Source organism: Tachypleus tridentatus, chromosome 11 (assembly GCF_004210375.1).
Source record: "Tachypleus tridentatus isolate NWPU-2018 chromosome 11, ASM421037v1, whole genome shotgun sequence".
NCBI lineage: Eukaryota > Metazoa > Arthropoda > Merostomata > Xiphosura > Limulidae > Tachypleus > Tachypleus tridentatus.
In genome coordinates, this window is record NC_134835.1 from 26,337,916 (window position 1) to 26,410,004 (window position 72,089).

The following is a 72,089-nucleotide window of genomic DNA, read 5'->3' on the forward strand; positions in this document are numbered from 1 at the left end:
TTTTATTTATACACTCCTTGGTAGCCGCGTTCAAAGTCCAGTATATCTTGGTAGAAGCGCTCGCCTTGCTCCTCTAAGTATGCTCCCATGTTCTCCTTGAATTTATCAAGATGAGCGTCAAGGATATGGACTTTCAGGGGCATCCTGCACCCCATTTTGCCGTAGTTCTTCACCAAAGCCTCAATCAGTTCCACACAATTTTCGGCCTCGTGATTGCCAAAGAAACCCTGAACCACTGTCACAAAGCTGCCCCAAGCTTTTTTTCCCCCTTCCTACTGAGTTTCTTGGCGAATTCTGTGCACTCCAGGATCTTCTTTATTCGTGGCCCAACGAAGACACTAGTTTTGACCTTTGCCTCAGACAGCTTAGGGAAGAATTCTCGAAGGTACTTGAAGGCTGCAGACTTCTTGTCAAGAGCTGTGACAAACTGTTTCATAAGACCCAATTTTATGTGCAATGGTGGGAACAACACATTCTGGAGGTCCACTATTGGCTTACACTTGACATTGTGCCTCCCCACAAAGAACTTGGTCCGTTATGGTCAGTGCTTCCTGTTGTAGTGCGCTGCAGTGTTCCTGCTGTCCCACAGGCAAAGATAACAGGGAACTTGGTAAAGCCTCCTTAGAGACCTCTCAGGAATGCCACCATTTTGAAGTCTCCGATAACCTCCCAGCCATTCTCGTCATACTTCAAGGTTTCTAGCAAGTTCTTAACGCTGTTGTATTCCTCTTTGAGGTGCACCAAAAGCCAGAAGAAGAGACGGATACTTATTCCCGTTATGGAGCAGAACAGCTTTGAGGCTTCTGGATGAGCTATCAATGAAGAGGCGCCACTCGTTCGAGTTACAGGCAATTCCAATTGTCTCGCACAGACCGGATACATTGTGACAGAAGCAGGCATGCCGAAATATGTCTTGTTGGCTTCACACACTTTAGTAGATGCTGTCACAGAGTACTTTTTCGCTCTTGTCTTGATAAATTGGCCACATACATAGCAGAATGCGTCTGGTGAATGCTTGCACTTTTTAATGCCATCTATGATAAAATCCATTAGGTCGATATGTTCTCTTAAACAGAACTAAACTGAAGTGGTGAGACCCTGTATATATATTTCTATGGAACGTTCTAGAAAATTATAAAAGGTTCTTGAAAATTCTCATAAGTTCTACAACATTCTAGAAGTTTCTTGTAAGTTCGAGAAAATTCTCTATCCACTACTTAGCACTAAATCTACCTGGAATGTTCTGGAAAATGGGTAAACTTGAAAATTTTATTACCCAGGTCATAGAAGCAAAGTTTGAAGAGAAAAATAGGTATTTTCCATTTACTTCAGGCATAAACAATTGGGAAATAACACTTTCTGCCCAGGAACAACGAAAAGTAAAAATTTTGTTACATAAAATGATTTAGATGTCAATGAGCATTTTCATGTATTCATTCAGAATTAATTGTTTGCATGTTCAATTAGACGTTGCAATCTAAAAAGAACAGAACAGTGAGTTAATGAAACTGCTATAGAAAACACATGATGAGTTTCAGCGTGCTCTGCCAGCAGGTCAAGCAGCACACAGGAAATATATTATTACCGTGCCACGTGAACCGCCGGCAGGCGACGGTTATAAATATATATATACTAACGGTCTATGGTAGTCAAATATTATCATATGAGACCACAAAATAAAATTACATTAGCCTAATTGCTTTATAATGCTGACAGCACAGCTGTAATAACAAATTTATAACATTGCGACAGCCAACGTGTTAAACAGCAAAGAATGGATCATCATGAAATTTTATTTTAAAACATAAAGACATTAAACGTTTAGTAAGTCCTCTTCGTCTCGCTCATGGTGTGAAAAACGTAATCTGAATGATTCGCGGAAAAACTAAACAAAAATGTGTGTGTTTTCTTATAGCGGGGAACAAATGAAAAGGGAATCATACGATCTATCACTGGAGACGTAGCGGAGGTTTAAAAAAAAATCCCATACCCCTAAAATAAGAGAAAATAATTATGAAAATGCTTCACTTTTTACGAGTGCACAAAGCCGTGTTTCCATATCCCACAAGTCATTTTGTTACATACGATGACCAATAGATTACATAGAATTCTGAAATGTTTCAAATGCCAGTTTGTACTCTTTCTGTATCGTCTGTTAAAATAAACTACTTTCCTAGAACGCAATCAACAATCGGCTACGCTTGCATGGTAGCCTGAAACTTACGAACGAAGATTGCGATATATAACCATTACCTGTGTGAAAAGATTAGCTCATATTTACAACCTTGAGGCCGCCGATCAGCAGGAGAGTATATGATTATAAAATAGAAATAACTTTAAACACACTAATGTCTCTATAAGTTGCAAAACCACTGACTCACTTCTACTATGCGATTAAGAAATATTTTATTGTTTGGTCTAACTCGAACTTCGGTGAGGTCGTAACATTCGGTTTACCAGCAAAGGATATCCTTATGACAATCAGTAGAGCAAGATTTCGCCAGAAGATGGCAAAAGTATTCACATGACAGGCAGTTTACAGCACCGTAATATTTTTGAGCTCTAACTACACGCAGAAATTTAGAAAAGATAACAGAATAAATATGTATATCCTTGTTACAGAACAGTGTAATTTATTGTAAGTTCGGAAACTCACAGCTGATCTATAGATGACAAAAGTTTTAATGACCAACCACTGACAAATTTTTTTTTTTGAGATTTACATTAAAAAGATAATTTTTAACATTACTTTTGCCTTATAAAAACACTTTTATATGTGTTTAGAGTTCCCTGATAAATCGGTGGTAAGTTTCTGAGTTTATAATAACTTTGAAAGTCAGATTCGAACCCCGCAATGAACAAAGAACAAATAATTGCGTTCCGTAATGTTGTGTTAAGCAAACAACTTACATTTTGTTGGATTTAAAATGTAAACGTTTAAATGTAAATACAGGTTATTAAAAACCATAAACGAATGAAAGTTACAATTATTTTTCATCAGCTTAATTAGGATAATACGTTTAACGACTTTAAATTATATAACAATAAAATAGATTCAAAATTTACAACTGCGTCACTGAGTAGAAATGGCATTTGATTGAATGTAATTTTTTTTTCACAATTTGATGAAATGTTTGTCTTAACATTAGCCGAACAAAGGATTGACTGCCACTCTTATGACCTACATAAAGTTGAAATTTCATAATACGTTCAGCAACATCGTAATGTGAACATTGTATTTTCCTAACTACATAAAAAAACTAGCACAGAAAGTCCTTGAGTAGCTTTTCGCGAAATTCAAACCAAACTACATTTTGTCACATCTACAGAACACACACTTAGTTTTTTCAACCACGTTAACTCCATACACCCAACATTAAGTTTACCTGTGAACATGATAAAACTAACCAAATAATATTTTTTAACCTCGAGAGCACTAAAACCGAAATACAATTCAAAAGAGAAATCTATAGAAAAATCCCTCATACTAGATTGTACATTTCCTGGGACTCGGCAAATGAAGCAAAACAAAAACTCAACGTATTAATAAACCAAATAAACACAGCCACAAAACTATGTTCACCTGATAAAATTAACGATGAAATCAACAAAATAAAATAACACTTCATCAACATCAACAAATTACTTCCAAAAACTGTTGAAAAGATTACACACAAACCTAGATCAACAAAAAACAAACAACAACAAATCCCAAGATACAACAAACTACAAAACCTTACACTGCTGTATACTATATGTTCATGACATCAGTGAAAAAATAACCAACATTTGGAAAAACTTATAACAAAACACAACATTCCAGTAAACACCGAATTTATTCAACAACCAGTTACAAAACTAAATTCCATACTATGTAAAAACTACACTGACAAGCACCACACCAATATAATTTATAAAATACAATGCAACAACTATCACGACTTGTGTATTGAAGAAACAAGCAGAAAAATGGAAACTAGATTCAAAGAACACAAAAAAAAAACCCTTCACACGTTTTTGAACACTGCAAATCAAATAAACACAACATAACCATAGAAAACACCAAGATATTAAGTAGGATGTGTTTTTCTTATAGCAAAGCCACAGCAGGCTATCTGCTCAGCCCACCGAGGGGAATCGAACCCCTGATCTTAGCGTTGTAAATCCGGAGACATACAGCTGTACTAGCGGGGGCATTAAGTAGGGAAACAAATATAAACAAACGCAAAATCAAATAAGCCATATTTATACAGCAACTAAAACCAAAATTAAACCAATATAAAGGAACACCTTTATACCTAATTTATGACCTAACATCCAACTGTAACGCCCCCCTACAATCCCGTACCTGTTTATACTCTCGTCCCTAAGACATGTGTCCGTCAACGGTCAGTTGCAAACTCTCTCTTTGTTAACCTGAAGATGACCTAGGAATATCGAAATATTTTTCTCCGTTTATCAATAAAAGTGTTAATACCCAATACCAGCCATTCTGAGATAATATTTTAAACAATTACGTATTTTACCCAACATTTTTCTTTACTTAAAAGTTAAATATCTAACTTTCATGCAGATCCTAGTTTTAACTATGTTCGTTAGTTAATTTTATGTTATTCAAGATAATATATTTCTTTTGTCAGGTCTATTTTTTGTATTATGTGTACACGAAATAAAGTAAATCGTTAAAATTATTGAAACAAGAATTTTTTAAATTTATTTTACCCAAGCGTCACCTAGCGTCAGATATAAATTAAATTAACTTTGCTCCCTGTTTATGAAACAAAAACCAGTACTTAGTGTTGTCGTTATCCAAGGGTCGCGTGTTCGAATCTCCGTCGCACCAAACATGCCGTGGGGGCGTTATAATGTCACGGTCAATCCCACTATTCGTTGGTAAAAGAGTAGCCCAAGAGTTGGCGGTGGGTGGTGATGACTAGCTGCCTTCCCTCTAGCCTTACGCTGCTAAATTAGGGACGACTAGAGCAGATAGCCCTTGTGTAGCTTTGCGCGAAACTGGAAAAACAAACATAGTTTTGTTGCTGTTAAGCGCAACGACTACACAATTGAGTGATTGTGATCTGCTTACGACGAGTATCGAAACCCGATATTTAGTCGCGGATGAATGGTTTATAGAACAGCTCTGAGTTGCTGCTATTTATTTTAACCTATTTAATTATTATATTTGACCACACCCAAGTCCTCATATATTAAATTATTTTCTTCCTGCCTAAAGTAATTTCAGTTTGAGGGTAGGCTGGTAGAGATTCTTATGAGTAATACAATAAATCGGGTTAACGCGCTAACCACACTTGCTATTGGTGGCGCACACAAACCAAAAGCTAATGAAACGGGGAAACAGAAGTCTCAAAGATTAATTTACTGTAATCTTGCCTAATTAAATTTTTTCAAGAGTGGAGACTGTTGACGATTTCCTCTTGTTAATTTTAGAGTCCTTGCACACGTGAGACTTACCGCTGAATAACTGAGGTGGGAAGATATGTTTTTATCAATTAGGTACGAAAATTTTGTTACGACTTCAAACATTGAGTAATATTTTTTTTCGTCAGAAAAATGCATTTAAAATTATATAAATGAAACATGAAGGGTTTATCAACTGATAAACATGGCTACCGACAGAAATATTTTTAAGGTGACAAAACATGTACATGTATGTAGTGCATAGGCTTTTATAGTGTAAGCCTAAGACTAAAATAATATGTGTTATGTGTGCTTAAACGCAAACACAAATGTACAGTTTTAATGGCAGTTGCTAAAGGTATTTATTGTAACTTCGACATTAAATCTACATTACGCAACGTGTAATTTTTTGTGACGCCTGACATGGTCAGACGGTTAAGGCACTCAACTACTAATCTGAGGGTCGCAGATTCGAATCCCCCGCAAATCAAACGTTCTCGTCCTTTCAGCTGTGGAGGCGTCATAATGTTACAATCAGTTCCACTATTCGTTGGTAAAAGAGTAGCCCAAGAGTTGGCAGTGAGTGGTAATGACTAGCTGCTTTCCTTCTTGCCTTACACAGTTAAATTAGGGACAGCTACCGCAAATAGCCCTCGTCTAGCTTTGCGTGAAATTAAAACAAACAAACATTTTTTGTGAAATTTAAGGGGATGGGATGCCCTTCCTGTGGGCGCCCATCCTGATGAAGTGGGCATACCACACTAAATATTGCAGACTACCAAGAAATATTAGTCATGATTTGGCAAGCGGGATGTATATAGGTTACAACATTATTTACCATTGTTTTAAACAGAACGCCCCCAAGTATTTCAACACAGTTTCCACGAAACCACAAAGTAAAAACACAAGGTGTAGCCTAGATCAGTAGGTGATCAAAATAACAGCTTTAAAGTAACAAGAAATTACGGATAGCGGTTCCAGAGACACCTTTAATTGTTTTTTGTTTTAATTATTATAGTATAAAAGATTCAAGTACAAAATTATGAATAATATAATAATCAGTATGAAAATAAATGTTTCCTTGCACTTTCTTACGAAGAGTTTTCTGAAGCTTTAGTTGCAGCCTTAAGTAAAATTAGTAAATTTTACCAAACGTAAAAAATAAAATCTCAATATTGTTTGTTTTTGGAATTTCGCACAAAGCTACTCGAGGGCTATCTGTGCTAGCCGTCCCTAATTTAGCAGTGTAAGACTAGAGGGAAGGCAGCTAGTCAGCACCACCCACCGCCAACTTTTGGGCTACTCTTTTACCAACGAATAGTGGGATTGACCGTAACATTATAACGTCCCCACGGCTGAAAGGGCGAGCATGTTTGGTGCGATCGGGATTCGAACCCGCAACCCTCGGATTACGAGTCGCACGTCTTACGCGCTTGGCCATGCCAGGCCTATCTCAATATTATTAAAGTTCATTAAAAACACACATATTGTCAGAAGCTCTCTATTGAGTATTTCAAAATAATGACAAAATATGAAACCTTCACTCGCTTACTAAGCGAAGTTAATATTTTCTGAACGTTTTAAAAAACATTCAAAGTTTGAATGGCTTCAAAACCAGGTGTAAATGATATTTAATTTGTGTAGCATGTTTACTGTGCTTCCAGTTCCGATGTAAGGGGACCGAAGATTGCAAGGAATGTTCACTTGCTTTAACTATTCGCATCAGCATACAGTAGTGTGTTGTCTGTCGGTGAGTCAGTTGACAATAAAATGACGTCACATAAGTGACGCTTAACGTCGCAGTTTGTACTACTGTGACGCCGTTAAAACGTGCGCATACCACAAATTTCGAAAAGAATTATGCATTCTGTAGGCCAAAATACAGCATAAAATATGAACTTCAAAAGCGATAAATAAAAATGTTTCATACTCTTCGTTTTTGTTTTATTTGTTTTTGAAACAGAACATTTTGAATGACCCTGTGGAAGTACATCTAGCACATATATGTATACATTATATCTTAGGGTTATCTGATACGTCGCAGTGCGCACATAAAATAGTCCGGTTATAGATTAGTGGATCTTTATATTTAACTTTTGTTACTGCTTATGTTCTTGTCTCTCGCTAGTACAGCGGTAAGTCTACGGATTTACAACGGTAAAATCAGGGATTCGATTGCCCAAGGTGGACTCAGCAGATAGCCTGATGTGGCTTTGTTATAAGAAGAAACACAAACACGCTTACGTTCTTTATCGGTAGTATCCTGGCTATGAAGTACATATTGCAGGAGAACTTTGAGGTTTGCTGTATTAAGAGCGGAAATCTGTCCGTGCTTTCCATACACATTTAGTCGTAACATCGTGGTATTTGTGCTTATAAAACAATGTTCGAATATTTCTGAATTTGAAGTGACAGACTAAAGAAACGGCAACTTAATCAATACCCATCCACAGATAACTCTTTTCGCTTTTCTTTGCCAACAAATTTCAAAATTGATTGTCACTACACAACGTCCCTCACAGCTGAAAGGACAAGAAATTTCGGTGCTGGGATTCAAACGCACATTTTAAAGCGAAAGCACTAACAACAAGGTCATGCTAGACCTACGTTCAAGTCGTTTTACACGTAAAAAAAAGAAAAAAAAACAGTAAATGGGAACATATTTGTTTTTTTAATGTCACACACAACTACTCAAGGGTTATCTGCGCTAGCCGTCCCTAATTTAGTAGTGTAAGACTAGAGGAAAGGCAGCTAGTCATCACCACCCACCGCCAACTCTCTGCCAACGAATAGTGGGATTGATCGTAACTTTATAACGCTCTAACGGCTGAAAGGGCGAGCATGTTTGGTGCGACCGAAATTTGAACCCGTGACTTTCGGATTACGAGTTGAACCCCTTAGCCCATCTGGCCATGCTGGGCATGTGAATATGCTCTGACATATAAATTAATTAGGATATCCCAAACTATTTTTAAATCCGTCAATCTCGTGGAAGAGATGTGATTACAAAACGCTCGTGACAACCCTTATGTATTTGTTGCTGTTGAAAACAAAATTATTATTGTAACTTATTTTGTCGTTCTAGAAATGACGTCATTCTCAATCTTGCAATTCACCTGAAAGTATGCCAAGGCAAAATTCTGAGTATTGAATCATTCTAGCCTGTTTAAAATGTTGCAAGCAAAGCCATTTACGTGCAGTTCTGTCATTTTATTTATATTTAATTTAATTAATACAAAATAGACTATGTATTGCCGTTCATGGAACCGTGTGTGTGTTTTTCTTATAGCAAAGCCACAAAGGGCTATCTGCTCAGCTCACCGAGGGGAATCGAACCCCTGATTTGAGTGTTGTAAATCCGTAGACTTACCACTGTACTAGCGGGGAACTCGTTTATACAAGAGTAGCCCAAGAGTTGGCGGTAGGTGGTGATGACTAGCTGCTTTCCCTCTGGTCTTTCACTGCTGAATTAGAGACAGCTAGCCCTCGTGTAGCTTTGCGCGAAAGTAAAATACAGGTGAAAAGTAATATGTAACTTTAAATATTGTAATTTGAGTTTCGTGTCAAATTCGAGTGCTAAGGCTTTAAAATTAGTCATTAAAGAGAAAGAACTTTCAATCATACTTACAAACAAAAACGGTGTTTATAGTGCTGCGTATAAATATAAGTAATTTCATTAAAATCATTCAATCAACTTGTAGTCGAGAAACTTATTTGTAATTTTGTTGTTCTCACGAGTTAATTAGCGAAACAGCTAAAAACGTGTTGGATTTATTTTTCAGTTCTAACGTGTACTTATGATATCAAAACGTGTCAATTTAAATGAATAATTAAAGTATAATGCATTTCTGTATGCAGTTAAAACTGTTTTTTGCAGTCGTCAACGGCCTCTTTCAAAATGTAAATGAATTCTACATGTATTGGCATTACTCTCTCTCTATATATATATATATTTATATATATATATAGGCCATCTTGAAGAGTCTTCAAAAGACGGAAAGTTTATTAAAAGTCGTCGTCTACACCTGATTTACTTTCGTAAACATGCTCACCCTTTCATCCATGGGGATGTTATAATGTGACGGTCAATCCCACTATTCGTTGGTAAAATAGCAGCCCAAGAGTTGACGGTGGGTGGTTATGACTAGCTGTCTTCCCTCTAGTCTTACACTGCTAAATTAGGGACGGCTAGCTCAGATAGCCCTCGTGTAGCTTCGAGGGAATTTAAAAAAAAACAACAACAACAAAGTTTTCTAAACTGGTTTTTCATAACTTTCCCTACAGTTGTTATTTGGAACTAAATAGTTGCTGCCCATTTATCAAGAAGACTCTGCCCAACACCCCTATAAAATAAAACTTTCTCATATTTTTATTCTAATTACTATTGTTAAAAGCACCATTTGTTCTGTGAAAGTAACTATCTATGTGTGAAAAATTGGAATGTTTATACAATAAAAATTGTTCAGATTTATTTTTACATAGTTGTATATTATACACACCCAAAACTTTTATAAATCGAAAGGCCCGGCATGGCCAGGTGGTTAAGGCACTCGACCCGTAATCCGAGGGTCGCGGATTCGAATTCCCGTCAGATCAAAAATGCTCGTCTTTTCAGCCGTAGAGGCGTTATAATGTGATGGTCAATCCCACTATTCACTGGTAAAAGAGTAGCCCAAGAGTTGACAGTGAGTGGTGATGACTAGCTGTCTTCCCTCTAGTCTTACACTACTAAATTAGGGACGGCTAGTGCAGATAGCCCTCGTGTAGCATTGAGCTTAATTTAAAAACCAACCAACCAACCAATCTATGAAATCGTTTTCTGGAAGAACTTTCATGGTTCCAACAAGTGCATTATCTAACACAAGTTTAAGTTTTAAAAAAGACTCGTACTGGCTATTTAATCTTTCCTCGTGGCGCCATTACCTAGTCTCAGTTGTTGCATATTTTACTTTAAAGAAAACGCGTTGGAGTCACAATATAAAACAATATTTGTTGTACTCAAACAAATAACCCGATATCTGCTATATTACGGGTATATATTCAATTTCTCATCTGGTTATGACATCCTAAGGTCCAGCGCTTGTACAGCGGTAAGTCTACGGATTTACAATCCTAAAATCAGCGGGTTCGATTCCCCTCGGTTAATTCAGCAGATGGCCTGATATGGCTTTGTTATTAAAAACAACAACACAGACACACTAAGAACAACATACACACCATCTGTTTCTAATTATTGCTAAACATCTGTGTATATAAAACAAATTCGGGATTACCACAAGTTTAATACCAGGTACACATGCCTTACCTAAACGTCTTTTGTACTTTAACACCTTGTTTTTTCTGTTCAACTTAGAAGTTTTGCATTATATCTCTAGAATTAAAACGGTAAAAGTCCAACTAAAATGGTATGCTTAGAAATCTCCGTGTTTTATTGAAGTTTTTCGTTGTTAAAATAGATAAATATATATAACATATAAAATTCCATACCAGATATGATAAATAAATGTATTTATTAGAATATTATTCATTTTTGGATCATTTGTTAGTTTGTCTATAAATGCGAGGTACAATAAAGCGTCATGTATATATATATAAAAGAAATATGGTGATTATAATTGTGCAGTTGAAAAAAATCTTTAAGAAAAGTGATGGAAAAACATATATTTGCTGTTTGTATCACACAGAGCTAGTCTACGTTTGTAAGCTAAAAAAAAAATTTAGAAACCAAAATCAGAATCGTAATGGTGAATTATATTTCAAGACGGCTGTAAAGGGCATTAAAACGTTTATGAAAATAAAGTAGAGAACAACTTTTCCACCTTTTTAGGTCATCTTAAGGTTAACAAAGAAAACGTTTGCAACTGACCGTTAGGAACGCAGTAGTGTATTGTTTATTGTTGAATAGCACAGATATCCCATTCTGTAATTTTGTGCTTAACCCCAGATAAACCAAACACAATTATTGTTGAATAAGCGGCTAACAAGTTGTTGCCCTCTAGTACCGTCCCCGCTGGAACAGTCCACTAATTTACAACGCTAAAATCAGGGGTTTGATTCCCTCGATGGACTGAGCAGATAGTCAGGTGTGTTTTTGCTGAAAGAAATCACTCACACACCATCTAGTGCTACAGCGGTATGTCTGAAAACTTACATCTTTGGAAACCGGGTTTTGATACTTGTGGTGGGTAGAGTACAGCTAGCCCATTGTATAGCGTTGTACTTAATTTTAATCAGTCCACTAACAAATTGTTAATCTATCACTTCAACTTTTTTTTTTTTTACAATTATGTTACCTTGAATATTAAGAACATTTCCAACATTATGAACTAAAACAAATTTTGAATCCCAAAAAGAAAACTGCAAAACGATTAAGTCTACATATTGGATTAAATTTATAGTAAGACAAGTATATTATTGGCTTTTGAATTTTAATGCATGGTCATGTTCTGACACAACATTGCTCTTGAATTCATATTTGTACACTATGCATTTTGCAAAATAAAAACAAACTATTTTTTATTTAGAAAATATAGAATGGGATGACAAGTGACAGTTTAAATGAAATTTTAATTAGAAAAATATTGTGGTAATTCCCAAACTTTTCTGGAAAGAAAGAGGGAAAGAGATATTTTGTTATTGATAATAATTCGATTTAGAAAATAATACAAATTAAAATGAAATATGCTTAAAGTATTTTCTTTTGTGTTTCAGTATATTTACAGTAATCGACCCCTGTTGATTTGAGTGTAAACAAATATCAAACTATGCCTTATAGGCTTGGAGATTGGTTTCTTAAAAATACAGTATGTCGAATGTTGAATTACGAGTAAGTAATATATTTTATCTTTTTTTTTTTAGCTTTAAGTTTAAAATCGAAGAATGTATTCTATTCAGTAGACAAACGATCATGTGCATGTTATAATTCATTATCAGTAATAAGCAACTTGTCATTTGTTTAGGCGTAGGCACTAAGGCTTATCCATATTTCCAAACGTAAATTTAATTATAATTTAATATTTTGATGTCCTGATTTTTTAAATTTTAATCTTAGGTTTTACATACGGACTAATCACAATAAAACTGTAGAATCTGCTTAAAACATACAACATTTTTGGAGACCTTTTTCAAAAATTGATGTGCATTATATAATTGGTTAAATACGAAGTAGGTTACTCTTACAAATAATGAAGTTATAATACTGTTTTACTTAGTAAGTTTTAAAATACGTTACCAGCCAGTATCTGTCATTCTAGTAAGCGACGATTTGGTTGGACCGAAGTTGTTGTGGGCTTGTATATATGAGCCTCACCATGTTAACTGTTTTAAGATAGATTGTCATTCCTTTTAATTTTGGTTTGTCATCTACATTTTTGTGAGTAACTGAGAAGATAAAGTATTCCTAGTATTGTTTCTACAGCTGTTCCCTTTCATAAAATTGTGAATTGTAATTTTTACATTCAATACAGGTTTAATTTACAGTCATGTGAGTGTTGTATACTTTACAGAAAGTATTTTTATTCAAATAAAAATTATAGTTTTAAATTTTAAACTGCTTTTATCATCACTTTTAGACTAATATTTGATTCTCTTATAACATATAAACTATATTCTATGAAGAAAAATATCTGTTTTAAAGTGTGTGAATTGCTATATGTTCAGTAAGCAGTTCAAGTAAGAAAATGGTGTGTATTTAAATGTTTTTTTTCATGGTTTTAATTCATGTTATCAATTAAAATAAGTTATGTAGCTTTGTGAATTGCTATATGTTCAGAAAGTAGGTCAAGTAGTGATAAGAAAATAGCATGTATTTAAATGTTTTTTTTTCACGGTTTTAATTCATGCTATCAAATACAATAACTTGTGTAGGTTTTTGGATACTGAGTAACATTGAAAATGATTAAGTAAAGAAACCCTATCAACCTTTCATGTTTAGAAGATGAGAAAATGAAATTCACTGTATCCATATTTTTATTAGCCTAATGTAAGGGTTTCACTCATGCAAATCTCTTTTTGTTTGTATTTTGCACCTCATGACTTGCAAAGTTTCGTTTTTTGTATTTTTATGATAAAATGAAGAAAAGTAAAATATGATTTTTCCATAATAAAATTACGATAGGTTAGAAAGCAAGATGAAACACCACAGCATTATCGCTTATTATTTTAATACTTTTTTATTTAGTGGAGGTTTCATATTAAGAAGAGTGTGTAAATAGCAGACTAGAAACCAGTATTGAATTCTCCAAACTATTTAGTTTCATTGTGCTGTTTTATGTTATTTCCTGATATGTAATTTGATTGAAACTAATTATTTTTTATAGCAAATGGTCCTCAGCTTCAGAGTGTCTGAGCTACAAGTTCTTTTGGGATTTGCTGGAAGGAATAAGTCTGGAAAAAAACAGGAATTACAGTATCGGGCCTTAGAACTTCTCAAGCACAGATCTACACCTATAAATATGAAAATCCAGCAGCTACATAAGTAAGAAAAAGGTTTTGTTTAGTTTTAATTATGTTGAACTGGTAGGGAACCTGGGTGATAACTTTAGTTCTTGGTTGTCCACGTGTAACCTGGGTGATAACTTTAGTTCTTGGTTGTCCACGTGTAACCTGGGTGATAACTTTAGTTCTTGGTTGTCCACGTGTAACCTGCATGATAACTTTAGTTCTTGGTTGTCCACGTGTAACCTGCGTGATAACTTTAGTTCTTGGTTGTCCACGTGTAACCTGCGTGATAACTTTAGTTCTTGGTTGTCCACGTGTAACCTGGGTGATAACTTTAGTTCTTGGTTGTCCATGTCTTTCTTCTTTACATGGAGATGTTTTGTCACATATGAATTTACTTGTGTGAGGTCATAGAATTCTGTTGTTTTTTTTTGTTGTGCTCTTATATTCTGGTTCTTGTACATGGTGGATTTGTTCTTTTATATTTGTTAACTTTTTCAGTATGTATGTTTTTCTGTAGTCTTACAGTGCTTAAACTTACTTTGGTAACCTGTAAAAACTGAACATTTGTGACTGTTTTTTTAAGTTGTTAATCTAAATTAACTAATTTGTTGATATTGTAACCTATAAGTAACTTGATAAAAATGTCTTGTTAAGAAACTTTCTAATTAATTGTTATTGTTACATTCCAAGTATTTAACATTGAGAAAGTAGGGCTAATTCTAGAATTGCTTTCAGACTGTTTTGTATGTAAGATACTTTGGTTTTGTGCTAAAAGGTTCATGATTATTGGTGTGGTTTCTGTCTTGATAGGTTGTGCAGGTGTGGAAAGTATTTTGGAGATGCCCCTACAGGTGTTTTATAATTTTTCTCTTGAATGGTTGATTGATATAGATGTTTGATATAATTTCTTTTCAGTAAACCGTTCTATATATGGTTATTTAGCATCGCGCTAAACATGCTCGCCCTCCCAGCCGTGGGATCGTATAATGTGACGGTCAATCCCACTATTCATTGGTAAAAGAGTAGCCCAAGAGTTGGCGGTGGGTGGTGATGACTAGCTGCCTTCCCTCTAGTCTTACACTGCAAAATTAGGGACGGCTAGCACAGATAGCCCTCGAGTAGCTTTGTGCGAAATTCCAAAAACAAACAAAACAACAAACAAACTTTATTAATAGTTAACAACAAATCTAAAACAGCATTGTTCCTATTAGGTTCCTGAAACAACTGGTGAAGAAATACATCTTGTTCCGTTTTCAAAAGCCTTTTATATCATGATTTGATCCTTGTCATTTCTCAATCTATATGCATGTAATTAAAATAACTCGTAGTTATGACTTAATAAACAGGTGAAATTTTAATCTCATTGTAAAGTTTCTCAGTAATTTCATCTGTATTATGTGATGGTCCATAACAAATTATCACTAAAAGTTTTTCCTTCTTTATTCACTAATATAAATTTTGATGGATTAAAACTTCTTGCTGTTATCTTTTATATTCTCAACTTTAACGGGTTGTAACTTGCATTTTAAGTATAAAGCCACTCCACCTCATCTGTTTAGTACCCTGTCCTCATTAAATAACCCATTTAACCCTTACCACTGTCTAGACCTAGTTTATAACTCTTTACAGCTGAATTGTAGCCCTTGGAAACAAGTTAGCCCTACTCTATTTATATATAAACCATCCATTCCCAAAAGCTCCTTTTTGTCTACTGAATTGATTCCATAAGTCCACCCACTCAATCTACCCATTTTTACATATTAACCTGAGCCTAGCATTCAGTCCTAGTAACCTATTTATAATTTCACCACCAAAACTACTTCTCTGATTTATCTAAAAAAAATTAAGATGTGGTCTTTGTCCTTAAATGCTTTTAACAACCTCTGTACTCATCCACGTTTCTCTGACCTACCTTTCACAAATAACAAAATCTGCATTATTGCTAATCCCATTTATTATATTACTTGCTCTGTCAGTTACATTCACCACCCATACACCTAGAAAGTATAATCTAATTATTCTTACTCTTATTACCTCTTAGACAATCCTGTCCACAAGTATTTTCCAAGAATCATTTACAACTATAACTTCTAAGTTTGTCATCCATATCCTTCTCTGTTCCCTTTTTTCCTCATTTGTACAAACCAAGGGCTGAAATCTGTTGCTCAATATAACACGTTCATTACATTTAAACCCACTACTTTTAGCCCTTCTAGTACTATTTCTAACTTCCTGAAAGTTGTTATTAGCTGATGTATTTCTTACATGTAAAAACTTAAGGTCCTTTTGAAATCCTGCTGTCATTTACCACAGTTTGCACTTCTAATCTGTTACAGTTGGAGATATGTAATTTTATGTACTTTGGTAAACTCAAGATTTTGTTTCAGGGACGGTTGTTCCATTGTGGGATTATATTGTTTTAAATATATGCTTTTATCTGCTCTTTGTGATGACTTAATCTGAGGTCTTTGGGTAGTTTCTTGTACATTCTGTAGTTGATAATTAACTACTGGTTGTGGTTTATTAGTACAGTGTAATTTCCTTTACCTGATGGAAGTGGGACGTTTTTATTTTAGTTGGTACAAAAATGTTTGTCTTAGATAGGAATTAGCTGTAAATATTACTTGATCATAAAATGATCTACATTTTAAATATGGATATAAGAAACAAAGATGTTTCTCTAAACAGGCAAAGGTTTCCACCCAGTACATCGGTCATAAATTCTGTTGACCCATGCCATCTGTATGGTGCTCTGCCTACTCTTCCACATATTACAGGACTAGATGAGTCAATCACTGGAAATCAAATGGTACCTCGTAACAGCCTTTACTATGACTACACTTCTCCCAAGCATGCTGTTTCCAGTGATCAAAGTCTCTATAATATGGGCAAATACCCACTGCACTCGGATGTTCGCCTGAAACCTTTACCATTCTATGATGTCCTTGCAGAACTGCTCAGACCAAGTAGTTTATGTGAGTATATTGCACAGAACAGTGTTTTTCTGGTTGGTAAATCATAAACAGTGAATAAACATGTTTTTGTTAGAGCTCTGCCCTAATTACCTTGCACTTATCAACACTACTCATATGTGTAATTTAGACAGGCTGCCACCAGAAACCTCTTTCTGTCCATAATTTGAAGGCTCTTAACAAAAGATGTTATTACTACCATTTTTGAACATATCCTTGTAATTTCAGTGTTTCTTATTTTTGCGTGATAACTTATGCATCCATATTTTATAAATTGTGTTATATTCTCATGAACTGATAATTGTCGTCACATTCTCAGAAGATGTAATTGCGAACTACATGTATACTGTGTTACGTTTATGTTTACATGTCTTTATTTTCCACATTATGTGAACAGACCTGGCAAGCTCCTCGAGTCTTAGGGGAGTCCTGAAAAAGTCCCAGAAATAAATATATAATTTTCAGTTTTGTTCCATAGGTTTTGAGTTTTTCAATAAAATCAATCATTAACATATTTTTATAGCTAAAATTAATTTATTCTGTTGGGATAACTGTATACAATGTTTCTAATATCCTTAAGAAGCACGGTGACTGATTTAACAAATTTTTACAAAAATCTGAATGTGCTTATTAGTATAGAATTGTGCTTCCACCTAAAATATCTCTGAATGTTCTAGACTTTATTGGTTATTTACTTCACAATGGTTTTAAAACTCTCTGTAGCCAAAGATACATGGATCTCAATGTTTAAAAACACAGTTCCGAACACTATTTTAATGAAAGTTTTGCTGGTATATTGGCTTTCTTGGATAAAAAATCAAAATTAAAAAGTACATTAGCTTTACAAGTTTATATGAAAGTTGTTAATATTTTAATAATGAGATGTGATAAACAAATGCATTTACATAAATATAATTACATGTGTTCCCTTAAAAATTGAAAATTTTATTTTGTCAAAATGTGTCTTGTCTGTCCACACACGTTGGCCAACAATATGTTTAGTTGTCAATGTCTTTGAAATTTCTGAGTATTGCTTAATTTTACGTCCAGGTGGGTTAAGACATTTGACTCGTAATTCCAGGGTCGCAGGTTCGAATCCCCATCACACCAGCCTTGCTCATCCTTTCAGCTGTGGGGGCATTATAATGTGATGGTCAATCCAACTATTCGTTGGTAAAAAGAGTAGCCCAAGAGATTGCAGTAGCTGGTGATGACTAGCTGCCTTTCTTCTAGTCTTACACAGCTAGCCCTCGTGTAGCTTTGTGCAAAATTCCAAAACAAACAAACAAAAACAATTTTATGTTAAATTAATTCAGAGGTAAAGGACAGTGATAAGTACTGTAGCTTATCTTAAAGCATTAACCATTAAAACTCACTGACTTTGTTTTCCCAAGGATAAAGTGCTGAATTAATTGAAAATCTCATCGTATCAAATTGTTAAAATCATTTGCCCTTGAAGAAGTTTTCTACTTTACTAAAAAATATCTCAACCATTTATATCTATCTTTAGGCAAAAATACAACAACAAAAGAGGTGAAGTGTAATAGATTTGTTGACACACTTTTCCTTACACAGATATTTAGGGTGTTGTTGGATTGGCCCAAAACCTTGTGTATATTGTGAACTGTGTTGTCTGAGCATTTGTCTGTCACCCAGTTGTGACAGTTGCTTACTGTGCTGCACTTTAAACAGTTGTGCATGCAGATAAACCTCAACATTCACTTCTGAAATGATAGGAGAAAAGTTACCAATAACATTGATGACAAATTTTATTTAACAAGCAGGATGTTCTACACCAGGGGTGTGCAACATTTTTCGTCGGTGGGCCATATAACCAACTTCATCAATCAAGCGGGGCCACTTAAAAAACAAGCTTATTCGTGTACATGCACAATAAATTAAAAAAAATTCTCAAAATGCAAGCAATAATATTTTATATTTTTGCATGAGTGATCATTTTAGTGCGACACTTGAAATTTAGAGTCCTTGCAGAGCTTGTCAATATCAGCTTTGACAGAAGTGGTTGCCACTCTTAACTGACTGGTCAAATGTTCATCAGTCAGCTGACTTCTACATTTGGTTTTGATGAGCTTCATTTTGGAGAAAAATTGCTCACAGCAGTAGGTGCTACCAAAATGGGAGGCAATTCTTTGTGCATGACGGGACAAATTGGGAAACTTTTCACGTACACAGAGTTTGTAAAAGTCTAGCAAACTGTTTTCAGAGAATTTCCTTTAGTGTCCATGTCAGCCTGCAGTTCAATGAGTTCCATTTGGCAATCATCAGGACTGTCTTCCACTGCCAAATCAAAAGGTTGAGCGAACAATTTCAATCTAATTTCAGTTTGTCTGAAATCTGGAAATCTGTTTGCAAACTCATCATGCAGCTTTTGTACACTGGTTCCATATTTGGTGCAATCCAGATTAAGAAATTCCAGTTTCCTAGTTGCAAGACATGTAAAATGGGTCAATATGGCTCTTCTCAACTGAACCTGGAAAAGTTCCAATTTCTTCTCAAAAGCACAAATATGCTCAAACAACTTATTCACAAGTTGACTTTTCCCTTGTAGTTTTAAGTTTAAATCAGACAGATGCTGTGTAATGTCTGTGAGGAATGCTAAGTCATTCAGCCAGTTCTCATTGCTCAAGAAGTCCACATTCTGACGTTTGCTCTCCATGAAGAACTTAATCTCCTCTCGCAGATTTCAGAATCTCTTCAAAGTAGCAGCTCTACTAAGCCAACATACAGCAGAGAAGTACAAAACATCTGAATACTCACTGTCCAGCTCATCTAAAAAAGTTTTAAATTGTCGATGATTTAATCCTCGTGTTCGAATATAATTTACGCATTGGACAACAGTTTTCATGACTTCTGCAAAATCCAGAACTTTGGTGCACAAGCTCTCTTGGTGAATAATGCAATGGCTTACAACTACGTCTTGTGCTCCAATTGCAGTTAGAAATTTCTTGGTGAATCCATTTGTCCTACCTGTCATGGAAGGAGCACCATCTGTTGTAACACCACATAATTTATAAGGATTCAGTTCAAACTTTTCTACAACCTTAAGCACTTGTTCACAAATATCCTGTCCTGTGGTTGTGGAGGAAAGGCTTGCCATATCTAAAACCTCTTCGAAAACATCAAAGCCTGCAGTAACAGCTCTGATGAAAATGACAAGTTGGGATGTGTCATTGATGTCAGTTCTTTCATCCACACATTCTTCACACGAATTCAATCTCTCTTTCAAAGTTTCTTTGATGTCCTCTGAAAGATCTTTTGTCCTGCGTGAGACAGTAAAGCGGGAAAGGCTAGTTTGCTCCACCAAATATTTTTTCTCTGGACATGCATATTCTGTGAATATTGTTAAACAATTTTTAATAAATTCTCCATCACTGAAAGGGTTTCCCTTTTCTGCCATACATTCACAAAGCTTAAAACTCAGTTTTGTCACCAGTTCTGAATTTTTCTTGAAAGTGGTAAAAACACCTTGTTGCTTTTCAATGGATGTTTTAAATGTTCAATTTTGTCCTTTCGTGCCTGACCAACAATTTCATCAAACTGGGAGGAGTGCTTAGTTGCGTAATGTCGCTTAATATTGTACTCTTTCATGACTGCAATTGTAGTTTGACAGACGAGGCAGACAACACCTTGATTATGTGGGACAACAAGATATTTTGTGCACCATTCACTGTTGAATAACCTTCCTCATCATCAATTTTTCGTTTCTTAACTGCTGACATTTTACTAGTCCTGAAATCAAAACAAAAATTATTCTCACGAAAATAGCAAAGTAGAAAAAACATAGAATTTATTTACACATGGAACCTCTTATGGACAGAAACACATGTTTCTAAATTGGCATCCCGATCATAGCCTTCCGGTACTTAAATTAATTGAGAATAGCAAAATACAGTGTGACCTCGCCTATTCGCGGTTCGCCATTCGCGGCCCCGCATATTCGCGGGTTATGCGCGAACTGCGTTTTGTAGGTCACAGAGACTGAAAGGGCTTTTCGAGGAGATTTCTGTTGTATTTACTCAATCAAGCCGTTTTATCAATTGTCGTCTTCACCAAACAAGATTGACTGCTATTGGCTGACTGCCTCAGCTTCCCAACAACGCAAACGGCAAAGCACAGCCCGGTAACGCACGGTACAATTTAGTGAAATACATAACAGTATGCAATATTGCTACATTATTACTGCATCAATGAGTATAAGTATCATTAGTGTTTGGGAAGCATTTCATATAGTATATAATCGCATACATATACGTTTTAAAACTGCGTCCAATATTCGCGGTTTTTCGCTATTCGCGGGAGGGTAAAGAACGTAACCCCCGCGAATAACGAGGTCACACTGTACATAGAATCAGATGCATCTGAAAGCAAAAATTTTAATAAATTCAGTAAAGTCACAACAATATGCTAAATAATAATCAATTTACCTTCAATCTTTTGTAGTAACTGTAAAAGGTAATAAAATTTTCACCAATAATGAATGACGGACAGCAGAGGTTGGGGAAAATTGTCGCCAGCGGGCGAAGGCGAGGTTCAGGACATGACGTTGAGTCGTAGACAATAGTGCTAGTGCACGTCACCTATTCATGCCCTAAGGAGGCCGACCAATCGAATTCGGCCTGCTCCTCTCTAGCAAAGATAATTTTAGAAGTTTGTCGAGTCGAAGCCTGGGAATCCTGTAGGATCGATGCTTTTAAAAATATTCCATTTGCGTTGGATTACAGATCAGGCCACATGGTTAGATTACAACAACTAGGGCCACACTAAATGGCTTGGCGGGCCGGGTTGTGGCCCGCGGGCCGCCTGTTGCACACCCCTGTTCTACACTAAACTGTCAGGAATTAACCACACTATCATTCACATTTCAAAATGTGGTGTAACTTAAAATAATTGTTGAGCATTTAAGTTGTGCTGAGAACCACTGAACAATAACATATGGTAAATTACATTTCAAAATGTGGTGTAACTTAAAGAATAAAAAATGTAGTTTTACCATATTTATTGTTCAGTGGTTCTCAGCACAACTTAAATGCTCAACAATTATTTTTCTTGGTGGTGGGTGGTATAAATAGGTCACAACTTTGGCTCTGAGTGAAACTTAAAGTGTACCACAATTAATTTTTTTAAAGTCCATGAAGTAATTTAAGATCATAGATTAAATTAAACTTTTCATGTAACTGGGGATGAATATCTTTATTAGATAAACTCAAATTTATCACATCACGGGATGGGTGCTTCTACTTATAATCTCATATTCTTTTATGTTGTGAATTCATATTGTTTTTGTTTGGAGTCAGAGAGATGCTTTTGGTAATAATTACTGTTCAATTCAGACTTTTATGTCATCAATAAATAACAAACATGAGTGGAATAAATGTACCTTTGCCTATAACTTTACACATACAGATACACAAATTTGCCAAAGAAGGTTTCACCAGCCCAGCTCACAGTTAAAGCAGTCATTGAGGTCAGTAACCAATTGTTAAGGAAATCACAGAGCTCATGAGTGATTAACTATATTGTGGAAGTGATCTGTAGGAAAAACAAAACATGTTAATTTTTTTGTTATGATTTTGTACCAGTTTTCTTAAAAATTTGAATAGGTATTTTGTTCTTAATTATACAAACATAAAAAATATTCAAGAAACAAATTCTTTTTTATCTCCTCTTGATTTTGTTAATTAAATCACTAAAATATGTTGATGTTAAACTTTTTTGAATCTTATAGGCCTCATATTTGTGACACATATCGACCAGTTTGTTTCTAAACCTTTGCCAGTTTTAAAGGCTTAAACCAGAAATTAAGTGAATCTTGTTCATTGGAATTTTCATATTATGAGATTTATTTCTACTTTTGAATTGGACTGATTTAAGAGTAAAAAAAAAGCTTTGAGTTATCGTCCTAGGAAGTGAGTGGAGATTTTTTGAAAGTAAATGAGTATTACTTTCTTTTCTTAAGTGCCCAAAAAACCAGGGAGGTTCCAAGAAGATACCTTTGCTTTTCATATCACACCACAACAGGCTCACGATATAGCTATGTCAAGGTATGTTTTTTGCCTCTAAATCTGAATGTTTAACTTCATGGAAAATGAAGAAAGAAATTAATTTTACTTGTGGCTTGAAGTAAAAATTCATTTAGTTTTATGTTTTGCTTCAGCATTTGCCAAAGTGTGGGATTCAACTCCTTAAGGTTCACAAATGTTTTTTTTTTTTGGGGGGGCATGAGTGGTTAGGTTAGAGTCTGTAGTGTAATAATCCAAAATTTTGTTTTAATATATTTTTTCATTGATGAAAGTAATAAATATTTACTACAACACATATTTTAATGTGTATCCATGTGTTACGTCTGATTTAAAAGAAAGGTAGGTGGTATAAACAACCACATTTATTAAAGAGGAGTATGGATGGCAAATATTTGGAAAATGTTTCACTCAACCATTGTTTATAGAACGTAAAAACATTTTTGTAATAACTGGTTTTTCCCACAGTAATATGAGGTGTGTGTATGTATATACTGATAGACAGTGTATTCCCACTGCAATGTGGGTCCTACTTTGCAGTTACCTCCAAAACCTAGGATACATTTTGTAATTCCACATTGTAGCTTGTGTCCTAGGATCTTTTTTTTTTTTTAAATGTGCAGTGTATTTTAAAAAAATTCATGATAACGTGTTTTGGTTTATAGCTTGAAAATTTTATGGTTATAATATAATTAACTGGAGGTTGGTATTTGCTGTTTTTAATGCAGCCCTTCTTCATGATTTTGTTTATTCATTTAACTTCATTTAGGTGTAAATTATTTAATTTCACTAAAATATATATATACTTGAATTACAGAAGGTACATTTATGTTTCTCAGGAACAGTGATAACAGTAACTGTTACCTTATACATTTCACTTTCTTATTGCAAACTTTTTCTCTCATTGATAATATTAAGACTTCCCACAAGTACAAAAACTTTTCATTAATGCTGTAATTTTTATGGAATAGTAGATGACATATATTGAGTGTTTAAAGAAATTTAACTTTCCAAAGTGTAATGTTTTTAACGTGACCAGGCTTACACACCTATATCATGGTCCCCGGTGGAGTAGCAGTAAGTCTTTGAACTTACGAAGCTAAAAACCAGAGGTTTGATTTCCTCCTCAGTGGACACAGCAGATATTCTGATGTGGCTTTGCTATTAGAAAAAAAACAAAATTCAACTTTTTGAGATTATTTTGTTTTTTGGTTTATGAACATGCTTAGCTTGACATAGACATTTACTAAGTTAGGTAGTTAGTGAGCATAATTCAAATGTTTTATTAGATTTTTCATGAAACATATTTGTTTCTTTCTTTTTCCCAAATACATTGTTATTATTAGTGTTATCTGATGATGGTATTTGAAGCTAATTTTAAAGTTAATACTTTGTGAGAGAAATTTTATCATAAACATTAGACTTGTTGGTTATGAGTGCTTAATATCCTTTCGGTTTTTAAACCGTAATCTGTCGGTTGTGGGATGTAATTATAAAAATAAGTTCTGGTTCATGTGAACTGTCAACAGATTTGTATTATATTATTATAGAGTCACTTGAGTAAGACAACTTCATGAAATAGATAAATCAGGTACACTTCAACAGTTTCTCTTAACGTGCTATGGATCGGAGATTGAGTGATGACGCTGTGATATTGAAGTATTGGACTCCTACTGCCTAGAGTTGTTACTACCCCGGATAACTGTGTTTGCATGCTTAGCCTTGCCAAATATGTTTGAAAACATCATAAATGATATGTAAACATTCTTGATACAGTCATAACATGTGAACATTCTTGATACAGTCATGACGTGTGAACATTCTTGATACAGTCATGACGTGTGAACATTCTTGATACAGTCATGACGTGTGAACATTCTTGATACAGTCATGACGTGTGAACATTCTTGATACAGTCATAACATGTAAACATTCTTGATACAGTCATGACGTGAACATTCTTGATACAGTCATAATATGGAGAATAAACTGAAATGTAAAATAAATTGATGTCATTAAGAGTTTCATATGATTTTCTTGAACTGTTATGAACTTTGATGTGATACTATTATTTTTCCACCGATCAAAGTTTAATACATATATAAAACTGTCATTTTGAGTGTAAATGCTGGTGTTATGAAATATGTAGGCTTCAAGTTTCCACCATTCTTATTAAATCTTTTGAGAGAGTACTTGACAATTGTTTTTATTTTCTTAATGTGGGAGTTTGGTAAACAAAGCTCATTGAAGGAAGGGGGGGGCTTGGTTTTCACAAAACTTTAAAGTGTCATTTTTTTATGGGTTGGGTAAATTTAATTTATAATGTACTTCAACGTTAAGACTTTAAGAACTAGTATAATTGAGTTTATTTCAAACATTTTCTTCTGTGACTTTGTAGGTTGAAATTCTTGATATTAATTTTTGCATCTTTAAACAGTTATATCTAAGAAATTATAATGACCTTTGGAACTTGTTAAATATCTTTATCCTTTTAGAACAGGGAGCAAAGATTATGGTATTCAAGTCCAGATGCGTTTTTGCCTCCTTGAAACTACCTACGAACAGGAAGATAACTTTCCTCCAAGCATATGCGTCAGAGTCAACTCGAAAATGTGCTCTCTTCCTGTTAAGTATTGATACTGTGTTGTTCGTAAACAAAACCTTCTAGGTTTCAGTGTGCTGGCACTTGTTCAGAGCCTTTAAAACATTCCTTGTAAAGAAACTTTTACTAGTGGTTTAAAATTCACAACTTGGATATTTTAAACTTAAATTTCTTTTAAGTTATAACTCTTTGTTATCTTGGTATAAACAATATTCTTTGGTGTCTGTCAAGTACACAAGTCTAATTCTGCATACAAAAAGGCAGGTTTTACATATCTATAACCTTCAACTTGTTAAGATTAATTTATTCTTTTTGGCCTGCTGTTTATCCATTAAGGAAACTATTTATGATAAAGTGTGTAGTTTTAGATCTAATGATGAATATGTAAGGTTATGCTTATATTGATTTAGCTTAAGAGTGTACAACAAGCCTAAGGTGATTTTATTTAATATATATAACATAAAGGATGTTTTAGTTAAGAACCATTGTGTGTTAAAATTTAAAAGAAAACTGAAAATAAATACCAACACATTGTTAGTTATGTAATGTCATTAGTTCAAAAAAGTAAAATTATGATTTATCCATAACTTTATTACATGAAATTATTGTTACAGTCGATATAGATTGCTTTAAACATTTGTAGGTGTTATAAAAACAATTCCATAATATATGTATGTGTGACAATATTTTCAGAATTAATAAGGTCTTAGAAAAGGTTGGATATTTTTATAGGTTTTGATAGCATTTTTCAGTAATATCATCTTTTCTTTGACAAATAGGACTTACTGCTAGAAAATTAAATTTAAAGGCTTTCTAAGTCCTGAGATGTCAAAAGCTGAATACTCAAGGAACCAAATTACTCCATTAGGAAAAACATTAAGATATTTTTAACATGGATTAGTTTGTCATAGAACATATTTGTAATTAATCACATCATTGGAAGTTACTTAATAATGTTCAGCAAAGTTAGTTCAGAATTACCAAGTGATGGTTAGCAAGAAATGCTTTAAAGATATTAAGACTTGAGTATATTACTTATACAATCAAAATATGATAAATATAATCCTGCCAGAATTTGTAAAGCTAGAAGTTCATATTTTTACTATGGATTTCTGATAAAGGTCTGTTTTATAAAATGGTTTACTTGAACTGTTTTCAACAAGTAAATCAACAGTATTTCAGATTAAATAGATTAATTAATAGAAACCATAATTTAGAGATTGTGTGCAGAAGCTGAAGCTATAACTGAAATACACACTAAAAGCTGATTTCAAACTGAAAATTAGCAAGGATAGAACTTTCCTGTCCAAAACATTAAACATACGTAGCTACATAATGACGAGAAACCTGAAATAAAAATGTATCTTGGAACAGCTGGTATGGGTATTAACACTTTTATTGATAGGGAGAGAATAACGTTTCATCTTTCCTAGGTCATCATCAGGTTAACTTGAAGATGACCTTTGTTATCCTGAAGATGACCTAGGAAGGTAGAAACATTGTTCTCTCCTTATCAATAAAAGTGTTAATACCCACACCAACTGTTCTGAGATACATACATAGCTACTTGAAGAAAAAGTTTAATTCATAATCCAATGATTCAAACAGATAAAATGATGTTTTGACAATGGTTCACAGATATCAGGTTCTCTCTTTTCTCTCCTTCTACATCAGGACTTTTTATTTGATCATCTGAGATGTATTGTTGGCTGTGACAATAAACACAAATAGTTAGTGATTAATAATAAGTTATGCGTCCTGAACACACACAGAAAATGTCAGTCCAAACATACTTGACAACACTGAGTACATCTAACTGGTTTTTGTTCATAATACATTATAAAACAAAAATTATTTTGGTTTGTATTTTGTTCATATTTTCTTAACATTTTATTGTACTTTTCTGTTTTGTGCGTCATGGTTTCTTTAATGTAACCATGTATAAGTTACACATCAGACTAGGTTTTTGTAGCATTCATGTTAGAAATTAAGTTGATAGTGATTTCCATGAGCTTTTGTTTTCTTTCTGGTCTCGCTCCTACGTCACTTGTACAATTTCTGGAATATATCTAGACGCTACAAATACATGTCTATTTGTTTATGAGTGTATTTACTCTATATGCAGTTTATGTTATCTGTCAGCTGTTTAGTTAAAAGATTCCATGGATTCTACTTGTGCCATATTCAAAGGCTGCATTTATGCAGAATTCTGTATTATATATTTTACTAAAACTTCACAAGAAACACTGCATTTCTAAAATTTGGATGTAACGAGATCTACTGATTACCAAAGTAAATTTGTGTAATGTAACATGAAAAATGTTCCACTGCTCTAAATCTCCTCTTAAAAACAAGAAGAACAACAACAGATGTGTATATATTTAAAAACCATAGGAGTTCAGTAATAAGAAATAAGTTACCCTTTCATTAGGCTCTTAGTTGAAAATTTAAAAAGTTTTGTTATCACAATAAACTCATATTATCTGATTAGAAAATGAATTTTCTTGTTCCCTATTTGGTTTTAAACTTGGTACGATAAAACTGATAATTAAACATTTTGTACCACAGTATGTATTATATGCTATTAACTGTTTGACATGTTTAGGTTACTTTAGGATCATATAATTGACACTGATTAATAATGGAAGTTTCTTTTCTTCTGTGTAAAAAAAAAAATTTTTGGTTCCAATGTTGCACAGTTAACCTTTAAAAAGTTGATTTGTATTGAACCATCTTTATAAGAATAAAATGTTAGTGGCTAAAGTGGAGAATTTAAACAGTGTTGTTAACAAAATAATACTGTATTATTTGAATAGATTTCCTAGTTTTATTTTTATTCATTCTGTAATAGTTTTCAAATTTTTAAAAATAAATGATCACATGTGCTGTTTTCCAAAATTTTGGTTGTTTTTCTAATTTTGTATGTTGTTTCACTTTGTATTAAGGCTACTTGAAAGATATCTAATATAGCAGATTTTTACTTTGGCTCAGCACACATTTGCCTGATAAATAAAATTAATTTTGACTATATGTTTCCCTTGGTTAGGTACACATGTTCGAGTCCTTGGTTAGGTACACATGTTTGAGTCCCTGGTTAGATACACATGTTTGAGTAACTGCATATTTATAAATACAACATTTAGGGCTCTAACATTGTCATGTACACAGTACTGTTGCAAGTAATAATTAATTGAAAGTTTTACACTTTGAGAAATGCACAAGCTTAATGTACAGCTTTAAGATATCGAGCATCTCTTATGTAACAACTGAACACTCATACATGCAGTAATATTAGGCACTGTAGTGATGTAGTACTGTTTGTATATTAACTTAGCTAATCAGAAGTAGTCTTACATTAGAAAATATCTATTTTGATAGAACAGAAACAGTGTAAGTATTATGATGTAAAATATAGGTGTTTAATGTATGTTTATATGTTCAGTCTGACCTTATGATTTTATATTTGTATTCATAATTTACCATTAACTGCTGTTTCAGTGCTATAATAGTAATGATGGTGTGGTAGTGATGCATATTTATACTTGTGCACCATATATATATACATCAAGCACAACACTGCTGTTTCAGTGCTATAACAGTAATGATGGTGTGATAGTGATGCATATTTATACTTGTGCACCATATATATATACATCAAGCACAACACTGCTGTTTCAGTGCTATAACAGTAATGATGGTGTGGTAGTGACACAGTATATTAAAAATAACAATATAAACAAAGTACTTGTCCATTAGGCATGATGTAATGGTGAAACTTGCCATAAAAGGATATTAATTTTTTACCCTTGCTTTTTAGATTTTTGAAACTTTTTCCAGTGTCAGAAATTCATCTAATCACTTCCCATATTTGGAATGAACTGTTTAAATAACCTGTTCCTTAGTACATTTATTTTTATATTAACAAAGAAGCTATTGTGGTCTACAATAAGCTATTGTTTAGTCACGAGGCACTTCAAAAAACTTTGTATTGGTTATTTTTCTAATCGTACAGGAAAAGTTAGAAATAGTCTGTTTAAAAGTGTTTCCAATCATATTGTGTGTAACACCATATAAGGTGCTTAAGAGACTTGTTTATCTTATTCAAACCATCTTGTGATCTTTAAAATGATTTTTCTTTCTTTCTTTCAGAACCCCATTCCCACCAACAAACCTGGGGTGGAACCTAAGAGACCAAGTCGACCAGTAATTATTACAGAGTTATGTAGACTGTGTTCCAATTCCACCAATCATATCAACGTGACATGGGCATCAGAATATGTTCAAGTATGTTTGAGCTAGTGTTACTTCAGCTTATTAAGGGTTATTCTTATTTTTCCATTATAACATAAATTTATTTGAGATCAGCTATGAAAATGCTTAAGTTTCGTATCAGAATAAAAGTGTGAAATCATGAATTATAGTGGTTTTGGTCCACTTTCCAAAGTATTTGTATTTCTGTGAACCATCACTTGTTTACCAAATACTTCACATATAATCAAGTTTCATACTTTGTTTTTTTTGTGGGGGTTGGGGGGTGGAGGAGGAACATTTGTTTAAACCTCTGCTTAACACCCTAAACCTGATCAGTTGCTGCTAGTGTCTAGCTGGCAATCCCAATTTACCCATTGGATGGTAACAATGGCCAATAACATTTATGTCTCTTTGGCTGAAAACTAATGTAACCACTTTATTATCTACTTTTTTATAAATGGACTGGAAATTTTATAAGGTATAGTGATAATTATCAGGAAATTGTAAAAACAGTTTTGGTAAAACATGCAAAATATTGTGGATTTTAGAGTTAAACCAACTGGATATTCATATCTGCTTTTTTTTTTTCCTTCAACCACAATTGTTTTTGTACAGTTGCATCTCTAGAAGTTTGTTTTTAAATGATTTTTTTCTTGCATAAATAAGAAAGAGTTCCCATCTTAAACGGTCTTGAATATTGTTTGTTTGTTTTTATTGTACAACTTTAATTTTATCATTGTGATATCCATTTTCTGGTCTAATTTCAGTCTGTCTTTAATGTTTTCTTCTTCTGTGATTTTATTCTGATCCAGTTTCTGAAAAGTTGCTCAAAAGCTTGTGTAGAATTCTCTTTACCCCCATTCGCAAGGTTGATTGCACTATTTCTAGTCACTGTTTATTTTTTGATAAAGCCACTAGGTTTTATCATATGGATCTTGTTATTCATTCACTGTTTGTGTGTGTGTATGTTGTTTGAGAAAACACTTTGTTATAGTGTACTTTGTGCTTCCATTTGCTAATTTTGTATGAAAGCAACTATTTCTCCTGTGTTTCTCAATTAACTAGGACGTTTCCAAAGAGAAACCAGAAAGTCGGATGTCGGTCATTTGGTCAGAGTTACATTGTTCACAATCTTCTGCTTTTTGAAAATGGGATAAGATTATACTCTTCACTTGTTTATTTTATGTTTTAAATAGTTTTGAAACCAGTACATAGTATTTAGTATTTGTGATGGAAACTTACTGGTAACTGTAATCAGAACAAGCTAATTTATGGTAAGACAAATAACAAACTTATGTAAAATAGTGTTTACTCTCCATTGTATATTTTGGTTTTTGTGGTTAAAATTAAACTTTACATTTTTGAGCTTTAAAAGATTAAAGTGGAAGCCATAACAAGTAAAAATGTTTGAGTTACCTAGTTACAGATTTTGATTTTGAATGTAACCTTTATCATGTGTGAGTTGTGAATACTTTTAACAATAGATTTCCTTAATTTGACACCTTCTGGAAAGTCTGTTTTTCAATCATTTTATGTTTAACTGTAGCTCTGAAGAGGTCAGTTTGATACTGTATGTAATTGCTATTAATACATACACTACTTTAATCGTATCACCATGAGTATTGTTTACTGCACATGATAAAAGGTTTTCAGAATCTTACATTCAAAATTTTATTAAACTTCTTTTTGTTTGTGTTAAACCAATTAGTATAGTCAATAATCATAGCTTATAATCCATACTTTAATAGTATGTAAATTTTAAGTTCTTAATTACACAAGGCAATATTCTAAAAAATCTTGAATTTCTCTCAGTGGAACACATGATACATTTTCTCTTCTCTGTCTCATCCATCACATTCCAAAAAGTATAAAAAGGAATGTAAATTATTTACTATAAAGTCTTCATTGTTCAGACAAACCATAATTTTTATAGTCTTCAGTCATTTTTGGTTACAGAAGCTGTGAAACAAAAGTCCCGACACCCTCTGTCACATCCTCTCCTGCAGGATTTGTTAATAATTCTCTCTCACTTTTAATTATATATAACCTATTACCACCTTTCAATTGGCATATTGTAGCATGTTGTGTTCTGAACAGATAATCGTCTGTTTCTATCAGAGTGCAAGCTTTGTTCTTATGGGAAAGGTAATGACTAGCGTGGATGAATTTTAATGGCTCTTGTGATACAGTCAGAAAGCCAGAAAAGTTTTAAAAGTTAGACATGCATCAAAGAACAATAAAATAATAAAATTTAATTATAAAGCCCCTCGGTGTGAATTCCTGTACATGGTAAGGGGTCCTCCCAGGGAAGGTTCTGTTCTTCCAGTTTACCTCTTCTGGGATCTAAACATTCACCCACGTGTTTGCCGTGCGTAGTGACTCATGAATGGGAGAAGATGATCCTGGTGGTTGAGGGGTCCAACTTTAACACACCACTTTGGCCTTGAATTCCTTTAGACAGGCAGCCTTGGGGTTGCCCCCTGTGGGCCATTTGACTGGTCCATTTGAGCTAGGGTTAACCAAGTGCCAGTGTTGGATGTTCTCAACAGGTGTTGTGGACACTGTATCTTAGGCTGGTGTTTGGGTATAGTGCTCACGAAACCCTGGTGTTGCTGCCCTTGTTTGACATTGTATTGCATCCCATTTTAGGGCTCCATGGTGGGTGGGGTCAGTGGGCACTGAAATTCCTTTTTTTATTATGTATCATCCAAATAAAAACTTAAATAAAATAGTGAAAAAACAATTCATAGGTAAACGACCATGTTTTGAAGATTCTGAGCAGCAATCCTTAACATCTGTAACACCTGTTGTACCTCACTTTCTTATACTACATTCTATTTCAGACAAACCTTTAGGGCAGATGTCTCCCTTGTTCATTCAGAAGGGACTAGAGGGACTTGCTGGTTCTCCAAAGTCACTAAGGAAGCTTCGACCTGGTGACATATTGGTAGAAATATCCACACCTCAACACAATGAACTCCTCTTGCATTAAAAGGCAATTGGGGATATAGCTATTGAGGTTACACCTCATGCAACTTTGAATTCATCATGAGGAGTTATTGTTAAGAGAGATTTGAAAAACATCCCTGAGTTAGAGATTCTTGCTGGTTTCTCCACTAAAGGAGTTTCCACAGTGAGGCGTATCTCACAAAGATTGAATTACGATGCTGATCAACATCCTCATTCTGACATTTACATCACCTGTCCACCTGCCACCATCAAGGAAGGTTATCTTAATTACAGGATATGGCCATATATTGCAAACCCTCTCTGTTTCCAATGTAAGCGGTTCTCTCACTTGAAGACATCATGTCGTGGTTCCTTGAGGTGTGCTCATTGTGATGGCAAGGACCACGATGCTTATGAGTGTAAAATGGACCCACATTGTGTCAGTTGCAATGGCTTTCACCCGTTCTACTTTCATTCTTGCCATATATGGTTGGAGGAAAAAGAGGTGCAGCGTTTGAAAACAACACATAACATTAGTTATCCTGAGGCTCGGAAATTGCTGTCCGCCACTCCATCTTGGACATATGCTACTGCACTTCATTCCACAACTACAGTGGGAGTGCAGACAGATTTCTCTGTGCCTCCAAGAGAATCATTTTCAAAACAAATGAAAAGCCTTTTGACCTCCATGGTTAAAAAGGTCAATGAATTGACTTCCACACCCATCTCTGTTCCTCCCATCCATTCCAACAAACCTCAAGATTCACATCCTTCAGTTTCAAATACAGGCATTTCTTCGGATTTATCTTTTTCTTCCACCCCAAGATGCAAAACAATCATTCGTTCATGTTCTCAGTCACTGGAATCCCATCCTAATAACAAAGACCTGCCCAATCGACCCAGGGCAAGATCCATGGAGGTCAATAGACCTCCTCCAACTCAGGACAGTAAGGAAAAAAGACTTGGTCGTAAACAGAAGGATTCTCTAGCCACTTCGCCTACTCATCGTTAAAAATGGCCACCTGGATACAATGGAACTGTCGAGGTTTACGTTTTAATCTGGATGACATCAAAACACTGATTGCTTCCTACCATCCTGTATGTCTTTCCTTACAAGAAACATTTCTAAAACCTGCTGATACAGTCACCATTCGGCAGTTTTCTCTGTAGAGAAATTGACAGGCTGTGTGATGGACGAGTACATAGAGGGGTGGAACTATTGGTTGATCAGCATGTGCCCACCCTGTATTTGTCACTTAACACACCCTTGGAGGCTGTAGCCATCCGTGCTTCCTTGGGTCATACCATCACTGTTCTCTCTACCTGTCCCCTGGAGAGACATATGATTAATCAGACCTTGATGCTCTCGTTGAACAGTTGCCATCTCCCTTTCTAATCCTGGGGGAGTTAAATGGACATCATCCCCTCTGGGGAAGTGCTGTTATTGATAGGAGGGGTCGCTCTGTAGAGCGTATGCTCTCCGATTACAATCTTTGTCTTTTCAATACTAGTTCATTCACTTATTTTCATGCACTTAGTCAGTCCTTTACCACTATTGATCTCTCAGTTTGCTCCCCTTCATTATTCTCCCATTTTTCATGGAGGGTTGACAGTAATCCACTAGGCAGTGATCATTTTCCCATACTTTTGAGAGAGACTAGCCGTGGTTGATGCCACCCTACCTCGTTCCCCAGTGGAAGCTGGATCAAGCATACTGGTTAACATTTACTGCTCTCACAGAACTTGATCCTGCCATCATGAGTCAACCATCAATAGACAACTGTGTGGCAGCAGCAACTGACTGTATTATACAAGCAGCTGCTCAGTGTATTCCTAAAACCTCGACACGTTTTCCACGATATCCTCATCCGTGGGGGAATCCTGCTTGTCACTTAGCATGGAAAGCTCAAAAACAGGCCTTGGATACTTTCCGTAGATATCCCACACTTTCAAACTGCATCGCTTTCCAACGGGCCCATGCACATGATAGGTGGGTAAGACGTCAAAGCCAGCAGAAATCTTGGATTAAGTTCACAACTAGCATATCTTCTACCACCAGTTCCAAGGTCATATGGGACATGATTCGAAAGGTTAGTAGGCACTACAATTCTGTCCCCCTCTCGATCTTACTCTCTGATGGCCAAGAGGTAGCTGATGTCTGGAGCATTGCCAATACTGTAGGTAAAAGCTTTTGCCAGGTACCTAGCACTTCTACTTGTTCCTCCACCTTCTTGGCCATCAAGACTCGGGCAGAGCGTTCACCTCTCTCCTTTCGAACTGACTGTCTTTTTTACTATAATCGTCCTTTTACACTGGTGGAACTGAAAATGGCCCTTCATTGGTCTGGCAATTCCTCTGTTGGACCTGATGATGTACACTATGACATGCTATGCTATTTCTCTCCTGCTTCTCTTGATGTTCTAATTGTCTTTAACCGGATCTGGCAGGAGAATGTTTTTTCTGATGTCGGGCACCAGGCTATTATCTTATTTTTCTCTAAGCCTGGAAAGATCCCAAGATTCCTTCAAACTACTGTCCAATTGCTTTGACGAGCTGTCTCTGTAAGACCTTGGAGAAGATGGTTAATGCTCATCTTGTTTGGTTCCTCAAATCAAACAACCTCCTCTCGCCCACTCAGTGTGGGTTCCGACTACAGCACTCCACCACAGACCACCTAATTTGATTTGAAACATCAATCAGAGAAGCCTTTCTCAAACGCCAACATCTTGTATCAATATTCTTTGACATTGAGAAGGCTTATGACACAACATGGAGGTATGGCAAGACCTCCATATATATGGGTTACGTGGCCATTTACCCATGTTTATTAAAAAATTTTTAATGGACAGGAGATTCCATGTTCGTGTGGGTTCAACACTTTCCCGTTCTTTTGTACAGGAACTTGGGGTCCCTCAGGGCTGTGTTTTGAGTGTCACACTTTTCAGTATAAAGATAAATGCCATCACTGAACAACTCCCTCTCACTGTTGCGAATGGGATCTCTGTCAACAACTGACACGAGATGTGAAAGTATCGAGCGGCAACAACAAACTACCCTCAATCGTGTGCTGAAATGGACTACGGCAAACAGCTTTAATTTTTCTCTCCCTAAAACCGTTTTTATGCACTTTTGCCACCAACGGGGTATTCACCCTGATCCTGAACTCCGTATCAGTGAAGTTTCTCTGTCAGTGGTCCCTGAGACCAAGTTCTTGGGGCTTATCTTTGACCGTAAGCTGTCTTTTATACCATACTTAAAGCAGCTACGGGTCAAATGCAGAAGAGTGCTGAACATCCTCTGTGTCCTCTCTACCGTCAGTTGGGGAGCAGATCGATGTTCTATGTTAAAGATGTATCGTGCTCTTATTGGATCAAAACTCGACTATGGATCAATGCTCTATGGCTCTGCCAGACCCTCGGCCTTAAAGATGCTGGACACCATTCATCATCAAGGACTTCGACTCTGCACTGGGGCTTTCTGCAACTCCCCATTACAAATCTTATACGTAGAATCTCATGAACCTTCTCTGCACCTTCGTCGTTTGCAATTGTCTTTACTATATTCTTCGAAACTTCGTTCCTTACCAAAGCATTCCACCTGGGGATGTGTTTTCCTTTCTCAGTGGGCCATACTTTTTCAAAACATAGGATGTGTCATTGCTCCTTTTGGCCTTCGCATCCACGCACAATTGGATGAATTGGGACTGTCCTTGGATAATATTGCAGAATCCACTGGTCAGCCCATCCCACCATGGCTTATTACAGCCCCCAAATGTGACCTTTCTTTCAGTCATCTGAAAAAGGCAGATACTCGTGATTGGAAGTACCGTCTTTTATTTACTGAACATCTTTCGAACAACCTTTCTATTCCAATGTATACGGATTGTTTCAAGTCAGGTAATTTTGTGGGTGGTTTGGTTGTTGTGTGCAGAATCCCCTTTACAGCTTCTGTTTTCACTGCTGAACTGTATGCCATATCTCTTGCCCTGGATCATATTGAAGCTGAGCAGTACTCCTACTGCACTATCTACACTGACTTGCTTAGTTCTCTACTGGCCTTGGAATTGCTACATGTTGGTTCACACCCTGTTCTCTCTGATATTCAAAACCGACTGGTCCATTTCTCATTAACATCTACTTCTATCCAGTTTTTCTGGATACCAGGCCACGTTGGTATTCACGGGAATGAGCTTGCAGACATGGCAGCTAAATCTATCTGCTCTGGCACTATCACCACTGTGCCTTTTCCGTACATGGACTATGGTACTGTATTCAAGGCTCGGCTCCGTGCCAGATGGCAGTCCACTTGGAATGAGCAACGAGACAACAAGCCTTTTCCAATAAAACCCTATATTGGGCTTTGGCCGTCTAGCTTTCTTAAAGTTCGAAAGGAGGAAGTTGTTTTAACTAGACTACGCATTGGTCACAGTTTTTTAACTCATCGTTTTCTTTTATCTGGAACAGTTACACCAGTGTGTAGTTTGTGTAACATTCAAATCACTGTAAGCCACATTTTACTTTCTTGCCATCATTATGACTCTCAACAACGGCACTATTTTAAACATGTTCTGTCCCAAGGTTTGTCTGTAACATTGGACAGTGTTATTGGTGATGGTGACACTGTCCACCTTGATAAAGTTTTTAGTTTTTTAATGGCCATTAATCTTTTTAATCTCATTTAAGTGTTGGATATATATTCATTACACATTTGAAATTGGAAAATGGCCAGAACATTAAATCACTCGACACCAGGACTGGAAAGGCCAACTTCAGATTACTAACGCTGCTGTTTGAACTACCCATTAGTTGTCCTGGCAAGTTGTTATTACAATTTTGCTGCATGTCTTTTAACACTTTTATTACTTTACCTTTTAGTACTTGTCATAATGACACATAACACGGAACCAGGACTAGAAAGACCAACTTCAGGTGACTGATGGTGGTTCTTGTACTTGCCTGTTAGTCTTCCTGGCGGGTTATGATCATTACCATTCTGCTACAGGAAGTCCTTTACAACTTTTTAGACTGGATGTCAACATTGGTTTTATGTCATTTTCTGTTTTTAATTGCTGTTTTGTTTTTACCTTAATTTCCTTTTATGAATTTTACTGAATTTACTTTTAACTTTTCACAGATAACCTAGCTGCTTCATACCATGAAACCCCAAACCAACCAACCAACCTTTAATTATAAAGATATGCATAATGTTACTTAAAGCTAACTAGGACAAATAAATGTAGTTCCCTGTTCTGATTTGAAGCAATTCAAGAAAGAAAAAATTGAAATGCATGTTGACTTTTTTTTTGGTAGTTATGAGGTTGGTCAAATTGACCAATCCCATATAGAAATACGGTTGAGGAAATAACAAATAAAATAGTGTTAGTGAAAACAAATGTTTGAAATATATTTAAGAGGTTTACAGATCATATAAAGGAAAGTTGAGAGTTTTGAAATGAGGAAAAGTATGTATAATCTTAACATGAAAATAACTTTGTACACAGACTATTCAAAACAGATGCTCAATATATTCATGGGCAGATCTTTATTTTAGTTTATTATAAATATTCCACTTAAAAATATTATTTTTTGTTTATGAAAGGCTTATAATGTTAGCTTAAAGACTGCCAAATTTGTGAAAAAAACACATTATATTGAAAGTTAGAAACATTAAATCTATAATGTCTAACCAAGTACAAAAAGGTCACGAGGTTGGTCAAATTGACTGAGTCTGTGTTGAGAAAGTTAGCTAATTTTTTTTATTATTAATAACTTTTGTACACAGTTGATTAGTGTTATCTAAAAAAAATTTACATTTCTGAATTCAGGAGTGCCACTTTAAATTTTGTTATGGGGGTAACATTTGTTGGGAGACCAGAGGGATTTGTCCCCAAGATGTTGTTTTTCAAGGTTAAAATGTAAAACTATTTTGGGAGCATCTGTTCAGATTATTTTATATATTATTTAATAATCATTCAAATAATACAGACTATTATTAATGCACCTTTCCTTACCCTACCTAATCACCTATTTGGTACCTATTTGTGAACTATGGGATATAAGAATAAATGATGATTATTCATGCTTGAGATTTCAAGATGTAATTATGCTATGTCAACAAAGGAAGCTTTAAGGATTTGTTGTTTTTTTACACTGTATAGGGTTATTCAGTTGCTGTGTATCTTGTGAGAAAACTGAGTTCTTCGACTTTGCTTGCCCATCTGAGAAGCTTGGGAATAAGACACCCTGATCATAGCAGAGCAATGAGTTAGTGGTTTTATACACTGTACATTTCTATTGTTAAAATGTTTATCATCAGAATTTGATATGTACAATTTTGGGCATCTCAAAAGCTATAACTTGAATTTTAGGGGAGTCCTAAAAAATTCGTAGAAATGTCATGAACTCTTCAGTTTTATTCTGATGGATTTTAATTTTTTAATCAAATTAATGTGTAGCACATTTCTGTAGTTGCAGTTAATTTACTGCATGATGAAGTAACTACATAGAATATTTCTAATGTCCTCAAAAAACATAGTGAATAACTTAACATTCTCAAACAGTCTTAATGTTACACAAATGAAAATTAAGAATTTTGAAATTTTTAATCTTAACATGCTAATCATTTTTAACACAGAATATTCAAAATATATACTGTATATTCACAGAGATATTTTAGTTTATTAAATTTTTTCACTAAAAATCTTTATCACAGGAATTTGAGATGTATAATTTTGAGTATTCAAAAAGGTAAGCCTGGCATGGCCAGGTGGTTAAGGCACTTAACTCGTAATCAGAAGGTCACGGGTTTGAATTTCTGTCAGACCAAACGCGCTTGCCCTTTCAGCTGTGGGGGCATTATAACGTGACAGTCAATCCCACTATTCATTGGTAAAAGAGTAGCCCAAGAGTTGGCAGTGGGTAGTGATGACTAGCTGCCTTCCCTCTTGTCTTACACTGCCAAATTAGGGACGGAAATAGCAGATAGCCGTCATGTAGCTCTGCATGAAATTCAAAATAAAACAAACTAATTCCAAAAGCTGTGACTAACTTATTGCATTACACACAGTTTTTGATTTATGTGATAGTTACACTCCAGAAATTAGTCATATCAATCAAACACTATTTCTCATAGAGTGTATATGATGCCTGCAGTCCCACGGGGAATGACACTGGTCAAGCCTTAATATACGGCAGAAGTGCTGCCTATGTTTACTTAATCAATATAATACATCTACAGAAAACACCAACTCCGTTGTGAAGCATGGCAAATTGGTTTTAATGACTTTGTTGTATGACCAAACGAACCCCGTGACCATCTGGCTACTGCACAGATAACTGTAATATTATTGTCATTGTAACATCAACTATTGTGAGTTGCATTATGGAAATGTTCTCGTAATAAAGTGTCTGCATCAGCTAAGCTTTCAATCACACAGTGGTTGCATGCTTCTGTTTGTACCACTACAATACACAAATCACTTGAAAATCGCATTAATTTGTGAGAGCATAAATTTAGAAATGGTGTTATTCCATCAATCACATTGATCCAAAAGCTCATTGAAAGAACTTGTGTAAAACAAGAACCATCCGTACATTGTTTGCACCTACAGGATCTTTTATAGAAGTAAAAATGAATAAAAAGTAATTAATGTAAATAAAGAAAACTCAACAAAAATGTAAATAAATCATATTTCACTGTTAGCCAGGTTTCTGCTCACCTTATTTTAAAGCACACTTTTGTTTTTTTGGACACTGATTTCTGTAATTGCAGCGACTCTATATTAATTTGAATGGATCTGTAATGAGGTAGCTTTACTGATTTATCAGGATGTCTAGATAGTTGACTTAGCCACTTTGAATACAGTGAGGTATCGATTAAATAAACATAAATTAGTATGAGAGGATGTGAAATTAGGAAATGACAAGCAGCTATATGTGCAATAAACTTAACAGTTTAAAATATCAGTAATTATATCAAATTGCATGAAAGAAGTGGTGCATTACATTATGCAGTCATTTTGTTTAAATCTTTATAGAATACCAAATACATAGTATACTTATTGCTCTCTTATGTATACAAACATTACATCTTGATGAAGCTAATAATTCTGTACATCTTCATTGTATGGCATTGTAATTTAACATTATTGTTGCACAAGTGACTATGATGTTATCTCTTATAGTTTATCGTACATTGTCACTACAAAAGTTTGTTTTCAGAAAAAATTGTCTTAAACCAGTATAAGTGTGGTTGCAAGTGTTTAATGGTAAATAATTATCACTTCTTTTTCTAATCAATTCCAACTTGATTTGTGGGGTTTTATGTGACTCGCTAAATCACACACCCGTAGGAAATGGAAGTTTGATGTAAGAAATATCTTCCAATAGATTTAGGACATGAACAAATATACAAAGTATTAACCACCTGAAGAACTGTCCAAGTTGTGAATATTGCAGATTATGTGTAGAATAACAAGGTAACTATAATGATAGGATATCAGACTTGTAAGTATCAAATTATTTTAACTGTAGATTGTCACATTAAATATTGAATGTAATTTCAGTGTGTGTACATTTACTAATGATTTAGTTAATAGGTGAATGTCTATAACCTGTACTAAAAGTCCTAGGTTAATTGGTTGCATCCTGTTGCTACAAATACATGTTTGTTGTTTAATGGTTGTGAATGCACAGTAGCTGTGATAGTCAGATCTCTCTGTTTAGTCAGACAAGAATTGATGGGGGTGTTGTTAACTAGTTGCATTTCCTCTAATCAGTCAGTTCAAATTTATGAATAGCCATTTTGTAACTTTACACAAAAATCCATATAAGCACAGCACTAGTTAACATTGGGCCTGATCATGGCTGCCAAACAGTTTTAAGTGTGTTGATATAAAACAAACAGGATATAAATGTTACTGCACTTTATTATATATATATAAAAGGTAGTGAAGTACAGTAAATTTGAATTGAACCATGCAAAATGGAACAAACAGGTGACAGAAGTTATAAAACTTGAAGAATGATCTTTCAATGTATGGTTTCAGAATTATAATTATATTGTCTTTTTATAACAGTTATTATTGTAATAGGTATCAGCACATGTTCTCTTCTCAAGGCCTTGTAAAGTTTCATTACTGTCCCTTTAACCTTTTAGTTAAAGAAAAGCTGCAGAATGATATGGACTCAGAAATTTCCACTACCAGTTTAAGAGGATCCTTAGTATGTCCAGTAAGTTTAGACAGTATTCACAGAAGTATTTTTTTTTATCATGAGTATTTCGTGTTTTATCATTATATGAATACTCTGTTAAACATAAGTTCAGAATAAAAGAGTTATATATACATGTATGCTTGCTGGCAGATAAATGATCATTAGGGTTCTTATGAAGTCTGCATGACTTTTATGTGCAAAGTTGATCATCCAAACACCAAGATGTATGACATAACAAAGGAATCGCACGTGTTTTTGTTGCACTATGTCTGATCTTGTTTTTCTGTATTTTGCTGAAGAAATGACTTAAACTTGCAAATGATATTAAAGTCTTGGGTGTTACCAGCTGTGGAGAGGACGCTGCTGATTTACAAAAGGATTTAGATTATTTAGTGAGTTGGACAAATAAATGGCAGATGGGTTTTAATTATAATAATTGTAAGATAATGTGTGCGTGGGTTATCAACATTTGAATTATAATTGGGATGGGAATAATTTTCAAAGTGTCACAGAAGAAAAGGATCTTGGTGTAATAGTTGATCAGTCTCTTAAGCCTTCCAAGCAACGTGTTGTTGCTAGTGGTAGGACAAATAAGATTTTAGGTTGTATCTACATAAATATTGAATACAAGTCTAAAGAGGTTATAATTTCATTGTACAGGTCAATGGTTAGGTCACAGTTGAAATATTGTTTCAGTCTTGCGCTTCTTACCTTAGTAATGGCATTAATTATTGGAAAGGGTTCAGAAGATGGTTACTAGAATGGTGCCTGGAATGGAGGGGTTGTCATATGATGAGAGGTTGAAATCTTTCAGACTGTTTTCTCTTGAAAAAAAGAGTTGGGAATACCTGATTTAGGTGTTTTAAGATCATAAAGGTAATTGATAGCATTGAAGCAATTTTTTATCATATTTAACAGTGAGAATATATGGAGTAAGGGACACAAATATAGATTTTGGCAGAGTAGGAGTCATCTTCAGCTGATACAGTTTTAGTTTTTCTAGGAGGCTAGTTGGTCTTTGGAATGGGTTTCCTTCAGATGTGCTGGAGACAGTAGATTTAATTGAGTTTCAGAGATAGCTTGATGAGTATATAAGTTATAATGGCTGACTTTAAGGTTGTCTTTTTTTAACACTTGTTTATTAATAGTTTAGTTTAGGGACTGGAACAGTAAGTCCTATTTTGTCCCAAAACATCATGTAATATGGTTACACTGCAACTGATTCTTTAAATTTCAGTATTTTTATGGAAATACATGTGTTTGAAAATAAATATAATAAGTATTAATATGATTTAGAATACAGACTAATGAGAGATATGCATAATACTATCCCATCTCTCTGACTTAATAGAAAAACCTCATTTTACAGAGAATATAACATGTGCATATGAAGTTACAAAACTTTGTAATTTTTCATTACGTCTTGATAATTTGTAAGAACATTGTGTGATTTAACATAAGACTCTTCATTATTTATTTTGTATATTGGAATGAATTTTGTAGATGCATGCAGAAGGACAAAAGACATCAGCGATATTGTACACTTAGAAGAAACTATAATTAAACTAGTTCAAATCTTTATAATATCTTCATTATATTTGTATAAAAGCTGTTATTAAAACTTTTCATAGCTGGTTTTTAGCGTATTAACTGGAATATATGAGAGATTGTTGTAGTATATTTTGTAGGAAATAAAAAATATCAGAGCTAGTTGAGGCAGTGTCATTTTTTAAAATTATTTATATTACAGCTAGGAAAAACCAGGATTCAGATTCCATGTCGTTCTATAACTTGCCTCCACTTGCAGTGTTTTGATGCCTCCTTGTTTCTTCAAATGAATGAAAAGAAGCCAACTTGGTTATGTCCCATATGTGATAGACCTGCTGATTTCAACAATCTAGTAATTGATGGGTAATCATGTCTTTATTAAATACACAACTGTAAAAAAGACAGTTTTCAATTTGTCAATTGTAGTTTAAAATTTTTCATTTACTAATAAATTATATTTAATCAAAAGAAAACAAAAATGCTTGTGAGAAAAGTTAAATTATAACTCAGAAAAGAATTGTCAATAAAACTTAAATGTAACAAAAATAAAATTAGTTCCAAATCATTGTAACTAGAGAAAAACATCTTAATAAAGAATTAGAGACTAACAAATATAAAACAAAACTAGATTCCTGAGCCATTGGTTGTTTCCAGGGAAGCTTTGCTTTTTTAATATTGTTGTGTATGTTTAAAAAATATACTAGTTTTGAATGTATTATAGTAAAATACATTGTATTATCTTTAGACTCTTCACAGAAATTCTTGCAAAAGCTCCCAGTGATTGTCTTGAAGTACAATTTTATGAAAATGGATCTTGGACGCCAGTGTTTTCTAGAAAAGACAAGCGATTTATTGGAAACCCCAGTAAGGAGACAGCATTGTATTCCTTAATTAAGTCCGTTGTTGCTTTACCTCGGCTTTGTAAGAATTCAATGCACATGTTATAGATATAAGAAATTGATGTTTAGCTTGTGCAAAACACAGCTTAATTCACACTCACCATCAGTCTCTTCATTAAGTAGATATATTTAGTATATTTACTCATGAGTTACAATTTGGTTAATTATTTTCTCTCTTAAAAAAGATAGAGGAGACATCTCTTGTTCAGAAAGGGTTAAGAAAAGGGTTGGTTTGGTCTTGGTATGTAGCATCAAAAGAGAATTTTAATTAGTTTTGTGCATGGAAATAAATCAAATGATGTTTCTTTACTCAAATCACGAGAAGTGTTAAAATCAAGGTAATAAACTAACTTGCATAACAAGTAATATCAACACAAATTTTATGTTGTTTTGGTAATGTAGTTAAAAAACAATATTACAATATTATACATGGCTACTAATTGCTCTTTAATAACTTGTATGTCTTGTATGCGATCTTTTGTACAACAGTTTGATTGTTTTAATCATTGGTGGTAAATGAATGAAATATGCAACATTTGTGTTGATGGTACTCTGTATCAATATCGACTTCTCTTTTTTTGTTATTTTTGGAGGCAAATGACCATTTTTCATTACCACATTGGGTTGAACAAATGCTGCTATATAGAACCAGTATTTATCATCATAATGCAAGGCTTCGTATTAATAAACCCAGTAATTCATTGACTGTTTTCTTTAAATAGTAAACTTCTTATCTCATTTGGGGTAGCCCAGCGTGGCCAAATGGTAAGGATGCTCAATTTGGTATCTGAGGGTTGCAGGATCTAATCCCGTCCCACCAAACATGCTCACCCTTTCAACCATGGGGCATCATAAAGTCATTGTCAGTCATACTGTTTGTTGGTAAAAGAGTAGCCCAAGAGTTGGCGGTGGGTGGTGATGACTAGCTGCCTTCCTGCTAGTCTTTCTCTGCTAAATTAGGGATGGCTAGTGCAGATAGTCCTTGTGTAACTATGAAAATTTCAAATCAAACCTTTTGTACCATTATAAAATAGCAATTTATAAACTGGTTGATTTTTGACCTCAGATTATGGGTGAATAATCTTCCTCATAGATAACCAGAGGCAAACAAATCAAACAACAAATAAAGTTAGTTTAGCTCATAAATTGTTACTAGTTTGATCATTTTTACCTATTTATAACTGCTCTTATCACATGACATACGTACTTCATATGTTTATGCTCTTATGTAAAACTATAATGTCCAATGTGTTCTTTTAAAATACTTCTTGTAATAGTTTGGTCATATCCAGACAATAAGCTCTCGTAACTATTGGGTACATATTGTCATACGTTATTTTAAAATTTAAGTTTGTGATAATTTTTACTATTTCAACAAAGATGTATAACCAAAAAATATTTTTAGAATTCATATATTGACTCATTACTTGACAAAAATAAAGTGCCAAATTTCTTTTCTGTGCAGTTCTTACAAACCTATCCTGTAAAACATTTATCAGTTTTTATATACTGTTTCTACCCATTTCCAAAGCACAGGTTTGTACTTGCCCAGATATTTGTACTTAAAATTATAAACTTGTATTTTCGTGACTTCCTTCTCTGTTAATGGTTTTATATGTATGAACCTTATATACTTTGTGATGGTATAACATGTGATCTGAACAATTACAATTGAATCTCAGATTTGAACGTAACAGAAACAAATGACTAAATCTATTAGGTAGAAGTGATTATAATCCATGTAGACAAGTTTGTCATTGAATATAAAATAAAATGGTTAAGTAATGATTTGGTTCTTAATACAATAAATAAATTAAATGGTACGTATTGTGTTGCTATGTAAATAACAACCAAATGCAGGCTGATTACAGATATAAATAATAATATGCCATCTAGCGACCTTAATAGAAGAATATAACATGTTTATATGAAGCTACAGAACGTGATAATTCTTCATTATATCTTGAGAATTGGTAAGAACATCATGTGATTTAATAGTGGACTCTTCGTTATTTTGTATATTGGAATGAGTTTTATAGATGCATGCAGAAAGGTAAGACTCATAATAATAGTTTGTGATGTTATTTTTAAAACTGTTCTAGGACTGGAGTTTTAGGTGAAACTTGTTTTGTTTTTCATTTTTTTTAGATCAAAATAAAAAAGCCCCATGTGGAAGTTGTAGACTTAACTATTGAGAGCAACAGTGAAGAAGACAGTATACCATCGCCTCAACCTGTGAATCTCTCTCCTTTCTCTCTCATTAATATTCATCAGTTTTCTCCAGTCACTGACAGAAATCCTGACCTTGTCGTTTCATTTCCATCTTCATCTGTTTCTTCTCATTCACAAACAGATTCTTTTTTGTCTTCTTCAGTACCAACTTTGCAGCAATATCACAGTTCTGACCTCACAATGCCTTTCATTCCACTTCCTTCTCCATCATCTCCATCATCATCCAATTCTTCCTCTTCTGCCATCATGAACTCTCCTGTCCCTGAAGCAACTTTGACTTCTTCCATCTCTTCAAACATGCAGCAGTATTATAACTCCATTTTTTCTATGACTTCTTATGCAGGCTCGTCCACGACACCAGTTTTACCTTCGTCGTCTGCAGGATCTACAGAGTAGGTTACCAGTTGTTGTTGTTTTTTTCTTTCAAGAAGACTTGTTCCTCTTAGGTTATAGGTGTTGAGTGAAACTACAGTATATATTTTGAGAGAGAATTATAGATTGCAGTAAATGTTTTTGTTTTTAATGTGAACTTATGTGTTACTAAGGTAGCTTTCTTTAACATATAGATAATGTTTTTAAAAATTAACACAAGTATACCAATATTATTTTCTGTGTTTGTAAATAAACAATTTGTTCTAACTTATTTATTTTATCCATAATTAATTTTTGTTGTAAAATATTTCATAATCTACCTCTCAAGCATCTTTCTGATATCAAAACTAAAACAATTTGTTTTCAGACCTGGAAATAAGTAAAATATTCTATATTTGAATTAACAGAAAACCAGATATTAAAACAATATGAAACCATTTGAAGGAAAAGTAAAACAAATTTGGGTTGTTTTGATAGTTTGGTTTTATTAAGTTGATGAATCAACTCAAATATTGGTTAATTACTGTTTAAATTTTCTTGAAGTTAAAAAAACATTCTATGCTAATTTCACTTTAGGTACAGGCAGAATAAAACTAGTTAGGTTTAATAAAGAAAAGTAACTTTGGTATAACTTGTATACTACAATTAAATAACAGGTTCAACAGTTGTCAAGTTTTTATATATTGTTATTTAAATTTCACACAATTTCTATGAGATAAATTTTTATAACAAGTGTATTTCTTAAGAAAAATTAAATAAAAGATAATGGTTATGATTGAATATAAAACATATTTGAAAACAAAAGTTTCACTAAGGCTTCATTTGTGAATATTGTCTTAAGTTACATTTTTCCTAAGATGGAACAAAAAATTAAATTTCAGGTATATTTATAATTCAGTATTAGTGTTATTATATTTAAAGCATTTGTTTATAAGTTGATGGCAAAATGTCAAATTAATGTAAATTATAGTTATTGTCTAGACTTCATTGCTTACTTTTGAACTATTAAACTTATGACCATAGAATGCCTATCAAGTGTCAAGTGCATATCTGATTTAAAATGTTTGTAAGAAATAATAATTTCAACTATGAATTAACAGTTTTTAACTCGGAAGTGTATAGGGTATTATAACGTATTTTGTAATATTTGCTTAGTGTATTTTCAAGAAAAATAATAAGTCTTCCAACTTTCAGTTATAAGTATCTTCTCTGTAAACAGTACAGGTATTAATCTTTTTCCCACTTTAGTGCATATGATTATAATTATAAATATATTATCTGTTGAAAACATAATTACCCATGCTATGTTGAAGGTTTCACTGTTAGACTTTCATTCTTGACCATGAATGATGTTACAGTTTATGATCTGAATATTTAATGTTTCACAACTTTATAAGTAACCATTTAACAGAGTAAATTATAAACTTATATATGTCAGTGCAGGGTAATAAAATAGATAAACTGGTAATTTATGATCAGTGATGTCGAGAAACCCACTTGTTGAGAAATTTATATGCAAAAACGGCTCGTTTGGGTTGAGAAAATATTTTACATAGAAGAGCGAACAACGTTTTGACCTTCTTTGGTCATCGTCAGGTTCACAAAACGATGACCGAAGAAGGTTGAAACGTTGTTCGCTCTTCTATGTAAAATATTTTCTCAACCCAAACGACCCGTTTTTGCATATAAATTTCTGGTAATTTATGGTTTCGTGGAGAGTGACCAGATGGGGCTTCTGTTGGAATGACCAAAGGAAAGAATGTTATTGGGAAATTTGAAAGACTAAGAAGCAAATCTTAGATTGGGGACTTTTTTAGACATTTTTGTTCCAGAAAATGTTTGTGTAAGCTACAACAAAACACAAGGTAGGCTTAGTTTGATTCGGTGAGTATGGTATGTTATGGCAAAATGTGCCAGAGATTTAGAATTTTTTCTTATTGAACATTATTGCTAAGTTTTTAGCATGTTCACTTAATTCACATAAATAAAAGCTTATTTATTTATAAAAAGTAAATCCTTCGATATGTTTAGATTTCTGCTAATAAAAGTGAAAGCTGTAATATTGTCATCTTAACTGACATAGGTAATGATGATACTCCCGTGAAAGGTAAGGTCGCAGGTCACTGATAAATGTCTTTCGTCATGTTTTTAACAATTCTTAGCCAGAAATGGTGATTACTTCAATAGGTAAAATACGTGTCAAAAAATTAATTAATTATTGTCACTTAGTTTGAATCTGACTGGATATATAAAGTGAAACTTTTTAATCAATAATATAAAAAAATTAAATTTTGAGAGAAAGTGTTTCTAAGATTTTTCCCAACAGTGTTTTTTAAGATAATTTTAGAATCTTGAAAATGTGAAAATTATAGGAAACCTAAGTCAAATCATGTGTACATTTTAGGCTGAAAATAATTACTATTTAATAAGTGTGTACTGAATGTTGTACAGTTTGGTACACTATTTCAACTGTAGGCTGGAGGAAAAGAATTCTAGGAATATTACAAAAAATATTAATGTTAAAACGGTTTAGATAAAAACTGTAGTTTTAACAAAATGTTGGGAAAGCATTTCTCGTCTTTTACAGTGATACTGTTTAATCATTTCAAAGAACAACATCAGGAACATGACAGAATGGAGAAATCTTGTATCAGTTTTGTGTACATGATTGTTAACATTACTTGAAAATAGGGTATAGTTAAGTTATAAACTGCTAATAACAAGTATCTTGCATTTACTTGGTAGGATTAGCACGAGCAAGATCGGTTTATGTGCACCTTCATCTGTGTACTCCAACATTCCTCTAGTTGATTCAGATACTTTGTCGTACTACCCGTCAGACTCGAGTTTTTACTCTGACTTTTTTGTTCAGCATTCAAGTCACAGTTCCTCTTATCAGAGTAAGTAATAATTTCCTTTGACTTTGTTTTGTATTTTAACCTACCCCAGTGTTATTGTTGGGAAAACTTTTATTATATGTATGTGCATATAATATTGTCATTTCTTATTTTTGAGGTTCCAAATGTTCCTAAGGCTTAACATAGTTTAAATGGTAAAAATGAAATGACAGTGAAAGGAAAACTCAAAATTAGAAACCAGATGTTAGTATCAAGCATTTGTATTCAAGTAATATTCATTGAAATATTAAAAAAATAGTTTTCTGACACTAGTTTCAGGTCAGTGGGTTCAAAAAAAATTAAAATGATAGATGTTTTTGTTTTGTCCAAAGATGGTGTATGTTGTGCAAGGGAAATATATTTGCATATGCAAATAAGATAACAATAGAAACATTATCTTTGCGTATTTAATCACTCTAGAAATAATAAAATGTCTTAAATTTTTATTCCAGTTTACCATTGATAAAACACTTTTGGATTGTTTCCTCACTTACTGTTACTTCAAATCCACAGTTTTGAGTGTTTGAACTGTTTTTTCCCCAGGTAAACATGTTCATACAGCACTTGATAATGTATCATAATATTTGTGCAATACAAATTGAGGAGAGGTTGAAGGTCAAGAATATGTGAGGGTAATGAGGAAAACAGAATGGTCTGTGAATGTGCTATAAGGTGTGAATATAGAATAGTTTATGGTTTGATTTTATTTTTATTACATGCTTCACAATTCATGATAAGGAATTTAATTTTATCAGAAAATACTTTAAAGTCATAAAAGTCACACTGTATAACTTTGAAGTACTTTTTGGATCATAAAAGTCATACTGTATAACTTCCTTAAAATACATTTTGGGTCATAAAAGTCACTGTATAACTTCCTTAAATACTTTTGGGGTCATAAAGGTCACACTGCACAACTTCCTTAAAATACTTTTTGGTTCATAAAAGTCACACTGCACAACTTCCTTAAAATACTTTTGGGGTCATAAAGGTCACACTGTATAACTTCCTTAAAATACTTTTTGGTTCATAAAAGTCACACTGCACAACTTCCTTAAAATACTTTTTGGTTCATAAAAGTCACACTGCACAACTTCCTTAAAATACTTTTTGGTTCATAAAAGTCACACTGCACAACTTCCTTAAAATACTTTTTAGTTCATAAAAGTCACACTGCACAACTTCCTTAAAATACTTTTCGGTTCATAAAAGTCACATTGCACAACTTCCTTAAAATACTTTTTGGTTCATAAAAGTCACACTGCACAACTTCCTTAAAATACTTTTGGTTCATAAAGTCACACTGCACAACTTCCTTAAAATACTTTTGGTTCATAAAGTCACACTGCACAACTTCCTTAAAATACTTTTTTGGTTCATAAAGTCACACTGCACAACTTCCTTAAAATACTTTTGGTTCATAAAGTCACACTGCACAACTTCCTTAAAATACTTTTTTGGTTCATAAAGTCACACTGCACAACTTCCTTAAAATACTTTTTGGTTCATAAAAGTCACACTGCACAACTTCCTTAAAATACTTTTTGGTTCATAAAAGTCACACTGCACAACTTCCTTAAAATACTTTTTGGTTCATAAAAGTCACACTGCACAACTTCCTTAAAATACTTTTTGGTTCATAAAAGTCACACTGCACAACTTCCTTAAAATACTTTTTGGTTCATAAAAGTCACACTGCACAACTTCCTTAAAATACTTTTTGGTTCATAAAAGTCACACTGCACAACTTCCTTAAAATACTTTTTGGTTCATAAAAGTCACACTGCACAACTTCCTTAAAATACTTTTTGGTTCATAAAAGTCACACTGCACAACTTCATTAAAATACTTTTGGGGTCATAAAGGTCACACTGCACAACTTCCTTAAAATACTTTTGGGGTCATAAAGGTCACTCTGCACAACTTCCTTAAAATACTTTTGGGGTATAACTTCCTTAACTTCCTTAAATACTTTTGGGGTCATAAAGGTCACACTGTATAACTTCCTTAAAATACTTTTTGGTTCATAAAAGTCACACTGCACAACTTCCTTAAAATACTTTTGGGGTCATAAAGGTCACACTGCACAACTTCCTTAAAATACTTTTTGGTTCATAAAGGTCACACTGCACAACTTCCTTAAAATACTTTTGGGGTCATAAAGGTCACACTGTATAACTTCCTTAAAATACTTTTTGGTTCATAAAAGTCACACTGCACAACTTCCTTAAAATACTTTTGGGGTCATAAAGGTCACACTGTATAACTTCCTTAAAATACGTTTTGGTTAATAAAATTCGCACTGCACAACTTCCTTAAAATACGTTTTGGTTCATAAAAGTCACACTGCACAACTTCCTTAAAATACTTTTTGGTTCATAAAAGTCACACTGCACAACTTCCTTAAAATACTTTTTGGTTCATAAAAGTCACACTGCACAACTTCCTTAAAATACTTTTGTGGTCATAAAAGTCACTTTTTTGTTTTTGTATTTTCTAATTTTTTATTATAAGCAGTCCTTGAAATAGGATAGAGAGAAAGGTGGAACAGTTTGTGAAATGTTTGAAGCTGAATACTATACTTCAAGTAGGATAGAGAGTAAAGTGGAACAGTTTGTGAAATGTTTGAAGCTGAATACTATACTTGAAGTAGGATAGAGAGTAAGGTGGAACAGTTTGTGAAATGTTTGAAGCTGAATACTATACTTGAAATAGGATAGAGAGAAAGGTGGAACAGTTTATGAAATGTTTGAAACTGAATACTATACTTGAAGTAGGATAGAGAGTAAGGTGGAACAGTTTGTGAAATGTTTGAAGCTGAATACTATACTTGAAGTAGGATAGAGAGTAAGGTGGAACAGTTTGTGAAATGTTTGAAGCTGAATACTATACTTGAAGTAGGATAGAGAGTAAGGTGGAACAGTTTGTGAAATGTTTGAAGCTGAATACTATACTTGAAGTAGGATAGAGAGAAAGGTGGAACAGTTTGTGAAATGTTTGAAGCTGAATACTATACTTGAAATAGGATAGAGAGTAAGGTGGAACAGTTTGTGAAATGTTTGAAACTGAATACTATACTTGAAATAGGATAGAGAGTAAGGTGGAACAGTTTGTGAAATGTTTGAAGCTGAATACTATACTTGAAGTAGGATAGAGAGTAAGGTGGAACAGTTTGTGAAATGTTTGAAGCTGAATACTATACTTGAAGTAGGATAGAGAGTAAGGTGGAACAGTTTGTGAAATGTTTGAAGCTGAATACTATACTTGAAGTAGGATAGAGAGAAAGGTGGAACAGTTTGTGAAATGTTTGAGGCTGAATACTATACTTGAAGTAGGATAGAGAGTAAGGTGGAACAGTTTGTGAAATGTTTGAAGCTCAATACTACACTTGAAGTAGGATAGAGAGTAAGGTGGAACAGTTTGTGAAATGTTTGAAGCTGAATACTATACTTGAAGTAGGATAGAGAGTAAGGTGGAACAGTTTATGAAATGTTTGAAGCTGAATACTATACTTGAAGTAGGATAGAGAGTAAGGTGGAACAGTTTGTGAAATGTTTGAAGCTGAATACTATACTTGAAGTAGGATAGAGAGAAAGGTGGAACAGTTTGTGAAATGTTTGAAGCTGAATACTATACTTGAAGTAGGATAGAGAGTAAGTTGGAACAGTTTGTGAAATGTTTGAAGCTGAATACTATACCTGAAGTAGGATAGAGAAAAGGTGGAACAGTTTGTGAAATGTTTGAAGCTGAATACTATACTTGAAGTAGGATAGAGAGTAAGGGGGAACAGTTTGTGAAATGTTTGAAGCTGAATACTATACTTGAAGTAGGATAGAGAGTAAGGTGGAACAGTTTGTGAAATGTTTGAAGCTGAATACTATACTTGAAGTAGGATAGAGAGTAAGGTGGAACAGTTTATGAAATGTTTGAAGCTGAATACTATACTTGAAGTAGGATAGAGAGTAAGGTGGAACAGTTTGTGAAATGTTTGAAGCTGAATACTATACTTGAAGTAGGATAGAGAGAAAGGTGGAACAGTTTGTGAAATGTTTGAAGCTGAATACTATACTTGAAGTAGGATAGAGAGTAAGTTGGAACAGTTTGTGAAATGTTTGAAGCTGAATACTATACTTGAAGTAGGATAGAGAGAAAGGTGGAACAGTTTGTGAAATGTTTGAAGCTGAATACTATACTTGAAGTAGGATAGAGAGTAAGGTGGAACAGTTTGTGAAATGTTTGAAACTGAATACTATACTTGAAGTAGGATAGAGAGTAAGGTGGAACAGTTTGTGAAATGTTTGAATCTGAATACTATACTTGAAGTAGGATAGAGAGTAAGGTGGAACAGTTTGTGAAATGTTTGAAGCTGAATACTATACTTGGAGTAGGATAGAGAGTAAGGTGGAACAGTTTGTGAACTGTTTGAATCTGAATACTATACTTGAAGTAGGATAGAGAGTAAGGTGGAACAGTTTGTGAAATATTTGAAACTGAATACTATACTTGAAGTAGGATAGAGAGTAAGGTGGAACAGTTTGTGAAATGTTTGAAGCTGAATACTATACTTGAAATAGGATAGAGAGAAAGGTGGAACAGTTTATGAAATGTTTGAAACTGAATACTATACTTGAAATAGGATAGAGAGTAAGGTGGAACAGTTTGTGAAATGTTTGAAGCTGAATACTACACTTGAAGTAGGATAGAGAGTAAGGGGGAACAGTTTGTGAAATGTTTGAAGCTGAATACTATACTTGAAGTAGGATAGACAGTAAGGTGGAACAGTTTGTGAAATGTTTGAAGCTGAATACTATACTTGAAGTAGGATAGACAGTAAGGTGGAACAGTTTGTGAAATGTTTGAAGCTGAATACTATACTTGAAGTAGGATAGAGAGTAAGGTGGAACAGTTTGTGAAATGTTTGAAGCTGAATACTATACTTGAAGTAGGATAGAGAGTAAGGTGGAACAGTTTGTGAAATGTTTGAAGCTGAATACTATACTTGAAGTAGGATAGAGAGTAAGGTGGAACAGTTTGTGAAATGTTTGAAGCTGAATACTATACTTGAAGTAGGATAGAGAGTAAGGTGGAACAGTTTGTGAAATGTTTGAAGCTGAATACTATACTTGAGATAGGATAGAGAGTAAGGTGGAACAGTTTGTGAAATGTTTGAAGCTGAATACTATACTTGAAGTAGGATAGAGAGTAAGGTGGAACAGTTTGTGAAATGTTTGAAACTGAATACTATACTTGAAGTAGGATAGAGAGTAAGGCGGAACAGTTTGTGAAATGTTTGAAGCTGAATACTATACTTGAAATAGGATAGAGAGAAAGGTGGAACAGTTTGTGAAATGTTTGAAACTGAATACTATACTTGAAGTAGGATAGAGAGTAAGGTGGAACAGTTTGTGAAATGTTTGAAGCTGAATACTATACTTGAAGTAGGATAGAGAGTAAGGTGGAACAGTTTGTGAAATGTTTGAAGCTGAATACTATACTTGAAGTAGGATAGAGAGAAAGGTGGAACAGTTTGTGAAATGTTTGAAGCTGAATACTATACTTGAAATAGGATAGAGAGTAAGGTGGAACAGTTTGTGAAATGTTTGAAACTGAATACTATACTTGAAATAGGATAGAGAGTAAGGTGGAACAGTTTGTGAAATGTTTGAAGCTGAATACTATACTTGAAGTAGGATAGAGAGTAAGGTGGAACAGTTTGTGAAATGTTTGAAGCTGAATACTATACTTGAAGTAGGATAGAGAGTAAGGTGGAACAGTTTGTGAAATGTTTGAAGCTGAATACTATACTTGAAGTAGGATAGAGAGTAAGGTGGAACAGTTTGTGAAATGTTTGAAGCTGAATACTATACCTGAAGTAGGATAGAGAGTAAGGTGGAACAGTTTGTGAAATGTTTGAAACTGAATACTATACTTGAAGTAGGATAGAGAGTAAGGTGGAACAGTTTGTGAAATGTTTGAAGCTGAATACTATACTTGAAGTAGGATAGAGAGTAAGGTGGAACAGTTTGTGAAATGTTTGAAGCTGAATACTATACTTGAAGTAGGATAGAGAGTAAGGTGGAACAGTTTGTGAAATGTTTGAAGCTGAATACTATACTTGAAGTAGGATAGAGAGTAAGGTGGAACAGTTTGTGAAATGTTTGAAGCCGAATACTATACTTGAGATAGGATAGAGAGTAAGGTGGAACAGTTTGTGAAATGTTTGAAGCTGAATACTATACTTGAAGTAGGATAGAGAGTAAGGTGGAACAGTTTGTGAAATGTTTGAAACTGAATACTATACTTGAAATAGGATAGAGAGAAAGGTGGAACAGTTTGTGAAATGTTTGAAACTGAATACTATACTTGAAGTAGGATAGAGAGTAAGGTGGAACAGTTTGTGAAATGTTTGAAGCTGAATACTATACTTGAAGTAGGATAGAGAGTAAGGTGGAACAGTTTGTGAAATGTTTGAAGCTGAATACTATACTTTGAAGTAGGATAGAGAGTAAGGTGGAACAGTTTGTGAAATGTTTGAAGCTGAATACTATACTTGAAGTAGGATAGAGAGTAAGGTGGAACAGTTTGTGAAATGTTTGAAGCTGAATACTATACTTGAGGTAGGATAGAGAGTAAGGTGGAACAGTTTGTGAAATGTTTGAAACTGAATACTATACTTGAAGTAGGATAGAGAGTAAGGTGGAACAGTTTGTGAAATGTTTGAAGCTGAATACTATACTTGAAGTAGGATAGAGAGTAAGGTGGAACAGTTTGTGAAATGTTTGAAGCTGAATACTATACTTGAAGTAGGATAGAGAGTAAGGTGGAACAGTTTGTGAAATGTTTGAAACTGAATACTATACTTGAAGTAGGATAGAGAGTAAGGTGGAACAGTTTGTGAAATGTTTGAAGCTGAATACTATACTTGAAGTAGGATAGACAGTAAGGTGGAACAGTTTGTGAAATGTTTGAAGCTGAATACTATACTTGAAGTAGGATAGAGAGTAAGGTGGAACAGTTTGTGAAATGTTTGAAACTGAATACTATACTTGAAGTAGGATAGAGAGTAAGGTGGAACAGTTTGTGAAATGTTTGAAGCTGAATACTATACTTGAAATAGGATAGAGAGTAAGGTGGAACAGTTTGTGAAATGTTTGAAGCTGAATACTATACTTGAAGTAGGATAGAGAGTAAGGTGGAACAGTTTGTGAAATGTTTGAAGCTGAATACTATACTTGAAGTAGGATGGAGAGTAAGGTGGAACAGTTTGTGAAATGTTTGAAGCTGAATACTATACTTGAAGTAGGATAGAGAGAAAGGTGGAACAGTTTGTGAAATGTTTGAAGCTGAATACTATACTTGAAATAGGATAGAGAGAAAGGTGGAACAGTTTGTGAAATGTTTGAAACTGAATACTATACTTGAAGTAGGATAGAGAGTAAGGTGGAACAGTTTGTGAAATGTTTGAAGCTGAATACTATACTTGAAGTAGGATAGAGAGTAAGGTGGAACAGTTTGTGAAATGTTTGAAGCTGAATACTATACTTGAAGTAGGATAGAGAGAAAGGTGGAACAGTTTGTGAAATGTTTGAAGCTGAATACTATATTTCTTGTTCATCATGTCAATTTTTTATTTTTTGCTATAAAAGTAACTAAAATACAAATATTAGGAACTTGTTAGGTTAGGTTAAGAAAGACAATTGAAAAGAGAATTCAGAAGGTACACTCACAAGCAGCTTGTGCATTACATAATTCAATATGGTAATGTGAGCTGCATATTTCCCGAGTGATTATTAATTAGATAAGGTTCAAAGGGCAATAAAAGTAATATAATTATGTATTAATGGATGTATACTGTTACAAGTTATAGTATGGAAAGTCTGATGGTTATGAACTTGATCACTTCATCTGACTTCATAGCAAGAGGGTTTATTCACTTCATCCATATACTGCTTTTTATCATTCCTTCTGCACTCATGCACAACATTGTAGAGAAATATACTTTCTCTTTTCAGTCCCTTACTGGTGACAATTTTTATTGTTTTATTTACTGCAGGCCAGGAAATTCATCAGTTTTAGGACAATGCCTAATATGGCCGTGGATTTTCTTTCATTTTCAAGTACCAAGAACAAACGAAAATTCTCTAAAGGGTACTAAGGCCATAGTACACATGAATGCTAGTAGAAGAGAAATTAGTTTACCAATTAGTTTTGTAAATATGGCATTAATTGGGAAGTTTGGGAACCTGGTCTGTCTTTCCAGATTATGTTTATCAGGTAGATAAGTATCAACGTTTAGTCAGTGAGACTAATGAAGTAACAGTACATCAGCTTAAGATAAAAAAAAAAGAAAGAAAAAGAGATATGATAATTATCTGAAATTCCCTCTAATCGTAATGAGGTTACTAGTTTCTGCCCCCTCATGACCCTAAATGATGTTTGACCTGAAAATCATGTGCAGCTTTTAGGCATCTCTCTCCACTTATTAATTTGTCTAATTTTGAGAAATATCAAATAAAATCTATGGAAGGTGAAGCATTTTAAAGGTGTTCAGGATTTGACCTTTGGTAACCTTAGAAGTCATGAACGAATTTCAGGCATCTGTCCACCTACTTATTTATCCAACTCTGATAAATATCAGTCTTAGACTTAAAAAGAACAAGTGTTTTATAAGATTTATAGCTTTTGACCCCTCCTAACACCAAATGACCTTTGACCTAAGAATTATATACATCATTTTTACACCTTTAACAATTTGTTAATTTGTCTTACTTCGAGATTGGTCAGACGAAATCTCTCGGAGAAGAAGTTTAAAGGTCTAATTTCTGCCAACAAAATTCAACCCCAACGTGTCGGACAACTTGATCAAGGTTGAGAAAAGTCAGTTACGTGATCACCAAACAGCATCCCTTTGAAATCTTATGTTTAAAATTCTCCATGTTGACCTGTCCCTGTTTTGGCACATTTAATGCAAGGAGGACTTGGTCATGCACTTTACTATAATCAAACAAAACCATAAAACTTTTGTTATATATTCCAAATTCATATCTAGTTTCATATTCATAGTACTATAATCACACAAGTTTCTTGACCTTTGACCTCACATTTGAATCTTTTCTTAACTTATGTTGCTTAGATATTTTTATGTATTGCAAGTGAAACACTCAAAAATGAATATTACTTCTTGCAGTGACAGATTTAATTTTTATTTCACAAAAACGTTACCATAAGAAGTCAAAGTATTCAACAGTTTTATTACTTGCATTAATTCTCTGAAAGTAGTCGAACACACTGAAATAACTTAAGCCGTACATTTTGCCTCCTGACATTTGTAGAAGTATTGGATATTGGCTCAAACCCATAGTAGAGAAGTAATGTTGACTATAATACTGAATTTGCTACATATATGTTCTCTATAGGTAGCAGACTGTCAGTAAATAGTACACGTTTGTTAATTAAATATTTATGCTAAAGATATATACATACATGAATTAACAAAGTCGGTCTATCTCGGGCAAGTAGAAGTTCAAGGTGTTATTTATTGGAAGAATTAAAACACTTTTACTGATTTATAGTTTGTGTATTGCATAACCACCTGAATGCATATCTAAAGGTGTTTTCCTTTACTCTTATATGAATTGTTACAAAAGTGAAGGTTAAAATGAACAGTTGATAATGCTGAAATAACTTTCTAATACTGTGTTGAATGGCATTCTCTACAAGGTCTTGGCATGCAATTTTGACACCTGCATGTGCTCGTAAGTTTGATCTAATGCTTTCAACTTGTCACTTTTTCTCTTATGAAACTTGGATAGTTGGAAATAATTGGAAATTATAATAATCAGAAACGGTAATCTCATTTCATGAGTTGTGACCTTAAGACGAAGAACTTTGATGTAAATAATAGGAAATCATGATGGTAGCATTTTGATTTCTTGGAGTAGTTGAAAAGAGTAATCATGAATGCTAATTTCTATTAGTTGGTTAATTTTTAAGTCAATTGAAACATAAATTTGATTAATCAGTTATTTTACATATAATTAATGTATTATATCAGTTAATCCTTTGAATTCAGGCAACTACTTTTGTTGGTTTTTTCTGTTTGTTTTGCTGTTGTTTTTTCAACTTAGGCTGAAATATAAAGCTGCTAATCATGTAACTCTGTATGTTTGAAGAGTTCTATAGTTTTAAAGGAAGTTAAAATTCTTATTTGTAAACCACTAGCTAATATTTTTTGTAGGTTATAGACTAGTGGAAGATTATTAGTAGATTGGAAGTTGGTTAATGCTAGATCAGTATTTGAAGGAGGTGCTGAACATTGTATAGGAAATTATAGGCCAGTTGGTCTTGCATCTGTAGTTGAAAAGATTTTAACGAACCTTCTGACAATCTCTGAAGATGTTACTGCAATAAGTAATGATGGAAATATTGTGCATTTGATTTATCTTGATTTTTAGAAAGCATTAGATAATGCGCCTCAAAATATTTGTCACAAAATTTAAATCTGTTTGTGTGAAAGAGATGTTAAACTGACTGGATCACAGTTACAAGTAGTGCACCTCAGTGCTCTGTGCTGGGTCCTCTGTTGGAGAGTTGTAATAAATGGAGTTAGATCTGACTGGATCACAGTTACAAGTAATGCACCTCAGGGCTCTGTGCTGGGTCCTCTGTTGGAGAGTTGTAATAAATGGAGTTAGATCTGACTGGATCACAGTTACAAGTAGTGCACCTCAGTGCTCTGTGCTGGGTCCTCTGCTGTAGAGTTGTAATAAATGGAGTTAGATCTGACTGGATCACAGTTACAAGTAGTGAACCTCAGTGCTCTGTGCTGGGTCCTCTCCTGGAGAGTTGTAATAAATGGAGTTAGATCTGACTGGATCACAGTTACAAGTAGTGCACCTCAGTGCTCTGTGCTGGGTCCTCTGCTGGAGAGTTGTAATAAATGGAATTAGATCTGACTGGATCACAGTTACAAGTAGTGAACCTCAGGGCTTTTTACTGGGTCCTCTGCTGTTTGTGACTTATATTAATGATATTGTCTCTGGAATGGCTAACAAAATATTGTAGCTTGCAGACGACATTAATATTTTTGGGATGGCTAGCTGTTTCAAGGTTGCTGCAGACTTTCAGGGAGATTTAGATCATTTGATGTATTGAGTCAATACATGTTTAACTGTCCAAAATGTAAAGTGGTACGTGTAGAATTTGTTACGCATTATTACGTTGTATAGTCTGCACTTCACTTGAGCTAACAATGTCTTTCTTGGCTAGCCTCACGCCAGTTAGAAGTTCACTTCTTATCGAAAAAGATATTTAATGTCCTCGTTGAAACAGTAACATCCAGAATACTTCACTGAAGTTGAATGGTTTGTAAAAACCTGTAACATTCGTGGTCTAATTCTCTATAGCTTCCTAGGCCTATAGTGTACTGACTTAGCTCTCCAATAATATTCTCTCACCTAGCTGCATTTCACAGTAATCATGTGGTTTTCTCAATGTTTCAATAACATTCTTGTATGCTTTAGTAAACAAATATTGTTCTGTTACACCCTTCTCCTTAGAGAATTAAAAATTTGCATTGGATAATTTTTAACTAAGATATTAAATGCAGATACATTGCAAACAATACATTAACTACAATACATTGTCAAAGGATAATACAATTTCAATAATCATGACAATGTATAACACAATTAATAGAAATAACCTTATGATAATAAAATTATGTAGCACATGAAAGTGCTCGAACATAAATGTTATCTTTTGACTTAACACAGTAAATAATCACTTAGGTGTTCTTTGACAGTTGTTATAGGTTTTAAAGGAGTAATGGAAATTTTTTGTTATGTTTTCCAGCCAATTGACATCTGTTACGAGTTTTATAAAAGTTGGATACATCTTGCCTAATATTTGGCCAAAAGAAATGTCTCTTAATTTTGTTAGGTCCTATTGATACCTAGGTGACCTCCCATTGGAAGTTCATTGGCAACTTTCAATATTTCAGAATGAGATGCATTTGGAACAACAGTTTGATAGATTATAGGCCTGTTATCTAATGTTGCTACATTTGGTGGTCTTCATTTTCTCACAAGTACACAATTTCTGAAGAAGTAGCCATTTGGAACATTTTCCAGTTCATTCTTTGGGAGTACATGTTTAAATAATGATAAGATCTGTAGATCCTTTTCTTGCTGAGAGATCATTTTGCTTCTAGCAAATGGTACTTTGGTAGTTGAATCATATTCCTCATGTCCATTATTGCCACTCGTCAAAGGCTTGTTAATAAGACAATCAACTACAAGGTTTGTGTGTGACAAATCCATAATGTCATCATGTGAACACACACATCATTACTTTTTGACTAAATTTCTAAGCCTAAACTCAAGTCACAACACATGAGGGAAACCCTTCTGGATTCTCCTCAATGACATCATCCATAGATGAAACATGATTGGCTCATTACTAATTTTGGGTTTAGCAACAACTTTTCCTCCCGCGGAATCATTTCCCAACAATAATGATACACCCTGAATTGGTAGAGTAGGTCTTACTTGTATCAGTTTGTCATTTGGAATTCAGTCTGATTTCCATTTCTTTCAGCCTAGTTTTATTTTCAGCTTCAATACAGGTTTGTTCTCCCTTTTTTGGCTTGAATACTGGCTTGACAAAGCTTGATCTGAGTTTTAACTGGATTTTTAACATTATCTGCAACGAGCAAATTAATCCTGTGTTTATTGTCTCATTACGCTTGAGCTAATGTCTTTCTCGAGTAGCCTCACACCAGGTAGGAGTTTGCTTCTTATTGAAGAAGATATCTAATGTCTTCATGGAAACAGTAATGTCTGAAGTAATTCACTGAAATTGAACAGTTTGTAATGTTCGAAATCTATAATGTGTCTGGTCACATTCTGTACTTTTCTGATTAATGGATGTTAATCACAATTATAATTTCCTAGGCCTATAGTTTACTGACTGTAGCTGTCCAATAATATTCCTTCTTGTCTCTAGACTATCTACTTTTTGTAGGAATGACACAGTTTTTCTGGACACTTCAACAATATTCTTGTGCATTTTTGTAAACAAATATTGTTGATTCTTACTTTCATGAATCTTCTACATTTTTGAGGAAGAGGCAGGACTTGAGCAATACACAGCCAAGAATATACATCATATGCAAAAAAGAAAACTATACAGAAACAAGCATAGACACTAAAATAAATATACAGCAGTAAATGTTATAGTTTTCACAATTTGAATTATTGTTATAGAGTAAATGGGAATACAATAAATACTTTTGGTTTAAGAAAAAGGTCTTGATGTTGTGTTAAAAAACTGCTTACGTCATCAGCTAAGCAGTGTAATGTAGCTGGTAAAAAGGTTTATAGGATTTTGGGTTGTATCTGTTGAAATACTGAATACAAGACAATGGATGTTATTATTTCACTATATAGATCACTTGTAAGGCCTCATTCAGAATACTGTGTACAGTACTGGACTCCTTTCTCTAGAAGGGCATTGAATTGTTGGAGAAGGTTCAGAGAAGAGCAGTTAGCATAATATACAAGATGGAAGAATTGTCCTACTAGAAGAGACTGAAGTCCTTAAACTTGTTTTCTCTGGAGAGGAAAAAGAGTCAGAGGGATTTGATATGAAGTGTCTTAGTTCTTTAAGGGTATTGATAGTATAGGTCCATCAAACTATTTTGTGTTTAGCAGTGAAAAAAATAAGACAAGGGGTTATAAGTTCAAATTTTGGAAGCACATGAGTCGTTTGTAGCTCAGACAATATCGCTTTACAAACAGGGTGGTTGGCTTTTGAACGAGCTGCCTTCAATGGTGGTAAAGGTAGAAAATTTAACTGAGTTCAATAAAAGATTTGATTGATACATAGGTAGTAAGAGATGGATAAAATTGAGAGCTGGAAGGGACATCCTTGTTGAGCTAATAAGCTCCTCTATGTCCCTTCAAAATTTTATGAATTTAAGTATTAAAAGTCAGTCTTTACACAGCATGATTAAAATGAAGAGAAAAAAAATCCATTCAGTAATTATTGAATAAATTTATTTTTCCTTTTGCTTCAGCTGTAGTGCAATTATTTTGAGATATTTTACTTCTTTAATACAGTTTCTATGAGAGTAATTGTGTCATATTCAAAAATTATTTTATTTTACAGATTTACCAGACCTACATACAGTCCTGAATGACAGCAAAAGTGATAGACAGGTTTGATTCCTTTTGAGTAATGTGGTTTTGTTGATGCTAGAAAGATAGATGTGTATGTTGAACAATAAAATAGAACACTGTATAATGAACACAGATCTGCACTTATTCTGTACTGAGTCATGTACTGCAGTTTATTATATGTTTCATAAAAATATTTGTAAGTTAAAAGAGAGAGGTATCTCAGTATGATCAAATTTTTGTCACTAATTTTTTTCTTTATCTAAGTGAAAAGACTGTACCTTTTGAAAGTATTTGAGTTAAATTAGGTAACTATAATTTTCTCACTGATTTCGGTAATTGTAAGAGAGTGTGAGGTATATGGAAATGTTATTGTTGCTTGTTCATGCATTACTGTTAAAGAAAATAATTGCATCAATGATCAGTGTAGTAATTCTTGATGACAGTGTTGAACATATGGCTTTTGAAACAGACTTGACAAAGAATATTGTGTTGAGACAAAATTTCATTTCAAATAATTGGATAATGAAACTGGAGAACTGGGTATAAGAATTATGAGTTCCAGAAATGTTCAGAACCTAGTAAATAAAAGTGAACTGGAACAAAATGAGAGAAAGAAAGAATATAGTTTCATTTTGTGTTGTGGAATGTGTCATAAAAAGTTCTAATAATGTTTAAAGTAAAGCAAAAGTACTTTGAAAGAAAATCCTTTCTTTTTTGTTGCACCCAGTGTACTCTCGACAGCATGCTTTAGGGTTTTGTGTTGGTACATTTATTTCATGGTGTTTTACATTGGAAAGTAGTAAAGTGCCCAGTTTTTATATGAAATGCCCTGGAAACAAATCACACACTAATGGACACATGTTTATCATGTGTAGTGTGCTTTAAGCATATAACATACAATAAGTTATTGGACATGCACTTGTTTCTTATGTCTTGTACACTTGAATCACAATGTACATTTATTAGACATGTATTTGTTTCTTATGTCTTGTACACTTGAATCAAAATGTACATTATTAGACTATTTGTTTACTAAGTGTAGTACACTTGAAACACACCAGGTACTGTTGGACATGTTTATTATCTGTAGTACACTTGAAACACACCAGGTACTGTTGGACATGTTTATTATCTGTAATACACTTGAAACACACCAGGTACTGTTGGACATGTTTATTATCTGTAGTACACTTGAAACACACCAGGTACTGTTGGACATGTTTATTATCTGCAGTACACTTGAAACACACCAGGTACTGTTGGACATGTTTATTATCTGTAGTACACTTGAAACACACCAGGTACTGTTGGACATGTTTATTATCTGTAGTACACTTGAAACACACCAGGTACTGTTGGACATGTTTATTATCTGTAGTACACTTGAAACACACCAGGTACTGTTGGACATGTTTATTATCTGTAATACACTTGAAACACACCAGGTACTGTTGGACATGTTTATTATCTGCAGTACACTTGAAACACACCAGGTACTGTTGGACATGTTTATTATCTGTAATACACTTGAAACACACCAGGTACTGTTGGACATGTTTATTATCTGTAATACACTTGTAACACACCAGGTACTGTTGGACATGTTTATTATCTGTAATACACTTGAAACACACCAGGTACTGTTGGACATGTTTATTAACTGTAGTACACTTGAAACACACCAGGTACTGTTGGACATGTTTATTAACTGTAGTACACTTGAAACACACCAGGTACTGTTGGACATGTACTTGTTTATTATCTGTAGTACACTTGAAACACACCAGGTACTGTTGGACATGTTTATTATCTGTAGTACACTTGAAACACACCAGGTACTGTTGGACATGTTTATTAACTGTAGTGCACTTGAAACACACCAGGTACTGTTGGACATGTTTATTAACTGTAGTGCACTTGAAACACACCAGGTACTGTTGGACATGTTTATTAACTGTAGTACACTTGAAACACACCAGGTACTGTTGGACATGTTTATTAACTGTAGTACACTTGAAACACACCAGGTACTGTTGGACATGTTTATTAACTGTAGTACACTTGAAACACACCAGGTACTGTTGGACATGTTTATTAACTGTAGTACACTTGAAACACACCAGGTACTGTTGGACATGTTTATTAACTGTAGTACACTTGAAACACACCAGGTACTGTTGGACATGTTTATTATCTGTAGTACACTTGAAACACACCAGGTACTGTTGGACATGTTTATTAACTGTAGTACACTTGAAACACACCAGGCATTGTTGGACATGTTTATTATCTGCAGTACACTTGAAACACACCAGGTACTGTTGGACATGTTTATTATCTGTAATACACTTGAAACACACCAGGTACTGTTGGACATGTTTATTATCTGCAGTACACTTGAAACACACCAGGTACTGTTGGACATGTTTATTATCTGTAATACACTTGAAACACACCAGGTACTGTTGGACATGTTTATTAACTGTAGTACACTTGAAACACACCAGGCATTGTTGGACATGTTTATTATCTGTAGTACACTTGAAACACACCAGGCATTGTTGGACATGTTTATTGTCTGTAGTACACTTGAAACACACCAGGCGTTGTTGGACATGTTTATTATCTGTAGTACACTTGAAACACACCAGGTACTGTTGGACATGTTTATTATCTGTAGTACACTTGAAACACACCAGGTACTGTTGGACATGTTTATTATCTGTAATACACTTGAAACACACCAGGTACTGTTGGACATGTTTATTATCTGTAATACACTTGAAACACACCAGGTACTGTTGGACATGTTTATTATCTGTAGTACACTTGAAACACACATGATGAAAAGCTTAGTATTTGTTGTTATTCAGGTTAATAACTTAAGTTGTTGTTCCCATTGAAATTTTCCCTGTTTGTTTGTTCAGTTTATTTTAATAAATTTTGGTATATCATAAATTAGTGTTGTTATATTTTAATATATAACTTTATGCATGGTCAGTTCATCGCAACAAAATTGTAATTTTTCACAATATATGTTACCACTGTTTTAAGATTGTTTATGTTATCATAATTCTGACCTAATTATTGAGTTTACTGGAATTAGTGTTAGATATGTTAAATGTTGGTTTTTGTTTTTCTTTCTACTGCTTTATTCAGAGTTCTGTATTTATAATTAAAGAGCAAGTTAGTACTTTGTTTGGATGTGTAAATAATTTAACACAAGTTCCTCAGATATCAAAATTTGTGTCTATTTATAATCATTTATTATATCATTTTACTGTAGATACCCAGTTACTCAGCTTCAGTTGGAATGAAACTGAATTCTGCTCCACGAGATGTTATTTCACTAGAGTGAAATCATAACTTTATTTTTGAGGAAGTTATAAAGAAATGTCCAGTTTGTGAGGACCTCGAGTTTCTTCTTTATATAAATAGAAGTGTTTTGGTTTTTCTGTGTATTTAATGTTGCTAGTTAGAACAAAAGAGAAAATCTTAAAGGTTTGAGGATATGTTTTTTGAAGGAATGGTCTTCCAGTCTTTGTTAATTTCCTTGTCAAAGTTCAAATTGTCTTTTGTTTCACCTTCTGTGAATTATTCTGTAAAGTTGAACATGTGTGTTGAGTACAGTGGGTGAGCCTCTTGAGTTTTGAAGTGTTTGGAAGATATTAACATTAGTGTAGTTGTAGTAAGGTGCACTAGCAGTTTTGTTAGCAAACTAAAGATATTGCTGTATATAATATGTAAAAATGTTTTACAGTTTCCATCCAGTAAGATTGCTTGGTTTTGATATTCTGTTATGGCCATTAGCTTGCCGAGAGAAATATAATTGTTTTAAATTATTTATGTTTTTCTCAGGTTGAAAGTGATTGTTTATAATCCCAAATATGTTTGGCAGAATGAATATTTTATCCAGCAAATTTTTATAAAATAATGTTTATTGAAAATAGGATTGTCAAAACTTTTTTGCTCTTAGCCACCAGCATTTTGGTGGGCACTTAAACCATTAATTACTGCAGTTAACACCTTTGTTTTTTAAGTTATAAGTTGTTGTTTTTTCACCTTAGTTGTTGTTAAAAGCTAGACTCTTTGTTGGCAAAATATGTGGAGAACTTTGTGTTATTCATTTGATATACTTGTACATAATTCAAGTACATAATTACTGTTGTACACTTAACGTTATTGGATCAAATAGAGTACTTGTAGTGCTGGGTTGCTGATGGTAATAAACATAACATTGGACAGGCTATTATTAAAATGCAAGGTAAGAGAATGTTAAATGAAATCATGTGCATGTTAAATGTAGTATGCTGTAAACATGTTAATATACTGGACCTCTGAGGAGGTAAGAAAAGTATTAGTATTTATCAGCCTTTTTCACTTTTCTGTGACCATTTCATTATTGTTAGGTCTATTATGTTTAGTCAGTATTTCTTTTTTTCTCTATTCAGAATTTTATAATCTGACCTATTCAGGATTTTATAATCCTTTTGAAATCTTGCAACTTGCTACTATAAGAACTCGTTTCTATCTTATGAGAATTGTTAATTGTAAAAACGTTTTTTAAATTACACGTTGTATGTCATTTATAAATAACTTAATTTTTAGAAAATACTATTTTATATTCAAATAGTTTAAACAAAATTAAAGAATTGTAATTTTGTAGTGGCTTAGAGCGAGGGGAACTCTCTTTAAGAAATATTTGGATAACGGTAAATGTTAATTTTTCATTGTAATCAACATTGTACATACCTTGCGTTAAGACTATACCATGAAAATAATCGGTAATCCATTGGTCATAAAGAAGAATTTTCACAGCAATATAATTTATGTTTTGTTGTTAAATTTTCCATGTTTTGTGTTTCATTATCACTAAGATTCAAGAAGGTTTTCCTAGGTTATAAGAAAATTCCTTTTTCCGTTATCTCGTATATTTATCAGTTTTGTAGTGATCTAACTAATACATAAAATGATGAAATATTTGTAGGTTACAAGTATTTTATTTAAAATACATTAATTTCACATGTTATTTCACCATAACTTACAATCAGAACAAACTACTAATTTAAATCAAAACTAAAGTAAACCTGTATATAACTTGCTGAATGTTTAAAATGTTTTAATTATTGGCTGTTTTTTATTCAGTGAATTAATGTTCATAACCCAGAAGTGTTGAACTACATATTTTAATGTTCATAGCCCAGATGTGTTGAACTATGTTTTATTGCTACACCTGTATTTGAGCTACTGCATGGTATTTTCTATCCTTTTAGGACCAATATCTTTCAAAGATTTCACTGAAGAGCAGAGTATCTTAACATTACCTTTTATTCATACCATCCTAACACTTTAAAGTAGTAAAACATATCCACCCCAGATTACTAGATTCTATATCAACTCGGGAATGTATTATACAATGCTCCTGAAGAGCAGAGTATCTTAACATTACCTTTTATTCATACCATCCTAACACTTTAAAGTAGTAAAACATATCCACCCCAGATTACTAGATTCTATATCAACTCGGGAATGTATTATACAATGCTCCTAGTAGTTACAAGTGGAAACGGGCATAAACTCTACATAAATACTGATTTATTTTTTAACTTATCTGAAGAATAGTGGTTATCAGCCTGTTGTTACTTAGAGACCTTTTTGGGGAGGTACAGATGAACCTTTGAAAAACATTAAAAACAATATGAACTTTGTGTCTCAAAGTTGTATGGCATTCTCAGTGAGTTACCATTGTATTCCAGTGATTGTTGCTTACATATTGACGGGTTGCTCTTAAATTACTTCTTTTGAATTCTCTGCTTATTAATGTGAACAACTTACGTTTTTCTAACAAAATTATATGCATCTGGGGTATGCTGTAACTGAGAGTACACATAATAAAAGATTGGGAACCACTGTCATAAAGAATATGGATAGGTATGAACATCTGTACAGTTAAATAATAAAGTAGTTGGATTCAAAAACTTTTTTTTTTTATTATTTTAATGTCGAGCTTAGAAATAATATTTTTCTTCTAGTAATCAAAATCTGAAGGGTGAAAGTTACCTGACTTTATAGTGTAATGTTGGTTTATAAGTGAAGAAAGAATACATGTATTATCTAATACAAAAACACTGCCTGTAATAAGAGTGAGACGTGGATATAAATTACTAATAATATTCTACTGTTGTATTCCATAAAATGTAAAATGATAATTAAAATTGATAAATGAGAGTGGAACACATTTTTTAATTGAAGTTTTTACTTGAGTAAATGTTGAGCAGACAACCTAGAAGTCATAAGAAAAACTATTAAATGTAAAAAGAAATAATTCTTCCCCCAGACATGAAGCATGTTTATAATAATGTTGAAAAATAACATTTGTAAATGTTGGTTGTAAAATCAGAAAATGAAAAATGGAACAAAAAGTGAAATTCTAATGTTAAACTGTAAACATCTCTTCCCAAAGAATAAAACTTTGGACATAAAAGTGTATATCAGTGTCGGTTGAAAAGGAAAACGGTTTATGATACGTGAATCTGTCTCTCAACATTATTTATTCATGTCATAACATTGTTTTTGTAATAATTTTAGTGACTTTACATTTTAGCAACTAAGTTTCTAAATCATTGTAATTTATAGCTGACAAAATTTAGTGTCGTTTTTTATACTTAGAGCATGAGATATTAGTTTTCTTATACTTAGAGCATGAGATATTAGTTTTCTTATACTTAGAGCATGAGATATTAGTTTTCTTATACTTAGAGCATGAGATATTAGTTTTCTTATACTTAGAGCATGAGATATTAGTTTTCTTATACTTAGAGCATGAGATATTAGTTTTCTTATACTTAGAGCATGAGATATTAGTTTTCTTATACTTAGAGCATGAGATATTAGTTTTCTTATACTTAGAGCATCAGATATTAGTTTTCTTATACTTAGAGCATGAGATATTAGTTTTCTTATACTTAGAGCATCAGATATTAGTTTTCTTGTACTTAGAGCATGAGATATTAGTCCTTTTATAGTTGAAGCTAGTATTTTTTTATGCTTTTGACTATGTTAATTACACACCATGAAACGTAATGTAGTTTATTCTTTGAATGGTTTTACAATACAAAGTTTAGACATTTTATGATGAAAGTATTACCACGAGTCATTTTATATTTATATAACTGTGCAACACTAATCTAATACCCTAATTAAAAACTTCTAATGAAGTTACCAGATTAAAAAAAATTTGATTTTGAGCAATGTGTCTTGTATGATAGCAAAATTTTTTATTCATATATTATATGAAAATGCAATTAGCCTTATATATATATACACACATTCTATACACTTAGCCTCAGGGGAAAATATTGTACAACAAGGAATTAGAGCTAAATGATTAAAGATTACACTATTTTGATAAAATCTCTTTCAGTTGACTAGTCAAAAATAAAGGATCCGTTGTCAAGGCCCATTTTAATGTTGTTTTAATGTTATTTCTTCATGTGTGGTAACTTTTAATAGAATAACATCCATACATTCTGTGTGTGTGATATATTGTATGTCTTCTCCATGAGTATTGAACAGACCAAAATTAAATTATTATTATTATATGAGAGAGAGTAAACAAAGACAGATCTTTTCATGTATGTATAATTTCCCTTAGAACACTTGTATTCATGTACCAGTGTGTTTTCAAAATAAGATTATTTTTATTATTCTCTGTGAGCAAATTTAAAAGAGCATTTACTACATTTCTTATTTTGACAATTTCATGGAAAGTACCTGATGAAGGAAACATGTTTTTTGTAAACTTTGTTTTTTTAACAGGTTCTTAAGGTTACCAAATTTTGATATGTTTTGTATCCTGTATCAGGGAATATAATTACATTTGATATAATTTTTTTTTATGTAGATATTTTGACATCAAAAATCAAATTTATAATCACAATTTCACATTCTTGTGGAGGTATTTCAAAGTAAATCCTTTTGTGGTGTTATTTAAAATCTGAATTGTTTAAGATTGAAATGTTTGTTATCTGATTCTCATTTTATCTTTTATGAATGAAAGTTTAGATTTAATGTTTTT

The 72,089-nt window shown here is 33.6% G+C and overlaps 1 protein-coding gene across 1 annotated transcript; it reads left to right on the forward strand.

The window, feature by feature from the left end:
- Window positions 1-12,120: 12,120 nt before the first annotated feature.
- On the forward strand, window positions 12,121-49,835 carry LOC143231790 (E3 SUMO-protein ligase PIAS1-like). The gene is made up of 12 exons (XM_076466441.1): window positions 12,121-12,244; window positions 13,737-13,894; window positions 16,549-16,835; window positions 22,810-22,894; window positions 25,366-25,495; window positions 29,622-29,756; window positions 38,830-38,935; window positions 41,829-41,902; window positions 43,635-43,795; window positions 44,178-44,296; window positions 46,480-46,955; window positions 49,681-49,835. Exons 1-11 carry the CDS (start codon window positions 12,224-12,226, stop codon window positions 46,524-46,526), a joined length of 1,323 nt encoding a protein of 440 aa, XP_076322556.1. The 5' UTR covers window positions 12,121-12,223; the 3' UTR covers window positions 46,527-46,955; window positions 49,681-49,835.
- The last annotated feature ends 22,254 nt before the right edge of the window (window positions 49,836-72,089 follow it).

Excerpts from the sequence above, each read along its gene's own strand:
- LOC143231790 (XM_076466441.1), top strand. The coding sequence starts at position 12,224 with ATGTCGAATGTTGAATTACGA. Across the intron at positions 16,836-22,809 it reads GCTCAGACCAAGTAGTTTAT|TGCCCAAAAAACCAGGGAGG; the intron begins GTGAGTATATTG and ends TCTTTTCTTAAG. Across the intron at positions 25,496-29,621 it reads CGAAAATGTGCTCTCTTCCT|AACCCCATTCCCACCAACAA; the intron begins GTTAAGTATTGA and ends TCTTTCTTTCAG.